This window comes from Rhipicephalus microplus, chromosome 9 (assembly GCF_043290135.1).
Source record: "Rhipicephalus microplus isolate Deutch F79 chromosome 9, USDA_Rmic, whole genome shotgun sequence".
Lineage (NCBI taxonomy): Eukaryota > Metazoa > Arthropoda > Arachnida > Ixodida > Ixodidae > Rhipicephalus > Rhipicephalus microplus.
Genome location: NC_134708.1, coordinates 31,330,183 through 31,402,271, shown reverse-complemented (window position 1 = coordinate 31,402,271; position 72,089 = coordinate 31,330,183). Strand labels below are relative to the sequence as shown.

At 46.9% G+C, this 72,089-nt stretch overlaps 1 protein-coding gene across 2 annotated transcripts; it reads right to left on the bottom strand.

Moving 5' to 3' along the window:
• Positions 1-33,033: 33,033 nt before the first annotated feature.
• LOC119163673 (uncharacterized) lies at positions 33,034-62,615 on the bottom strand. 2 transcript variants are annotated; one of them, XM_037415726.2, is made up of 10 exons: positions 62,343-62,615; positions 58,429-58,661; positions 52,031-52,176; positions 49,409-49,528; positions 47,934-48,020; positions 44,289-44,723; positions 38,947-39,087; positions 38,214-38,354; positions 35,910-36,257; positions 33,034-33,997 (listed from the first exon to the last, which is right to left on the bottom strand). In XM_037415726.2, the coding sequence occupies exons 1-10, from the start codon at positions 62,471-62,473 to the stop codon at positions 33,161-33,163; spliced, it is 2,619 nt and encodes an 872-aa protein (XP_037271623.2). In that variant the 5' UTR covers positions 62,474-62,615; the 3' UTR covers positions 33,034-33,160. The 2 variants fall into 2 exon arrangements, with proteins under 2 accessions (XP_037271623.2, XP_075729529.1); XM_075873414.1 differs by having other exon boundaries at positions 49,436-49,528.
• Between the last annotated feature and the right edge of the window lie 9,474 nt (positions 62,616-72,089).

The window sequence follows — 72,089 nt, the reverse complement described above, 5'->3', positions numbered from 1 at the left end:
TGCGCGACGGTTTCCAAATCTGGAGAACCGAGCGATCGCGCGAAAACGAGCACGCGACACGTCGCGCGAACGCCCTGTTTCGTCGCTCATAGCGTCGCTCGTCGCTGTCGCGTGCATTTTCGCGCGTATGGAGTTTGGGCTTTAACGTCCCTGCCTTTCCTGTCTCTCTCTTAGAAACAGCTTTGCGCTAAACGTGTTTCTGTGATGCGGGTACGACTCTTCCACAGGAGGCAAGACGCTGCCTTTCTCGATTTCATGCGTCCGTTGTGCAACAGCCGTCGTGCTTATCAATCGCTTTTTTTTTATTTTCTACTGCGTTCCTGCCGTGCAAGCGTGGACATCGAGCCGGGACGCTCTCTCGGTCTTATCAGAGCTTCGCCTTTGACGCGCTAAGGGTGTGAGAGCTAAGAGGGCAAACGAATGTCGCAGTTCGTGGATACGGTTGATTTTCGCTTCTTTTTTTTCGAACAGGAGTCTGGGTAAGATATAAGATACATGGTCGTTCACCTAGTGCAATCATCATAGTTTCCGATTCGCCCCTACGTGGCTGGCATAAAAAGCAAAGCAAAAAGAAATAAAAGGGGTTGTTTAGGAGGAACTTGCATAGTTTCGGATTGGCCTTGTGTGGCTGGTGTAAAAAAAAAAAAAACTGCCAGGCGTGCACGGTACGCGCAGCACAGTCAATGCAAAAACTCGGAGAGCGGCCTTTCACAGCCTTTTCTAAACACTCTTTGGGTAATTGCTGCCACTTGCTGGGTACCCACTACGCCATAAATAGTCATATTTTTTGTTGTAGTAGGCCAGCATTCAATACGCTATCCTTCGTCATTCTTCGGAGAAGCGTGGTATCCACTACACACTTGCTAGGAATCTTGTGCCAATTGTTCATGAAGTGGCTGACGATGATAAAGAATTATGGCTGAAGTGGGTATGCGCTACAGTTAATAGGTGATCAAGAACGACCCACTCGTTACGCAATTTCCGTTGTGCGACGACTTCTTGTTCTTTCACTGTTCTAAAACACTTTATATGTCGTACTAACACGATCAAGCCTGCCTAAGGCAAGTTTTCCAACGAGTCCGAAGCACTGGCTAAGCACAGGGCAAGAATTCTGTGCGGGCAGACAGCGGAACCGGGTTTAAGCCTTACTTACACTCGGCGACCACTTTCTATGGCAGCACAGTTAAAGCTACGTGGGCGGAGCTTCTGCACATTTGTTACCACGTGTTACTACGCTAAGTAGTCCGTTCTCCTGCGTTCTCGGTTTCAGTTTCGCAAGCACATCCAACATGCACTTTTTCGCACGGTCATGCAATGAATCTTACGTTTGTTTGAGGAAAAATAAATACAATTTTCATTTCTTAAAGAGAAAGAACACGAAGTTTCCTTGAAACGTGGAGATTTATTAAAAAAAAAGTGCGGCCCACCAGGTACTGGGTGATTGAAACAACGCAAAGCTAACAAACCATTATCTTAATTTCAGTGCATACTTGGTCGGCATCATTGTTTTTCTTCTGTTAGAGACGCAAGAGCTTTCTGGAGGCGCTCGCATCATATTTTTAGGGGACGCGAAGCCAACGATGGGAAGCAGAAATCTTGGCACTGATCGGTCATTAACGGGCGTCTGACGTTCGTGAATTCAAGTTGATGAAACATGATCTTTACTCGGTCTAGAACGCTGTTATTGCACAGTCAACGGGGCAATATATATGAACGCGTCTGTTACCCAGGCAAAGCTCGAGGAATGACTCCCTCCGTAGCGATGGTCACAGCGCGAGAACAAAAACGACGACACAGAGACAAGAAGGACACGAAAGACACGAGCGCTCTGTGCCGTCGTTTCGTTCTCGCGCTTTACCTATCGTCATGCCATACCAACTAGCCCAAGCTGCCACACTCCCTCTGTAGGCGCCGACGGGAGTGGTGTTGCGGTATAGGCGGTGCTGCGATCGTCGAGCCAACCTTTGCCGCGGGCGCCGAGAAGGAAGAAATGCAGCCACCGATAAAAAAGAAACGCGAAGACTCCCGCCTGTTTTTCGTCTATTGGGAGGTGCGTCGTTGTAATTACTCCACGCAGCACGGCCGTCGCTTGTGCCGGCGCGGAAATGCGACACGTGGCGCCGTTGTGCACCGAAGCCCCGACGCCACGAGTTTCCGCCGAAGACGGACCACCACGCTGTGCCTCTCTGGCTGATAGATCACCGACGCTCAAAACAACGCCAGATGATCAAGCACGTGTAATTGCAGTTGCCTGGCCTGCGACCGCCGTTCGACAGTGTGGCTGGTCAGCCCGAGCAGCGACACGACGGACTCGTTACATCCCGTTTGATGCAGCATGATTCCCCGGATGCGACAACGCGTGGCCGGAACACTACCTGTTTTCAGTAGTGCGTGCGTGCGTGCGTGCGTGCGTGCGTGCGTGTGTGTGTGTGTGTGTGTGTGTGTGTGTGTGTGTGTGTGTGTGTGTGTGTGTGTGTGTGTGTGTGTGTGTGTGTGTGTGTGTGTGTGTGTGTGGTAAGCTTTTACTATCTATCTATCTATCTATCTATCTATCTATCTATCTATCTATCTATCTATCTATCTATCTATCTATCTATCTATCTATCTATCTCTCTATCTATCTATCTGTCTGTCTCTGTCTGTCTGTAACGGACGGCATAACGGACAGGTGGTAACATGAGTAGCATTTCGTGTGCCTCATAGTTTCTGCCAGCCATTTCATGTGCACCGAAATGGCTTGGACATTTAGCATGGAATGACTGATTGTCGTGTACGCAGGAATAGAGGCCTGCCACTTCCACCTAAGCTCTCCATTGACTTTCGTTTTTGCTTTAAGTTGTTAGCCAATCACTTAAAATGCATCCGAAACTATGTTGCTTACACTCATAAAACGAATACATGTATATCTCCCGTTTTTTTATATTGAAAAAAAAAAAAGAGCAGGCATGACGTATCTTTAGGGGTGACGAATCGTGCCGTGAGCACACCCTCTCCTATTCTATGTATGGGCAAAGACGAAGCTTTCATAACACCTAGACAGCATCCTGGCTCGAAACTAATGCTTGCCCGGTAAGGACAAACAAAAAAGAGAAAAGGAATAATGCAATAATAACAGGCGATGACTCTAACACGCCAGACGCATGCATTCGAGAAAGCAAATCCCTTTTCCTGCACGGAACGAGATGTGCCCGTACGATGCAAAGATGATATGCGGTCTGCACAGCTTTTTGGAAGAGATTATCATTTCAAAAGAAGCCATTGCACGCGAACACATGCACAAGTCTTCCAGATGCATGTGGAAGACTTGTGCAAGGAGTCTGCGTTATCCGCATAGTGCACTGCACGTGTGACCTCAGCCAACGCCACCTAGACTACTGAGTAGTCTATGTGGCGTTGCCTCAGCGCATGATGTAAATAGCGGAATCGTCAGCATGCTTCACCGCTGACTAGTGCGTCAGAATGGATTGAAAGGTACAAACAAAAAAAAAGAAAAAGAAAAAAAGGAACATTCTTGATCGAGACGAAAGTGCTACCAAAAGTTCTATTATTTGGCTCCGGAGTTAACCCAAAATATTTTTATCGTTACGGAAAAAGTCGGCAACCGGGACAACTAAGGTCATACAACGTACTCAATAACGCCTGAAGGGGCCCTGCAACACCTTTTTGAGCAGGGTCAGAAAATGCTATCATTCAGTAGTCGAGGCTTCCAAGAACACGCGAGCCAAATTACAGCGCAGCACACAGCCTAGAATTCACAATAAATTCTTGAAATCAGCTACAACTTGCTTTCTTGACTCGACAGATGACGATACAAGCTCAAGAGCCCCGCCACGGTGGTCTAGTGGCTAAGGTACTCGGCTGCTCACCTGCTGGTCACGGGTTCGAATCCCGGCTGCGGTGGCCAAATTTCCGATTGAGGTGGAAATGCTGTAGGCCCATGTGCTCAGATTTGGGTGGAAGTTAAAGAACCCCAGGTGGTCAAAATTTCCGGAGCCCTCCACTACGGCATCTCTCATAATCATATGGTGGTTTTGGGGCGGTAAACCCCACATATCAATCAATCAAACAGAATACATGCTTTTTTGAACGATGGTTGACACCCATGGGCACAGGCCCGAGAATGAGCAGATAGGTAGCAATCAACTCAGTTCTCACTAGGGGCACCAGCCCCCACTGAGAACAGAGGCTCTAATTCATCCATGGTGCCGTCAGTAGTGTCATCGTTTTTCAATCCAGATCTGGCGCCGAAAAATGCCGTGTGCTAGCACGTTATTTAGCGTTCGACCTTAGAGTTCACTTTAACTAGAAGTCCACGCCTGCAAACCTTGGACACGGATGTTCATTTTGGTATCCCATCTAACTCTGAAGGCGTGATTCTCCCGTCTTGTCCACCACTGGCTTGAAGTGGCATTCTTGAATGTATTATCATTCAATGTTGGTAAGGCCGATATATTATTATTATTATTATTATTATTATTATTATTATTATTATTATTATTATTATTATTATTATTATTATTATTATTACTATACTTTCTTTATTCCCATGCTTGTTCTCAATATACATGGACAAAAAAGCGTTTACGGCCACAAAAAGCAATTTTGTCGCTGCATGTTGACCCCGAAAAGTTACAATAACCCATATTTTTAATAGCTCACTCTTATTATAGAAAGCTTGTGGTTAAAAAATGCTAGCTTGTGTTGTACCATTAGCCGATAAAAAAAAACGACGCTGAAACGGTTAAAGAACTTCTTCTAAGTGAGTGAGTGAGTGAGTGAAACAACTTTATTTGGTCCACAATAGACGCGAGTAAACTCAGCGTCACCTGGCTAGGCCCACTCGGGGACCATCAGGTTAAACCTGACGGCCCTCGCGCGGGCCCTCTGGACGGCCAGGATTTGAGAGGTCTGGTCCTGGGCCTTGATGAGTCGCTTCATTTCCTCTTGGGTGAAAGGGGGACCGGCAGAGGCGCAGCCCCACAGTACATGTTCGAAGTCCGCATAACCACCACACAGGGGGCAGTCCGGGCTTGGAAACCGTTCAGGGTACATTGTGTGCAGTGCCGCAGGGCTCGGGTAAGTGTTTGTTTGTAGCAGTCGTAGAGTAACAGCTTGGGCCCTGCATAGCGAGGAGTGTGGTAGAGGCAGCAGTCTTCTTGACAGATAGTGGTGCTTGCATATCTCGTTGTACGAGCAGAGAGGCTCAGGTCGCCCAGGAGATGACGCGTTACCCGGCACACGGTCAGTCAAACCTCGTGCAGCCGAGTGCGCCTCCTCGTTGGGATTGAGCGAGGCACCCTCAATGGTTCCAAGATGCGCAGGAAACCAGAGCAATGAGTGATTTTTGAGGTCTTTGACTTTTTGAATAATCTGTAGGACCTGGGGAGCCACCATGCCCATCTGGAAGGCCTTGATAGCGGCCTTGGAGTCTGAATAAATTGTGTCATGTACACCGTCCGTCAATGCAAGAGCAATGGCAACCTGCTCTGCAACGCTGGAACTAGAAGTGCGGATGGTAGCGCAGCTGATTACTCTGCAATCACAGTCGACGACCACTGAGGAGAAGGCTTCTTCTTGAGTGTACGAAGCAGCATCGACGAAGCAGGCTCGATCTTTGTCCAAGCGGGCACTGGCGAGCAGAGATTTACCCCTGGCTCGTCTTCGTGCTTCGTTGTAGGTTGGATGCATATTGCGCGGCATCCGCGCAATCTGGATCTTGGATCTTACGTCGCTGGGCAGCTTCACAGCGTCAGGACCGACAACCGTGGGGTTTCGTCCCAGCATGCCGAGTATGGCTCTACCCGCTGGGGTGCCAGACAGTCTGACAAACTGTGCAAACTCTTGGGCTTCGACAATTTCTTCGAACGTGTTGTGGATTCCCAACTTCAGGAGGTCTTCCGTGTGCGTTCGAACGGGAATGCCAAGGGCCAGCTTGAAGACTCTTCTGATTAGGGCATTGATTTTGTTGCGCTCCGACACGAGCCAGTTGTGCATAGCCGCCGTATAAGCGAGGTGGCATAGCACGAATGCGTGGATAATCCGGATCAGATTGTCCTCCCTGATTCCGCGGTGCCTGTTAGCGATTCTTCGAATCAGTCCGAGGGCGCTTTCGGTCTTGGAACAAATGCGTTTGACGGCGGCTCCATTGGCTCCGTTAGACTCGATAAACATTCCAAGGACCCTGATAGTGTCCACCCGCGGAACTGGGGAGCCGTTACCGGTGAATAACGTAATGTGGCTCTCCATTGCTGGCTTCCAGGACCGGTGAGAACCGCCTCTGGGCCTCTTCTTATACAGTAAGAGCTCGGACTTAGCGGGCGAGCACCTTAGCCCGGTGGGGATGAGATAGCGCTCCGTCACATCGATGGCAAAGAACTTCTTCTAAGGGAAAAAAATGACACAATCCGATGGAGTCAATTTCAATTTAGCTTCAATTTATTTCAAGCATAAAATAGTCAATCCAAACTACCTGTACTTTGTTGGCGTCATATTCCAGTATTCGCAGCCAGCCAAGAAAAGAGAAAACAACATAAGCACATTCAATGATGTTCTAGTACTAATATTCACTACAAGGCAATGAAACAAGAAAAACCGATAAAAACTTACCACTAGCTTATCTATTGCTAAAGTGGTAGTGTTCATTCAGTGGCAATAAATTCAAGAATAGAACATGTCTACTCATGTGCCACGAAGAATGTCGATGAGTCACGTGAATGCCGTGGCGTCTGAAGGTGTCAAGCCTTGAAGCTGTCCAGTGCTGCGCAGCAGTGTTTAAAGTGTGTGCGGTGCAATATGGCTACCAAAGAGCTGCCCGTGGCCGTCGCAGTATCATCGGAATGTCTTCGTCATCAGGGCGACGGTACAGGTTCATCTGTCTGTTTGTACAGGGCCTTGCAGTGTCGCGTCTCAGCAAGCAATGCCCATCACTCGTACCTGTTTTCCGCTATGTACCAATGACTTCCGATGCACAGTGCCAAGTTCCCCGTAGCCGTCGCAGTATCATCGGAATCTCTTCGTCATCAGGGCGACGGTACAGGTTCATCTGTCTGTTTGTACAGGGCCTTGAAGTGTCGCGTCTCAGCAAGCAATGCCCATCACTCGTACCTGTTTTCCGCTGTGTACCAATGACTTCCGATGCACAGTGCCAAGTTCCCCGTAGCCCTCGCAGTACCATCAGAATCTCTTCGTCATCAGGGCGACGGTACAGGTTCATCTGTCTGTTTGTACAGGACCTTGAAGTGTCGCGTCTCAGCAAGCAATGCCCATCACTCGTACCTGTTTTCCGCTGTGTACCAATGACTTCCGATGCACAGTGCCAAGTTCACCGTAGCCGTCGCAGTACCATCGGAATCTCTTCGTCATCAGGGCGACGGTACAGGTTCATCTGTCTGTTTGTACAGGGCCTTGCAATGTCGCGTCTCAGCAAGCAATGCCCATCACTCGTACCTGTTTTCCGCTGTGTACCAATGACTTCCGATGCACAGTGCCAAGTGCATCGGAAGTGCATCGGAAGTGGAATAAATAATCTTCTAGAGGATATCTATAAAGTAACAAGGTAGTTATCAAATGGGAAGAACAGGTATCTGAACCTATAGAGATACAACGCGGGCTTCGACAGCGATGTGCCTTATCACAAATGTTATTTATGCTACATCTCCAGGGACTAGAAGCCAAATTATAAGGGAGTTGATTCGGATTCAGCCTCTCTTCTGCCAAGCAAGGAAAACACGTTCAACAGTCATTACCAGCATTGCTGTATGCATATTATATAATATTAATAACCGAGAACAAGGAAAATCTGCAGGGATTGATAGACATCTGTGGTAATGAGGGAGATAGGTTAAATTTGAAGTTCAGCAGGGAAAAGCAGCAATCATGATTTTTTATGATAACTAAGGCAGTGAGCATAAGATACAGGAAGTCACGCTACAAATAGTGGGTAAATACAAATACTTAGGCGTATGGAAAATAACGGAGCTGACGATCTAAGGGACCACGAAAGATACGTAATGACTAAGAGCCCCAGGAATGCAGCTGTAATGAAAAATAGGGCATTGTGGAACTACAATAGGTATGACGTTGTGCGAGGGATTTAGAAAGGTGTCATGGTCCCAGATTTAACGTTCGGCAATGCGGTCTTGCGCATGAAATCAGAAGTTCAAGCAAGATTGGAAATTTCACAACGTGGCACAGGTAGGCTTGCTTTGGGAGCACACGGGAATACCCCAAATAAGGGGGTACAGAGAGACATGGGATAGGCATCGTATAAGTGCAGGGAAGCTAGACGCAAGGTAGAATTTGAGGAGCGATTGAAAAAAATGGGAGAGGAGCGTTGGGCTAAGAAAGTTTTTGGTTATTTTCACATAAAAATATCGATACTAAATGGAGGAAACGAACTAGAATATTGTCAAGCAAGTTTTTAGGCAACAGTATAATACCAAGCCAAAAGGAAACATTGGTTAAGAAAAAGGTGAAGGAAACAGAGAGGGAGATGTGGAAGATAAGAATGCTTACGAAATCATCACTGGGGACCTACCGAACTTTCAAGCAGGACATTGCAAGGGGAAAAAATCCACGATAACTCTCGGGGTAGTTTTCTGCTCTTCGAGGCTAGAACGGGAGTATTGCGGACCAAGACGCACCGAGCAATATATTAAGGCACAGACACGGTATGTAGTGCGTGTGGAGAGGAGCAGGAAACGGTTGAACATTTTATAATGTTTTGTAGAGGGCTCTACCCCATAGTCGAAGGAAATGGCTCCGAATTTTTTAAAGCATTGGGGTTTAGGGACAGTGAAGGCGAAATAGAGTTTACACGAGTAGAAATAACCAGGAGGAGGCTAACTGATTGGTGGCTGCAATCGAGGCGCGAGTGAAATTCAATCCTTAAACACACAGTTATAGCACTTAACTTTATGGCTAGGTGGCGTGAGCCACCACCTGATCTAAAGGGCGGAGCAGGATCATCCATCCATCCTCCAGAGGTTCAGTAAGGAAAAATTAGCAGTCATGATTTATAATGAAAATGAAGGTAGTGAGCTTACGATAGCTGAGGTGACGCTAGAGATAACAAATAAATACAAATATCTGGGCCTATGGATAAGCAATGGGATCGAGTACCTAAGGGAACACGAAATATACGTGACGACTAAAGGTAACAGGAATGCAGCGGTGATGAATAATAGGGCACTGTGGAATTACAATAGGTATGATGTTGTGCGAGGAATTTGGAAAAAAGGTCATGGTTCCGGGTTTGACTTTCGGCAATGCGGTCTTGGACATGAGATCACAGGTTCAAGCAAGATTAGAAATTAAGCAACGAGGAATATATAGGTATTCTAAATGCGAAGCATTTCTTAGTGAACTTCGGCGACTTTGAGCATATCTATCTAACCGCTTACGTTTGGGTGCTCTCGCGGTCAACCCCATAGGTTGGCGTGAACCAAGTTTAGCATGGGAGGGTAAGATGGTTTGACAATTATGGCACGCTGGCCAAGGCGTCAATGTTGTCGAAATCCCGTCGCGCACGTCGTCAAACACTTCCCGCCAGACAGTGGCACATACCCATGGGTGGGTATGTGCCGCTGGTAAGCGGGCATGTGCCACAGGTAGCGCCGATCCGACTAATGCAAAGAATAAATATCAGGGTCCTAGCTGGAATCGAACCCAAGCATTCTGCGTGGCATCAATGAATGAATAGACTTTATTTAAAGTCCGGTAGTTTTCACCGGGTGGGGTGGGGGAAGAGGGGATTAACCCCTGTCCCTTCCCCCTCTTCGTTGATTATGATGGCGGTGCCTCAGGTGACCGTTCCAAGTCCTTCGACCCGGGCGACATCTTCAGCTTGCCGGACGGCCCATAGCTGGTAGGCCAGCTCGTCGATGGTGAGTGCCGCCACCCAGCGGCAAGCAGCCGACGCCGCCGATCGGCAACAGTGACCTCAGCCGCGGCAGAAGCCGGCCCCTGCCCTCGCGCGGTGGTGGCAGCAGCAATTGGCCTCTCAGTTCGTCCCTGCCTAACATGCGTCGCGAAGGGAGCGGCGGCAGTGACGTTAACATTTTCAGCACACTCCCAAAGCATGTGCTGCAGTGTGGCCCTTTCCCCGCCCGCTTTACACGCGTTCGTTGGGTATAGGTGAGGATAACACAGGCGTAGGATCACCGGGCTTGGGTACGTTACCCCACAGCTCAGTTTAGCTCACACAGCTACGTCAGGTCTCGGAACTACTTTTCAAATAGACGCTAATCTTCGTGAAACGTCAATAGTGGTTGCCTACCCAATTTTATAAACTCTACATGTGTACTCCTTTGATGCAGCCGTCAGATCGGGTTAACGTCAATTGTGGCTAGTTGCCACGCGCTGAAGTTGATTTTTGTGGCAGTGTTCAGGGCCAGCATCCTCGCTAGCATCAGCGCTTCATATCAACTTCTGGTGTTGCTAAAATATGCATGCTCCAGTGGGCATCTTTGCGCAAATGCAAACAACCATGGTTATATAAAAATCTACATCTCTTAAACATGTATGTGCGTGCAACATTTGGACATACGTTTAGCGTCATTTCATGACGTGACTCTCAATAAAAAAAATTTACAACAAGGTCACCTTCCCTATGCATGCTTCGCATAACGTCGATTCCCAGGTACGTGGGATCTGCCACTTTGTTTGCTTTAGGAGATAACAGAGATACATCAAATCAGGGAGTACTAGGTGATATGGGATGGACATCATTCGAGGGGTGGGAAGCTAACAGCAAGATAAAATTGTAGAAGCGATTCAGAGAAATGTAGCATTCGCCTACGCAGTGGAGATAGGCAGGCGTCACAATCAATCGTTCCAACGCGACGTCCTCTTTGTTTGCTTGCAGCGAGCCAGTCAAGGTTTCTGCTCTTTGACCTCCGCACGTCCCATTGTTTCGGTATCGCTCCGCGCAGCTGGCGAAATGAGGATGTAAAAAAAGGTGACGCGGAGCTTGCGAGTAAGTTGAATACACGGAGACGTATGACTTGCGTTTAGTCGGCGACTGGTGCTTGGAATTCGACAATGTGGCTGCCATTTGAAGGCGTGCCTGAAAATGTGGCCGCAACATGGAGCCAAAAATCACGAGCCTTCCAAGAACTAAACTAGGATGTTCACAAGTTCAGATAGATAGATAGATAGATAGATAGATAGATAGATAGATAGATAGATAGATAGATAGATAGATAGATAGATAGATAGATAGATAGATAGATAGATAGATAGATAGATAGATAGATAGATAGATAGATAGATAGATAGATAGATAGATAGATAGATAGATAGATAGATAGATAGCCTGACTATGTCCACTGCAGGACAAAAGTCTTCCCCATGTTCCGCCAGTCAACTCGGTCCTGTGCTTGCTGCTGCCAATTTATACCCGCAAACTTCTTAATCTCATCTGCCCACCTAACCCCCCGTAAGTTTACTGACATCCTGAGACAATCCATACCGAGTTTATAGGTGGAGAATCATGCATACTACATCAAAATATATTTACCGAAGTTGAGGCCTTCACTACAGCAAAGTGCTAGATTCATAAGGAGAGAACCTGATTGATTTGTGGGGTTTAACGTCCCAAAACCACAATTTGATTATGAGAGACGCCGTAGTGGAGGGCTCCGGAAATTTTGACCATCTGGGGTTCTTTAACGTGCACCCAAATCTGAGTACACGGGCCTACAACATTTCCGCCTCCATCGGAAATGGAGCCGCCGCAGCCGCGAATCAAACCCGCGACCTGCGGGTCAGCAGCCGAGTACCTTAGCCACTAGACCACCGCGGCGGGGCAAGGAGAGAACCTGAAGCTGGTTTTCACTATCAGACAACTGTGTCTTTTTTACACGTGATAGACCCGCAATGCAGATCAAGGGTACCTGAACGTAGGCATTGCAAATGAGTTCTGCGGAAACCAGCATTGTGGAGGAAGGGTTAAGAAAATGAAAGAAGAACCCTACCCGTTTGTAGCACGAAGCCACAAGGAAATTTCCTTGTGGCTTCGTGGTACAGACGGGTGGAGTTCTTTTTTCCCTTTCTTACCTCAACGTACACATACCATGGCATGCAGTGAAGATGAGAAGGAAACTACCATCTCGCCTTTGAACTCACTGTGGTTTAGAGGCTCTTTCACATTGGGCCTGCTTAAAATAGCGCGGACATGGGCTGCTGGGTGACGCATTATAAAAGAAACAGCGCGCATATATGACCTGCACACTAGGACCAGGAAACCAGAAGCAGGACCAGGACCGACCAGGACGGCTCTAATAAATTGTAAGCCAGCATTGTTGTAACTCCGGGATCCTGAGGGCAAAACTGGGTGGTTTTCGCCACTAGGAAAAGCGCGTGCCAAGGAGCACCTAGCGTAGCAGAGCCTTGCATAGGATATATAGTATAGCAAGGGGGTGCGAAACGGTAGTAAGAGTGAGAAGGAGAGGTGTGAATGTGAGCAGAATGGAAAAGAGTGGTTAAGATATAGCATTGCATAGCCTTGCATAGTATAGTTCACAGTATAGTAGTTTCTAGTAGAGTTATATAATATGGTGAATGGGAAAGGGAAACGAGGGTGAGGAGGAGGTAAGAGGGATACCGTATAGCAGAACCTTAAACAGTGTAGCGAAGCAAGTGCCGGGAAAGAGAAGTGACGGAGATGAAAAGCAATACGAGGGTTACGAGGAGGCAATTGAGGAGAGAGCGCACAATCTAGAAAGAGATAAAGAGGAAGAGTATGCACGAAGAGGTGAAGAAGGAAACGTGAAAAAAAAGAAGAGAACGAAGGAATAGCTGAATCTGCGTTTGCCGGGTGGTGGCGCTTTCTCGCTAGCTTCACGGCGGTTTATTGGGCGCAGCAGCGTTGACTTTTTTTTCCAAATTATACATATATGGTGACGTCACGAGCCCGCTATGGCCAGAGTGTGTGACGTCAAAACGTACCGACCATCGCCCCGTCTCTAACTTCGAAAATTTAACGTGACGCTTGCATGGGAGCACGAACACATTGGCCCGAGCGGGTGGGACTTCTCCAAATAGTCGCCAATGGCATGACTTTGCACACAACATTTAGTGATCGCAATTTACAGTTATAGGCGAGCGCAGAATTCAACGTCGAAGGGTGGGGTAGTGGTTTCAGTCCAGCGAGCCCCCCAACCTCCCTCCCCCCGGTTGTTCGAGTCTTAAAGACGATGCACGGGCTTCACGCTGGATTAAAAAAAAACAGTAAGCGATAACAGGCCCCTTCCAATAACCTGCCATCCTTTGGTCCTTGCCTTTACGGGAGTACAGATGGACAGTAGACAGTTATTGCAATCCAACATTACAAGCCTTCGGCCGCATTTATTGTGGAAGACCTGCTTGGCTACTATAACAATGTTCCTTATAGACACTCAGTGCATGGGCTGTCTTGGCGCCTGTCCACTGCAGATGAGAGGGGAGAATCCTCCTCCCCCTTCCTACCACTTGCGGCACATGCCTAGTTTCTAATTGGAAGCAAACACTACAGTCGAGCACGTTGAGAAAAAAACTGCGCAGCAGGATGAGACATGAAGAAAGAAATCATGAAAACTAGCCACATTGACGAGCCAGCACCTCCTCTATTTTATCAATGCCAGCCAGATGCACCCGATGCAGCTGTTCACCGCCCTCTCCTCTAGTCCTTTCCTTCTCTCGTCTCCTATAGCGTTCGCGTGTACTGCGGTCATGGGGAAGAGAACCCAAAATACAATGCGTCACGACAGAAATCATATGAATTAATCACTCGTTCAGTTGTGTGCCGATCCGTGGGCCGGCGTCTTGCATTCTTCGCGATCGCAATGTTGGCGGTCACACTGGCTCTGTAAGTTATGCGGTGTTTTGAGATAGCGTGTCGCCGTTTGGGGCAATGGTGACGCATCACGGCGACAGTGATGCTTAAAAAAATATAGGCAGATCCCACGCACAGTGCGAATCAATGATATGCGAAGCACGAATGAGAGATTTTGATATGTCACTTTAAAATCAGCACAACGTTACGAGGTAGAGATCAATGTTGTCGTACATGACTTCCGTGTCATGATTATCATGTTTGGATGTCTCGTTTACCTTCGCCATCTATTAACGTCACGCGATACCAAATTTAGCATATGTATAGCTAGCAAAACGGCCGCGAGCACGCTATGAGCATGACATGTTGTCATGTTCTACATGACGCGCGTGTCAGGATTATCGTGTGTTCACCAGTCATATGTATCGTCATCCATTGACGTTACGTAACATCAAATTTGGCATATGTGGAGCTAGCAAAACGGCCGCGAGCGCATCATGAAGGGCCCAATAAACTCCTATGTAGCGTTGACGTGCGCACACGCTGGGCACAGCGACGTTACGTTAGCAAAACACGAGCACTCTATAGTCTGATGCCAGGGGCGACCAGCGTCTGTCGGCGCGGCCCGACGGCAACCGGCGCGAAAAGTGACATGCTCCATTTCGCGCTGATTGCGCTAGCCAGACAACACTGCGTCTCCCTCTCTTCGTGACGGAGGGACGGCGGACTCACTGAAACGTGCATGCGTCAAAGCAACGCAGCGCGGCTGCGCCTGCGAGTATATGACAGGACCGGCGCCTGGCGTGGCAACGCCGGCGTGACGAGACAAAATAGAGAGTTTTAGTACTGCGGAATGGTGCTACGTACGCATCACGCAAGCACCTTGCGTTACGTGGCGTCGTTTGCCACTAATCGGCTTTTAGTACGCCGTAATACCCGCGTACTAAAAGTGACCGCGTACGTAACGAGCGTGAAGCGTGTTGTGTCATCTGGTAGATCAAAATAGAAGGACGTGTTGTTGACAGCCAATGTGAGCCAATCCAAGTGTTATAGCCAGATTATGGCCATATTTTAAGCCACAGAGCCGGTCGGTGCTTGCCTTCGATGCCGCCATTTTGCAAAATGAAGTCTCGCGGTGTAGCGAACTTGTTCGAGAGCGGCGCGATCACCTCATACGTACGCACGCACGCATCTCATGCGTGCGTGCGTACCGGCTGCGTACGTAACGCGATACGTGCGCGTTGCGGTCTGCGCATGTGCACTACGCAGAACGTGGCGTCCTTACGTACGCAACGCCGCCACGTATGCAGCATACGCAGTACTAAAACTCTCTAATGAACGCTGGCGAGCACGCACACCGCAGCACGTCGAAATGTATTGGCGCCTTGACTGTGGGATGTAGTCACGTTCTCACATGATACGTATCTCATGATTATCATGTTTGCACCAGTCACATGCATTCGTCATTCATTGGCGTCACTTAATACCAAAGTTTCCATGTGAAACTAGCGAAACGGCCGTGATCGCATCATCAGTGTGGCATGTAGACATGTTGTTACATGACACGTATGTCGTGATTATCACGTTTGGATGTGTCAATTACCCATGTCGTCCGTTTGCATACATGTGAAGCTAGTGCAACGGCCGGGAGCGCATCATGAGCGTAGTATGTAGTCATGTTGTTACATTACACGCATCTCATGTTTATCATATTTGCCCCAGTATCAGGCCTTCGTCATCTATTGACGTCCCGTAATACCAAATTTGGTGTCATTGAAACTAGCGAAATGGCCGCCAGCGCATCATGAGCGTGGCACGTAGTCATGTGTTTACATGACACGCATCTCACGATAATCATGTTTGCACCAGTCACATACCTTCGTCATTCATTCACGTATTCTTATACCAAATTCGGTATATGTGAAGCTAGCGAAACGGCCGCGAGCGCATTATGAGCGTGGCGTGTAGTCATGTTGTTACATGTCACGCATGTCATGATTTTCACGTTAGGGTCTGTCGCTTGTGTTCACCATGCAGTCATGCCATACCATACCAGTTTTGCTACACGCCATGTGAACGAAACCACCGCAAGAGCTGCAGGACCTTGAAATGTAAAGCATGACATTCATGACATACATGTCATAATTTGTCATGTCATGACATACATGTCTTCATACAGTCATGTTATGCCATACCAAGTTTGGTATCGATACCATTATTGAAACGACCAGGAGAGCTAAAAGTCGTTGGCGGCTAGATAGATAGATAGATAGATAGATAGATAGATAGATAGATAGATAGATAGATAGATAGATAGATAGATAGATAGATAGATAGATAGATAGATAGATAGATAGATAGATAGATAGATAGATAGATAGATAGATAGATAGATAGACTCGAAGTAACCGAAGTTCGCTAAAGAATGCTTCGCATTTAAAAAGCGCTGCGAGCTGGCGCCGACATATCTTCGAGCCACAAAGAAGGAGCATGAAGGAACAAATCTGACAGACGTATGTTATTTGAGAAGGACACGCGTATATAAAGTCTCCGTGGGAAAGAGTTCGGACGCACGTGTGATTTTGGGTGCCCGAGGCCCGGGCAAGCAGATATCGTCGAGTCATTTTGTGGTTTGTGTGATGGCAAAATCAGAAGGGGGAGAGGGGGTGCATAGGCCTGGTGTGCACTGACCAAGACTGTTCATTGAATTTTAACGTGTTTCTATAAGGAAAATACAACAACCGTATGTGACAACAGTACGCTTTATTCTGCTAAAAAAGCTGTCCAAGACACTGTGCTAAAAAATAGGTAGTCCTTGTTTCCGATAGGTCTTCAGTTCCGTGGTGCAAAATTTGATCACTGTCAGTCAGACTGTCTTTTCCCGATACATCGTTGATTTTCGCACGAACATTTTTTGTAATGTATATAGGCTGTAAACGCGGCTTCGCCTCCCATGGCTTCAGTTACAAACGGAATCAAACCAGCAGGCGACCCTTATGAGAGGAATTCGTCAGTAAAATCAAACGACACTCGCTTCGCGTGCATTACGTTGTCACAAATTCGAGCGTAAGCGGCTAGCGCAGGTTGGTCGCCAGCTTGCAAGATTCGGCGCATTTATCGCAGTAGGCAATGCAGGCTGTGGTGCATGAAGGCCGAAGACGTCATGGCACACCCGCACCGGGTGCAGACTTTCGGGCGGAAGTGGCAGCTTCCGAGACAGTGGTCCTTCAGATGCCGCAGCTCACCCAGGAAGGGACAGCCGGACCTGGCGTAGACGCAGTGCACGAGCTCGCGACCCACTTGCTCCAGGCCGTAGGGGAGGGGCAGGACCTCGGCCTCGTCGAACTGGCGAGCGTCCACTGAACACATGCCCACACGTGCCGGCAGGTCGCCGTCGTCTTCGACGTCCTCGCCGTTAACGCCCTGTCCGGCTCCTGCGGAGCAGATGCCGCACATCGTGTGCCCGCAGGGAAGCAGCACGGCCCTGGCAGAAACGACCTTGCAGGCGACGCAGACTCGAACGCTGGGCAGCGAATAGGCGAACTGGAAGGGCCGCATGTCCAGAAAGGAGCATCCGAATCCTTGAAGCACGTACGTGGTCCATTTAGGGCTGACCGCCTGGGAACACAGCTTCGCAAATTTGTGCGGTGGTGAATTTCCTTCGCTGGGGCTTTTCGTAGAAACTGCCACCTGTTGTAGATTCATCGCCGCAGCGCCATTCAGGTCGGCGTAGTTGTGACCGGGTTCTGCCATGAAGAACTGCGGCCGCTGTGATGAACTCACAAAAGACCTAAAGGATCGGCTCTTTGTTGATTGTCACTGTGCTGGCTCTCTTCGAGTAGTTGGGGGAAGCGACTGTTCCCGTCAAGCAACAGTCCCGGACAGCGGTCACTACCAAGATTGACCTTGGTCGCTACACTGGAACGTGGCAAAACGGTGAGTGACGATGGTCGCGATGTTTGACGTGTGCTATATATAGCATATCAGCTTTTATCACTAGCGGTAATCATCAGTTACCGTATTTTGCAGGTGCGATGAGGCCTCGTTGAAAGTGTCGCTGATTGGTTGTAAACGCTGCACGCATGTTAGCGCGGCTATAGGTTATGTGATTTTTCGCTAAAAGGATAGCAAGCGGTACTCTACCCCCTTCACGCTGTGTGTATTTTTGTGCACGTATCCTACTTATCGGCTTTGTCCGCTCAGCATAAACAACGTTTGAGCCATTTGCGCCGCACGGTCTCAATCGCATCACAGCATTAAAGGACCCTTAAACCACACCAAGTTAAAGGTGAGACAGCAGTTTCTTTCTCTACTGCCCTTCCGACAAGCGCTCGCCATTTACTTATCCCTAGAACACGTGGGGGAGCAAATCAGGACGTTGCTATTATCTGTGCTTGCGCAGTCGCTAACGCAGAAAAGGAACAGAAATCAGTTTATCGCGTGTAATAGTCATGCGTGACATCACAGAGCGGGCGTGCGACTGCGTGGCAAAGCAGGGCAAGCGAAAATTAGCGACAGATATCTCTCGTATGTCGACCAAATGAGAGTTTATTTCATCATGACGTCATGTGAGCGAGGAGTTGCCGTCACTATTTGTGCCGCGATGGCGGGTAACGACGGGAGAAAATTATGTGATGATTCCTCGTATATTCAGAGGTTGTTAAGAAGGCCCTTCAATTGAAATTCGTGCGTGTGGCATCTCCGACAAAAAAATAATGCTAAAGTGCGGTGAAGAAGTTATCACTTTCGTGATCATATGGTGTCTTCCTCCATTTGTTTGAGCCTTACCTTTTGGTCACCATATGATGGACACATAGGAGGGCGCAGGGTTCCTCATCAGGGAGACGAAAGCTCATCGCAGAGCCCCCCCCCCCTCCCCTACATAATTCGTCAAGTCAAGGTATGGGACAGATTTCGCACCAGCCACCCTTCATATATAGTTACTGGTTTGCCGGTTGTGAACTGCGCCTGCGCGTGCCTTACTACGTTTGCAGGACATGCTCGAACGTCAGACATGCAATACCGTTACTTCCAAAGTTATCGTTCGACTTTCTACTGTGCGCGTACGCAGATATGGGCCGGCTACTGCTGCATGGGCGTGGCGGGCGTATTTTGGACGATAAGTGCTAAAAGCTCGTTGGAACGGTACCCGGCGTGACGCTCTCCGGCATCCCGGTATCAAAGGCGTGCCGGACAGACTAAAATTCTCTATATTCAAAGCTGGCCGGCTTATTGATACGCGTACACAGACCAGATTCGTGCATGTACACTATAGTATCGTACTCTTCTAGTTCACACATTTAGAGCAAGCAATTATAAAATCTTCCCGCTGGTTATCACCAGCCGGCACGTACTGTTTGGTAACGCCTGACGACGAATGGCTACTGCAGCGACGAACAAGATATCATTACAGGCCGTACACATTGGTGGCGTAACCAGCTGGTAGCGCAGCGGGTCACCATTTGCATTTAAAATAGACCGCTGACGTCGCACATGTCCCGCCACGGTAGTCTAAAGGTTATAAGGCATGCACCCGACCTCGTAGGTCGAGCGTGCGGCCTGCGAGGCGTTCATGGCGGGACAGGAAACCTTTCGTGATGCAGTGGCGCCCCCTTCTTCTGTTCCTCTCTCTATTACATTACTCTTTTTCGCCGTCATTTCACTTTTCCATCTAGCTGCTATTCAATGCGGATGGCTATGCTGTGGTTTGCGCTCTCCTCTCCTCGTGACCCTAGCTTCCTTTTTCCCTCACTGTATTTGGCCTGTTGTATATGGCTTTGCTTGCGTGACACCAAGCGACGACACGAGATATGACAGCACTCCCCTTCCCTCTTTTCTCCATCCTTTTCACTTGCACGTTCCGTCCACTCCTACGCATGTTAGAGAACCCCAGGTGGTCGAAGTCCGCCATAGTGGATCGGTGGCTATACTATGCTCTGCTGCTGAACCGAGTTCCATCTCGACCATGGCGGTCACACTTCGATTGAAGCGATGTGGTTGAGGCCCATGAGCTGAGGAACATCAGTGCACGTCGAAAAAGACCGGATGGTCGAAGTTTCCGGAGTTCTCCACTATGGCGTCCCTCATAATCATACCATGCTTCCGAGACACCTAAACCTCGAAAGCTACTATCTATAATACTAGCTATCGTTTTGAACCTCAGTGGACTCGCACTGAGGGTGTTGCGCTTTGTTGAGCCCCGTCGCGGTGGTCTGGTGGCTAAAGTACTCGGCTGCTGACCCGCAGGTGGCGGGATCAATTCCCGGCTGTGGCGGCTGCATTTTCGGATGGAGGCGAAAATGCTGTAGGCCCGTTGGCTCCGATTTGAGCGCACGTTAAAGAACCCCAGGAGGTCGAAATTTCCGGAGACCTCCACTACGGCGTCTCTCACAATCACATGGTGGTTTTGGGACGTTAGACCCCGCATATCTATCAATCATATCATACACTGTTGATTTTTTGTGTATTTTGTTAAACCGTCTGTTCTAGGAAAAAAACAGCCACAGAGGTTTGGAAAGTCTTTAGGAACGTTATCAAAGAGCTGGATCTCAGTGCTGAATTACCAAGTAATGACGAACTGCAGTTTTTGGATGTAGATATTTTTGCCACAGCGGGACACGAACAGAAAACCCAATACATAGCTATCGTTTGGCACATTCCGCGGTCGTGAAGAGTAGCATAGCATTTTCATCGAAGAACCGAGCTTTCGGCGAGTTGGCATTGTATTTTGGATGGCATTTTGCGCAAAAAAAAAACACGAACAAGTTGGCATCCGTGATCTCTTCCTTCTTGTTCACGGTTCACGTTTTTTTTTATGCGCAAAATGCTATCCACAAACATTTTCATGTCCCAGAAAATTCCTGACCAATGCATACAAAAGATTAGAGAAAGCTTCAGCGAACGAATTATCAGGCTATAAGAATGCAGGATAAGAAAAACACGAGCTGTATAGATCAACAAACAAACAGTAGTTATATGTGTGAGGTAACTTTAGGAACAAACTGACAGTAAATTGATTGATATGTGAGGTTTAACGTCCCAAAACCACCATAGGGCTTCAGAAATTTCGATCACCTGGGGTTCTTTAACGTGCACCCAAATCTGAGCACACGGGCCTACAACAAACAAACTGACAGTGAATTACTACAAAAAAAAAAGATTGTGTATACGCCACATGCGCACAAGATTGCACATAACTAAGAAAACGTAGGCAGCAGGTTTGGCCCACACGTAGTTGTTTCGGCCCCCAAAGAACTGGATAAAATGTGTGCAGGATTAGACAGTAGCAGTGTGTAGGTGTTCTGTGACTATAGGCTGTCCACTACGCACGCAAAAGTAATGTCAACAGACGAACGATTAATCGAATATACAAATCCACCAGAAAACACAGCAATTAAAGAACACAAGATGAAGAAGAAGGTGTTTAATGAGAAGAATGAGGAGGTCGGCCTGGAAAGCGGGTTTCTATTTTGCTACTCGTCTCGGCGATAAGGGGAAAACAGAAAGAAAAATGAGGGCAGAAAGAGGGGTGATTGTGACATAGCACAATGAATCACTGCACACACTGTCCTATTCGGTGTAGGAGATGCACAGAAGTGTCTACATTAACTACATTAGCACATGCTCTAAAGACGGGAATCTAAACCTATCTCGCGTAGAAACATGAACAAGCCTTTTAATTAAGCTGCGTTGGGCGTAATCAACACGTTTCGAAGGAACCAAAAGCTTCTCTTCCGAAAAGGGTTGGCAATCTAGGTGATCTGTGGAGTGCTTCAGAGATCGTCTTTCGATCACAGAATACATGAGACAAGAACGAGGGCGTGCGGCGACTTCCAACAATTGCTTGATGGCGCGTTAACATATATAAAGAAGACAAAACAAGAAGGTAGGGGAACCAGGGCAAGGGAGCACATGAGGAAAGCGCACACGATGATGTGCGAAGGCACTGAATGTGTGAGTGCTCCTTCGCTCACCTTAACTGACAAGGAATTCTGGTATCTCGGACAATAATCGGAAGCATCTATAGGTCTAATGTCATCGTCACAGCCATGCGCATGTTGCCCTTCCCCGATTCTTCTCCTTTATTTTTGCTCTTTTTACCTACGATAAGGCAAAATGAACAAATTGTTGGCAGTTAGCGCACGTCCTCGTTCTTGTCTCATGTGTCTTGTGTTCTTTATGCGCAGTATTTGTAATGGATCCGTTCAAAAACGAGCTTGCATCAACAGTCTCTTAAGTCAACGAATACAAAGTTTGTTAAGTGTAAATTATCCGTTGTATATTCTCTGCCCCTATCGAGTGGCAAAGTATGCATCCGCCAAATGGGTCGGTGTTTAAACACCAGGCTGTTAGAGTAGAGGCCTTTAGAGACAATTAGAGACTGTGGGAGCCGACTAACCAAGGAAATTACACAATGTATACTGTACATTGGCTATGCATTAATGGGTTTAGCTGAAAGAAATTATCCACACGTTATAGCAGTACACTTTATTTTCTTAAAAGCTGTCAAACCCCCTACCTTACAAATATATATATAGATGTTCCTTGTTTGCGACAAGCCTTCACCCGGGCGGTGCAAAATTTTATCAATGTCAGTCAGGTGGTCTGTTCGCGATCACATCGTTAATTTTCAGACGAATTTTTTTAATGGACCGTGAACGCCGCTTCGCCTTTTGTTCTTTCAATAAAAAATAACATTAGTCCAGGGCACAGTTTCGATGAGATATTAGACAGTAAAATCAGTCGACAGTCGCTTCTTGTGCTGTGGTCGCTAATCGTGTGTAGGCGGCAAGTGCCAATCGGTCGCCTGCTTGCAAGATTCAGCGCATTTATCGCCGTAGGCAATGCATGCTGTGGCGCATGAATTGGGAAGCCGCGAAAGCGCACCCGCACCGGGTGCAGATTTTCGGGCGGAAGCGGCAGCTGCCGAGGCAGTGTTCCTTCAGGTGCCGCAGCTCACCCAGAAAGGGACAACCGGACCGGGAGTAGAGGCAGTGCACGAGCTCGCGACCCACTTGCTCCAGGTCGTAGGGGAGGGGCAGGACCTCAGCACTGTCGAACTGAACTGGCGGCAGTCCACTGGACACACGCCCACACGTGCTGCTAGGTCGCCGTCGTCTTCGACGTCCTCGCCGTCGTCTCGAACGACCTGTTCGGCTCCTGCGGAGCAGCTGCCGCACATCGTGTGCCCGCAGGGAAGCAGCACGGCTCTGGCAGACACGACCTTGCAGGCGACGCAGACCCGTACGCTGGGCAGCGGGAAGGGGAACTGGAGTGGGCGCATGTCCAGGAAAGAGCAACCGAATCCTTGAAGCACGTATGTGGTGCATTGCGGAGTGGCCGCCTGGGAACGCAGCTTAGCAGACTTGGGCGCTGGTGGGTTCCCTCCGTCGGAGTTTCTCGTAAAAGCTGCCTCCGGCTGGTGGTTTGTCGTCGCAGCGTCATGTGGGTTAACGTCGTTGAGACCGGGTTCTGCCATGAAGAGATGTTCAAGTTGCGGCGGTCCCGACGAACTCTCAAAATCCTTATGGTGCTGGCTCTCTTTGAGAAGCTATAGGGGCAGTGGCTGTCCACGCCAAGTAGGAGACCCGGACAGCGTTGACTTGACTGGAACGCCGGAAAACGGTGAGTGAGGACGGCCGCGATGTTTGAAGTGCGTTATATGAACCTTACCCACCAGCGGTATGCATCGGTTGCCACATTTTGTAGGCGCGGTGTATACCTTCGGTGCGGCGGTCGCTGATTGGTTGCAAATGCTGCCGACGTGTGTGCATCGCTAAGGAATGGTCACATGATTTGATGTGGCGGAAAGTTAGCGTGCTTCCTTCATCTTCTCCCATTGATTGATATGTGGGGTTTAATGTCCCAAAACCACTATATGATTATGAGAGACGCCGTAGTGGAGGGCTCCGGAAATTTAGACCACCTGGGGTTCTTTAACGTGCACCCAAATCTGAGCACACGGGCCTACAACATTTCCGCCTCCATCGGAAATGCAGCCGCCGCAGCAGGGATTCGAACCCGCGCCCTGCGGGTCAGCAGCCGAGTACCTTAGCCACTAGACCCACCGCGGCGGGACAGGAAAAAAAAATCATCTTCTCCCATGTATTCGTGCCCTATGTATCCGCGTTTTTTTCTCGCTTCCACCGAATCTTCAGTGATAAACGATGTTTTGCATCACGTGGTCTCAAACAATAAAAAAAATTAAGTCCGTGCGCTTGGCATCTCGGACGATCGAAAAAGAAATATTGGCACGAAACTTAATACTAAAATGTGGCCATGCAGTTGCGATCTTGCTTTTAGCCCCCATATGCATTTAATTTATACATCACGATTTCGTCACAGTCAATTATTTCTCTGTCTCATTTTGTCACCATTAGATGGACATGCCTGTCAACGAAATATTCCAAGTTGGCTGGGTTATTGAAACGTACAGACTATACTCGTTCGTGCACCCTGGAACCTACGTTCATAGCAAACAGTATTAAAATCTTGACCTTTATCACCAGTCGAATCATGCCGTTTGGTGACGTAAAAGCTCCAGCGGTAAGCAAAATATCGGGAGCGTTTGTTTCACGTGTGTCATGTCTCCCGCGTGACCCGCATCCCATTACTAGAGAAGAACACTCCCAACAACTGATGGTGAAATTTATGTTCAATGATGCATTTGTACTTCCGGCACGTGAACTTTGTAGTGAACAGGGTCGCTGGGTGGAGAAATATTCACAAAAACGGGATGTATTCACGTATTTCGAAGGTATCACGAAGTTACGTATCACAAAAGAACTTCGTGTCTGCACGTATTTCATATGTATATAAAATAAATAAATATTTCACTGCTATATACGCAGTTTAAGAACTTTTGTTTCTGCCCCGGAATTGCATGTCTTGTTAAATGGACAGTGAAAAAAAAAACAAACAAACGAGCAGTTTTTTCGTGTGCGAACACAACCGATTAGCGACGATCCTTAGAAATGGAACGCAAACGACTACGCGCCTGATCTCGCTGCTGGCTTTCATGAAGGGGTGGACATTGGGTGGGGAGAGCGCTTGGTAGAGAGTTTTAGTGCTGGGTACCCAAGCTCTTGGGGCGCTGTGGGCTTGGGGGCGCGCGGCGTTGCGTACCCTACCCATACCCAACTTGGGGGCGCGCACGCAAACGCAAGCCGCACGAAGGTCACACGCGCTCGCAGCGCCATAGTGTCTTGTCACGTAAGTATTATTTAATTATTTTATGATTAAAAAGGTAAATAAGCATACATAGTGATCAGGACACTTCTTCATTGTGTACAGTATTCTGGTATACGGAAAAAAATAAAAAAATGCAAGGTTATTGTAAAAACAGTGTCGACATCTTGTGACATTTTGTGCAACCACAGTCATAAACATGTAAGTTTACGCGTAATGTTTTTGAGGTGAAAATGAATATAAAGGTTACTTATTTGTAATATTGTCGCTGCGCAGTTTTTGCACCAGATGTACAATGCACAATGTTTCTGCTATAACAATCTTGTGGTTATCTGTTTCACTATGGCCGCGCTAGATGGCGCCACCTATTCAGCTGGTCGGGGGGTTGGCATAATTAGTTTTCATGTTCCAGGCCATTCTAGCTTTGGTAATCTGGCTGAAACCGTGTAATCGCTATAAGTGCTCGCACTTTGGCTTATTTTAACTCGACGGCTAGAGTATCCGCAGTGCGGATACCGTGAGTTCTTGCGAAGGTGGACCTTACAAGGCGTCCGGGATTTCGCGCCTTTGTGCCATGCTATTTGTATAGTGGCTAGCCACTATAATATTTGGGCTTAAAACTTGATGTGGCGTGCGCGGCGCAGCACGAGCCATCTGCCGCCGCGCCTGCGTTCCCTCCGGGCCGGGAGCGCGCACCTTTTGTTTTGCTCGCCGCACTTGCCTGGCGCAGGGAGTTTCGATAGCGGGGTGCATCCCTAAGAACCTTCGCTCCTGAAAAAAAAAAAATGACGAAAACATAAATTCCTCGATGTATACGCGAGTGTTGCGATGTACACGGTTTTTATTTCTGATATTTTGAACAGTGGAGCTATTGGTTAAAAGTTTCACTGTATAATATGGCCCTTACGTTTGACAGCGTTTACACTTACACAGTTATGAGTTCCATATCTAATTCGTGCTCCCAGTGTGGTTTTCACACGGAAGCGCAGCTTGTCCGCTGTCGAAGTGTCGCTCATGTAGTGTGGGTGCTGGCAGCATTGAGCGGCCGTTGCCGTTGAATAGTCAAGCGGCTGACCACAAGACAAAGGTTGCTGTACCATGCACGCTGGCTGGCTGTGCATTCGTCGTTGCGGAGTCGCTTTCCCAGGAGCGAAGTTCCTCAGGCCCTCACTCCACCGTCAAGACCCTTTGCACTCCACCCCGAAATAAACCACAAACTGTCCCATTGAAATAAAGTTTATTCTCTCTCTCTCACTTCTTGCACCGGGCAAGCGCCTCGAGAAAGACAATCATTTCTTTTTATCCTGTCATCGATATTCTTATCAAAGGAAAAGATACCTGGTCGAACCAATCTCAGAAGCTAGGTTTTAAAATAAACGTGGAAGTAATTTTATCCTTCGGGGGATTACATTAGGTTATAGCCACAGGCAGGTTTACTCTGCCGTGTGTGCGTACATAATGGCAACAAGAAGATTACCTGGTTAGTCTATTGTTATTATTATTTACGGCTACGAGACTACCTGAATGCCTGACTTAGCACACTTGATCACCCTGCCACCCGGTTCTTGGTCGATCCCCCTTTGTGGGCGAGTGCCAGCAAAGCTGAAGGCTCATCATCATCACAGGTGAGGCTAGAGTATTCTAGTACACTCTAGAGAGGCGGCTGATGGCTCGCACGCTCAGCGCAGTTAGAGTGTACTAGAAACACTCTAGCGCAGTCCCTCGCTCAATCGTCCCCGCCAACCAGCGCCACAGACTTCGGCTTTCCCAGCCGCTCTCCACCAAACCAGATGATGCGCATAGTCACATATGACGCGCTGGTGAAGACATGAATAATGTCACACTACCGTCGCGTACGTCATCAAACACTTCCCACCAAACAGTGGCACATGCCCGCAGGCAGATACGGGCCACAGGTGATTGAAACTACCCAGGAACGACGAGAACACACATGATCAATTTTAACGCGTGAGTGTTGAGAAAAATCTCAAATATGTGGTGTTTACCCAGACTAATGCCAAGAATAGATGTCAGGGTCCCAGCAGGAATCGAATCCAAGCATTCTGCGAGCAATTGAGCATTCTACCCCAAGGCCACGACAGGTCTCGAAACTACTTGTCAAATAGATCCTAGTGTGGCATGAAACGTCAATTGTGGTTGCAGTGCTGGTTATCTAATTTGATAAACAATACATATGTACTGCTATTATACAGCCGTCACGTCGGGTTGACGTCAGTTGTAGCTAGTTGCCATGCGCTGAAGGTTATTTATGCAGCAGTGTCCAGGGCTACCATCTTAGCGAGCACCAGCGCTTGATATCAGCTTATCGCTTTTGGCGACGCTAATACCCATGTTCCTGTTGGCGTCGTTGCACAAGTGCGAGCAACTGTTTATATATACACCTGCAACTCTTCAACATACGTCTGTTCGTGCAACATTTGTTCGTATATTTCCAGTCATTTCATATAACGTGTCGCTCAATTAAAAAAATTACAACATGCTCACCTTCCCCCCACATGCTTCGCATAACGTCGATTCCCAAGGTACGGGGGATCAAGTTTGCTGAATTTTTTATCTGTATATTCTTTTCTTTCTCCTCCTTTGCCTTTTTATTTCAGCACTCTTCGTATTTCTGTCTGGCCCGGTGTTGTAGCGATTAGGATGCTCGGCTGCTGGCCCGAAGGTTCCGGGTTCGATCCCTGACCTGGCGGTCGCATTGTGATGGAGGCGATGTGGTAGAAGTCTGTGCACTGAGCGACATCGGTGCACGTTAAAGAACACCGGGTGGTCAAAATTTCCGCGGCACTCCACTACAACTCCAACCTAACGGTATCTCTGGATGTTCTCCTCACTTTCGACGAGGTGACCAAACATTATCAGCTGGACAGAAGGATTTGCCCCCCTTCCTCATATGCAACTTTGTAGGGCCCAGGCATCTACCCTTCGCATGCTTCAGACCAGGTTGTACCCCAGTCTTCGTTCCCATGCACAGCCAGTTTATTGAAAGCATTAATCCAACATGCCCAGATTTTTGTGGCGCCGTATCTACGTTATAACGCATGCTCTGGCAGTGCCCCTAATCGCGCGAGTCTCAGCTCATGACCGAAGAGGAATGGAGCTCTGCGCTCAGAGCTCGCACATCAACTCTTGGCTGTCCAGAGGACCCACGACGCGGCGGTGAAGCTCGGCCTACGCGTTCCGACGTGGGAGCGGCCCGCTGCTCTACCTCCTTGAGGTAGTGTTGCTCAGGACCTAAGGAAAGTTCTGTGTCTGCCTGTCTCACCTATACGGAGTCTCTAGTAATCATATCGTGGGCTTGAAACGTTAAACCCCAGATATGTTTTATTATATCTCTCTATTTCTTTCTTTCCCAATGTGTAAGTGCTATGCATTACTCTCTAGCTTTTCCTCGTACTCACCTTGACACCCCCTTCCTATCCTCTTGCCGGGGTAGCAGATTGGTGTAAACGCTCACCTTCGGATCGTGGGCGTGCGGGTCTGAACCCCAACTGCCTCAAAAGCAGCTCTTATTCGCCAAGATTTTCTTTTTTTCTTTCTTCGCTCTCTTCCTCACCCTTACCTCCCCTTGACTCTGTGCGTCTCATATATTTTTTATCACCAGTTTCTTAACAGGCCACATGCATCAACAGTGGACTCTTAAGGCCTACAATACCAAACACAACAGTAACAATATCAATACAGTCGACCAACATATAAGTGATTACATTATTATAATTTGTTCAGTAAGCCAGAGGCTCAACCCTGGAAAGCCAGTCAGGTGCAAAAATTTGTACGTGTTCGGGAGGTGAAGCCAAAGGGGGGGAATAGAGCACGTGCCGGTTTATGCATCATGATAATTTTTGGGTCATGACATTTTACGCAAAGCTATATAGAACAGGTTTGCAAGCGTTTCTGTTCAAATCTGAACACTATCCTGCTCACTCGGCAGGAGGCCTTAAACTTATCTTCCTAGCCTGTTCTATGAACTGTACAGTGCGACCGAATACAGCCACAAACTGCTTAGAAACTTCAACTCAGTCTGTGGGCATGCGCGCAGGGGGCGCCCCGGCCCCTTAGTTACCCAAGCGGGGAATGAGGGGGTGCTAAATATTGTCACGCGTTAGGAGGCCCCATCTGCAGCGCCAGCGAAGAAATTTGGCGTTCGTATTGTCGGCAAGGTACAATAAAGCGGCGTTGTGCCATCCGTATCGGTTGGATTGCTGTCGGTAGGGCTGGTAGGAGCCGCTATGTTGTCTGGGAGCAGTCCAGTGTTTCGCATACATTGACCCGATAGAGAGAGGGGGGGGGGGAATGTTGCAAATAACTTAGCTACACCCACCCTCCCCCCCACCACCGACACCTGATGAGGTTCCCTGCATACGCTTATGTCTCAGACCTAATGGTCTCAAAACTTTTGACACCGACTGTACGCTTACGCATCGTGTCTACAGTTCGCCTCTTCCTGTCACTGCATGGTAGACTATTATACACAGTAGTGCGTCCTCCGGTAACTTATTTCCTCCTTTTTCTAGACCCCTTCATTGCACAGCTGAACTTCGCTATAACAAACACAGATAGATATAGCGAATTATCGGTTGTAACGAACTAAATGCGATCGTTGGCTGGTCATGCTTCATTTCAGCAACAGTTATTCTTTCCATAACGAAAACAAAACACGATGACTGCCATCATACGGGCTGTAACGAAGAAATATTTGGTGCAAAACTTGACAAGTGGCATAAAAAGCAAAATAAATATTAACCAGCACGTTTTTTAATGTGGATGTAATATTAATAAAAATATGGTTATAAACCGGGAGAGGAAAGGTTCTAACATGTTGGTCATTTCACGCTCAACAAATAGAGCGTTTTACTGGTCGTGCATTAGACTTACAATAGAATACAAGCGATAACTTGCGAGATAAGTTGCATTTAAAAATTTGTCATAGAACACGGCCGCTCGCCGATCGAACGGCCGTGTATAGGCCGGCATAACAAGTTCGTTATAATACAGGAAGAATCGATGTAAGGGTAATATGTTCATTTAGCCTTGAAGTAGGACTTCGCAGCAGTGCAGATTTTTTTTTTTTTCGAGAAAAGTGCTCACGGTGTAACACCAGCCACCTTTACAAAGGCTTACTTGCGAATTAATACACATTTCTTAGTTCATTTTAAATACCTTAAAGTTTTCAATAAATTGTATTCAAATTGAAGTGAATTCGAATACACTAATATTCGTTCAAATAATTGCTAAGCATAAATAAAGGAAATGACAAAGTAGCCTAAGGTCGCAAAGCGACTTCATTATAAGTTTCAGCATACTATATTACCTGTGTTGAAACACACGCAATGCATGCCGGTGACATTTACGTAGTACATCAACAATCCGGGACACCTTCACAGCGTTGAGCGTCGCGCTCAAGTTCCCAGTTACGTAGCCATCATCGCTAATCTCTTTCTTCATAGATTGTCTACCTAGGTGTAAGAACACCTACTTTTAACTATACCCTGCAACGTGCCCGACAGCATGCGATAACACTAAACTGTTCATATTGCAACTGGCACTGCGGAAGCTTTTCGCAGCCACGACAAAGGGAAATGAAACCTGCAATGAAACAAGCTTTTACTTCATCACAACGAATCAAGCAGTATTTACAGGAATTGCTCCATGCAAATATTAAACAAAAAAAAAGTCACACCTGTGCAAGTCATCGCGAATACGTGCAAATCGTAAATAAGGGTACATGAGGAAATTCATTTGTCTTCATTTTTTGGCACAGGCCATGGTTACAAATATGAAAAGAAAGCAGCGAACAAAGCGAGAATGGTTGCTCACAAAACCTCTCAAATTCGAAACGTGTTTGCCCCTGCAGCTTGGAAACGGGCAATTTTACTATATGAATAAGTTCATCTTTCAATGAATCTCGAAGAAGCGAGAGAACAGCAAGCTCGTGCTCCCAATAACTAGTAATGTTCATGTCAAGTGCCACCTGTGCCAGCTAAATAATGAAATACTACGAAAGAACGAAATAAAGATAAATTACACAACGAAAGCAATGGTTCAAACGTGTAGCACTTCTTAGTAGCAAGACGAAATGTGGCAGTTGTGTGTAACTGTTGCATGATGTAGTGAGAAGCCACACAGCATAGCAACAATCCACTAACGATTCCACTCAGTATAGGTACCCCTTCACTCTGTACTGCGTTCTTAATTCATTATCGCATCGTAAAATGCATACTACAGTGAAACCTCAGGGTAATTAACGTGTATATAAAGAATTATCGGTTAGCAAAGTGGCACGGATGTACATTTGTAATGCAGTCACTTTTGTATCACGCGCATCTTTGCCATGATGATGTTTGATTATAGATGCAAGCACATTGCTAAACTTTTCATCACTGCTTAATACACATTAGAAATCCAGACATACACGCTGCACAATGAGGAATTACAAGAAAGGATCGTAATGGCTCAACATTCTGATGACCAAAAAAGAAACATGAGAGAATGCTCCGTTGAAAAGTGCTTAAGAGTGATTCTCAAGGCACCTCCACACGACAAAAGATAGCTATGAAAGGGGGGGGGGAGATGACAGACAAAAATAATGAGGAGATGTTGACGGCACAGACAGGAATGATGTTCGTGAAATGAGCACATTGGTTCAATACCTTGAGAGGTCTTGGACACTTGAACCTGAAGAACGCGTGTGGAATTACCAGCGGTGACGTAGCAGATTAAACACCTGAAATAAATGTGTCCGTGCTTTGATAAGCAATGACGTTCCTGGCTCTCCACCGTGTTTGCGACACTGAGGAATTCCCGAACACACTGCGCAAGGCAAGCTTCAAAGCTTATTAAACAGCTTTTTCTATTCTAGAAAGTATTATCTGATGAAGTGACGACAAGTACCGTATTTACTCGCGTAATCCTCGCACTGACACAATTCTCGCACCCCCCACATCGCCCAACAAAAATACGATTTTTTTTTCCTCGAGTAATTATCGCACCCCCGAAAACTGCTGCAATAATGTCGTCTGCTCTTTCCAGCCACTGATGATGATAGCACACGTCATCTGGCGCCATCTCTTAAGCATCAAGCGTACTATTGCACAGAGATTCAATTCAACTCAAGCGAAGCCGAAATGGCCAGTGCGCCTTGCAGCGTGTTTTGTATGTTGCGTCGTTGTCAAGTTGATACTGAAGCTGTACAGCTGCTTTCAAGTTGCAAGTGATAGATAACGCACCAAAGAACGGCAACAGGGCCGCCGGTAGGCCCTTGGGATTGATGGCAAACTTTATTTCTTAAGAAGGAAACTGCGGAAAATTCTGTTAAATAGCCATCAGCCCAATACTGACGTCCCACCCTTACCTTTTGAGGGCTCCTGTTGAGCGACGAACGCTACCGCTACGCCCGCAACGTCCGCAAGCTTTGCGCATGGTATTCCAATTCTCGACTATTTGCTTCCACTTTTTGTGTCTCAATTTAATCTTGTCTTGTGTTGAGGTAAGTTTTAATTAGTACTTCTTAAAGCTTGCTGTTAGTTGTTGGTGTGAGAATCCCAACTTGCGGTTACTTCGTTTTCTTTTTTGCTCTGTACATTTTCGTAGAACGTTTTCCCCGCGTAATTCTCGCACCCCCAAACTTTTCATTGGTTTTCCGGCAAAAAAAAGTGCGAGGATTATGCGAGTAAATACCTATAGTGAAAAAGTGCCACAAAGTGTCACAATTCTGTGACTTCCACAATCTTGCTGACGTGAAAACTGTGTTGGTATTCTGCAATTTTGCGTTCACTTACGTACAAACATAGAAAATGAAGCAGAATTAGGAAAACGTTTACAGCTTTTTTTTTTTTTGTTAGAGTACCTTGATGTTGCCTTTGTGCAAATCCCTTGTTCTCAGGAAAAGTGCCCCATTTTCGCAAGACACAGTTTTGAGCAACTACTGCTTAGTATAAATGAAATTGCATTCTTGCCCTTCGCTGATAAATAGTATTTCTTTCTAATTGCCTTGACATTTCATGGGCACGTGGCTCAAACCAGGCTTCGGCACATTTGACCGAGACAGGTATTAGAAAAAATGTACAAACGCTCTCCAAACTAGGCCAGACAAGTGACCGAGCTCCGTCTACCACACTATTTTCAGAGTCCAGTCGATGCGACTTAGACCGAGATCTTGCGCTTCGGAATGCGAATGCGCTGCGTCTTCCGTCTCCCCTGTTCCGTGGGAGTGGCAGCCAGCACTGTTCCTTCGAGCGTCACCTCTCCCGAGGGCGTCTGGAATGCCAACATTGTCGGCATGCCGACTGCTGCTACCTTGGGAGCCGTCTTTCTTGCCGTGTGCACGGTTTCGCACGAAACCGCAAGCTCCGTCTCCACTTTACACCCCTGCAGCATCTCTGGCCCGGCACTGGTCGCACCGCCGGCTTTCTGAACTGAGACTTTGCTTTCGTCGCCCTCCTTCTTGGCCTTTTTAGTGCTCGGTGGAGCTGCAGACTTTCTGTCGGTGGAAGAGGAAAGTTTCGACTTGGCAACCCTACCTCGCCTGACTCCAGGTTTCGACTTGAGAACGGATTTGTGGGGCTTGGCCAAGGTGGCAGGCTCTGCCGGCTTTTTTTGACCCGGCTTTCGCTGTGCACGCGCTGTCTTCTCGGTCTTTGGCTTGGCTGCCACCTTCCTCGGGCGCTTGCTTGCCGGCTTCCCAGTGGCCGACTGTGTTGGCTGCTTGAACGGGACGGTGGTGATGGCAGCCGTCCCGGCACCAGTGGGACCGGGGCACACTTGGAAGGGCTTGGTGTCGAATGCGCTCGACACGCTGACCTTGTGCACCTTTAGAAGGTGCTGCCGCAGGTTTTCACGGATGTGACAGATGAGGCCGCAGCGATGGCATAGGCAGAGCCGTTGGGCAAGGCTGCGCAGTTCATGGCGCCACAGCTGGAGCAGCAGGCGCGTGCGTACACCACAACTCGAGCATGTGTAGGGGTGGCTCTCTGTGTGCACCTAGAAGTCAATCACGCTGACATTAAATTCTAGCCCAATAAAAGCCTGAGCACTAATCAGTGTCAGTCATGTATCCACTGAAACCTTGATATAATGTTCACCATAAATAATTATTGGTTAAAACTAAGTACACAGAGAATAGTGTTGTCAAGGATATAGTGGTACAAACACCAAGTTTCTCGCAAATAGTACCTAGAGAAAAATCTAGCGCCACCATTTATGCGAATTTTTTAAGGTGCACTGTGCAATGATGGCAATGACATTAAACCTGTCTGACAGGCTTGTATTTCCTGGTGTTCAAAAGGCTTGGCCTAAAACGTGGATATGACTGCACAAATTAATATTTTCTAAAATGAAAGCTTCGTAAGCAGATCCCATTAACCTGTTTTACATTTTAAAACAACCTTTGACCCACCAGCAGGGTACATGCAAACAGCAAAAGGAAAAAACAGACAACAAATCGTCGCAGAGTGAACGCTCACATTTTCGTCTAGTCAGGCTGGTCACGACACTTTAGGCTTTCTAAAGCTGCACATCGAAGCACGAGTTCTCAAAGCAAAATAAAGCTTGTTTTTGTGCAATGCTAAAAAATAGTAGCTCATTTGGGGCTCATTCAATGCAAAATTCATGAAAAAAGCAGTTCTGGCCAGACGCAGCTTCGAGGTGTCTAGTCTCCTAATCGATGACGTCAGTCCAAATCCGGTGTATACTGACATTTCCACGGACACAAGTGCTACGGCACTAATTTATCCTCCAGGTAATAGTATTTAGCATCAAACCCTACAGGTATGAATGTATGCTTGAGATAAATTTTCAGATATAACAAATTCACCTTTTGTGTCAGATGCGACTTCGTTATTAATGAAGTTTAAGTATAATACGCATCACAAACGTTAATATCTCTACGTATGCCTCGTAATTGTGTGCTGCACTTCTTTTCTCCCTGTTATGCCCACTTCTATGAGCATACAGTGGACAAGCACATTCAAGCTCCTTCGAACGGCTTCTTCCTCGCCTTCTGCAACCCTGTTGCTAATAATTTCAATTCCTACTCAGAATCATTTAAATACATGCAAAAATGCAGTGCAGTTGAACTTGTTTAAAGGGGCCCCACAACACTTCTTGAGCATGGTCAGAAAACGCTGCCGATCGATAGTAGAGGCTCCCGACAACATGCGAGCCAAATGTGATAGCTCAGCACGCGGCCTGGTATTGACAATAAATTATCAAAGTCAGCTAAGAATTGCTTTCTCTTCTCTTGACAAATCACGCAATATGCCCGAAAATCACAAGTAGTAAGCCCATCAATCAGCCATTGGTTGATTTGAACACGGCGCGCTCGCTCGTTACAGAGATCACCACGAGAGGCCGCTACTTGTCCACGCGTGCGCGCGCGATCACACTAAAAAAGCCGTGCATTCGAAAAAAAATAAGTGCTCAAGGTAACGAGGCGCTGTAGTTTCTTTGCCCTGCCAACCCTCCCTGCTTAGCTTGCAGCGCTTCCGTCGGGACGAGAGAAGAGAGAAAGCAATCGCAGCATGCCACGAATCTTCGTAACTCCACTCGCCTGGACGGATTTTTAAAATTTGTGCGCCGTTTAATTCGTTGTGACCTCCGTGATCTGATCAGAAATGGTAAGCCCAAAAGGACGAGGTGGCGAAGTGCCAACTGTCGATGTCGTCCCGTGACAAAGTAGCTCCAAGCCACGCGAAGGTATAACAGAGCCGAAAGAACGAAGATTAGACAAATTTGTGTGCTACCCATCATTCCCATGCGTTGCAGCTCCCACAGACACTAGCGCCAGAGTTCCCTCCAGTGTACTTGTGGGCAACTCCGTGAGTGCGACACCACAGAGAGATGCACACTGTTGCAAGCTTATGTACTAGAGCAAGCACACGTGTGAACACCTCACCTGCAAATGCAGGAAGAGGCTTTCCGGCAAGCAGAACCGGGCTGGGCAGTACCGGCAGCAGAAGGCCCGCACGTCTCGATGCATCATGCGGTGGCGCAGGAACACCCGTTGGTTGCGCGTCACGTAGCCACACCGGCGGCACACGGCGACCTCGCCGGCCGCCACGCTGTCCCCGTCCTCCTCTTCCTCCCCTTCGTCCATGGAGGGCAACGAGAACATGACCTTGTGCACGCGGCTGATCGTGGGTCGATGGACTCGCCCGGCCGGAGCTGGAGCCGGTGCGCTCCACGACTTCCAGCGCAAGCCCTGCGGTGGCTTCATGTCATTCGTCCACTTTATCTTTCGCAGCTGCGGAGAGCAAAGACAAGAAAGAAAAACATTACGCACATAACATGCATTATGCGAAGGAAGGACATTGCGCTTGAAAACATTCCTTAATATTCTTTATCGATTTTGAAGTAACCTGCATGTTTCTATGATGATGAGGCAACCTAAAATAGACACTGACAACAACCTTAAAAGCAAGACAATTCGCAGCATCTACCTTCATGTTCGCAGTGCATGCTTAATTAACTTCTCATCATGTTTTTTCTTTTTTTTCCATACCAGATGGGTTTCCATCTGCCACTTGGTTCCATTTCTGTGCTAATTTCAAATAGTTGGTATGGTTTTAAGACTTTAAAACAGTGTGAAAAGAAAGAACAGAGAGGATCAAGAGCTGTTACCAAGTTATTCGGTGATGTGAAGACAATTACAGAGCAGGCTGGCATGCCAGAATAATCTGGCATGAAAACTGCATGCAAAAAAAAAAAAAACGAATAGGTGCTCTAGACCCATTGAACGAAAGTTATAGCATGTTGACAATTTGGGACTGAAATCCCAGCTTGACGTTGTCTCACTTGCAAACTTTCAACATACGGTAACTTTTGTTCAAATAGGTTTATAACATCCGTACTAGTATTCTTACATACAGTTCCCATTAGTTCTCAGCAGATTCAGAAATTGGGCAATTACAGTTAGGTGGTGGAAGCATAATGCAAGGCTATAATCCTGTGACAACAGGAAAATTACAAAGAGGTTGCATCTGCAGGTAATGACATCTTAAGATGGCAGTTAGGTATGTAGAGACAATTACATGTACTAATTCCTTAAACTTCAAGCCTTTTCACACGTATTACAAGTCAATTTTATCATCGTGACTTATGTCTGTGTCAGTGGCTTTGGATGAATCTTGAATGTTCTGGCAAACTTTAGAGATATGTTCACATTTTAAGAATAACATTTTCGCTCAAAGCAAATTTTTATTTTACGGTAAGTCCGGCATTGAGATTATCAGAGCACTTACGCTGAGAGAAAGATGTAATTGGCACAGCTCTCTCAGAGGTGAATAGCAGGTTTACCATGCATTTGTGGGTGAAGATTTAAATGAATTTTTAGGTTGTAGGCAATTGCACATATGAACGCAGTAGGGTGCAGAGATGGTGTGGGCAGTGCGTTCTTGTCCACTCAGGACGCGCGGTATACGTAGTGTTCAAAATGTCACGAACTGCATGTACAGTCAATTTACGGTGTGTGAACAGACCTCACATTGCATGGAAGCAGTGTACATGAAGCACGTTGTGCGCATGTAAGAACATATAGGTGTGGTGCAGTAATAATAGCGTTTGCTTTTTTTGGAAGCACAGCACAGAGTCAGTACAAGCATTTTTAGTATACATTTTTAGTTGATTCCTGATTTGCGCATCTGACACTTGTTTCTTTATTTTGTCTTTTTTTCTTGTGTGTAATATATGTTGTACCCACCCCCTCTGTAATGCCCTACGGGCCCTGAGGGTATTCTAATAAATAAATAAATAAATAAACCATACTAAACAGCCCCCCCTTTAAGGGCTTCGCACATCCAAGAATGCGAAAAAAGAAATTAAATACAAAACAATCGTTTCGCAAGTGTGGCGTATGATATTGCTGCACGTCCACAGCAGAAATAACAGGCAATGCACTGAACTTGCACTGAATACAAAAGCATAGTATCTGCGTGTGACAATCATATGCAAATATTTCAAGATGAATATGTTCGAACAAAACTGAATCGCAGTATTGCTTCACTTTTGAATATGTCAATACTGTGAGATGCGCGATCCCGCATGAAAGCTTCAAAACTCATGTTATTATCATGGCATCATCACATGAAATCATCAAGGGATGATGCAATCATTCAGCCGCTAAGCACTCTTGCCATTGGTTGGTAAGGGTGCTTGCTCACATCACACAATGTTTTTGCAATGGAACAAAATTTTTCTTTACCTTGACATTCTTGTACTCATCACGATTCGGCGGCATCCATCCTAACGACACTTTACCCAGGGCAGCCCGGAAGCGCTGTTTGGCCTCCATCCAATAATGTGAATTGTGGGCAACAGGGCGCTTCTTCAGTTTGTCCCATTCCTGAGAAGAAAAAGAAATAAAGGAGCTGGAGGCAGATTGTACGGTACTGTCAAAGCAGTACTGAAGCGAACATCTTGTGTCACACTGGGCTCACCTTTTTGGGGAGCCACATCAACTCCACAACTGCCGTGCAAGGCCTTAATTTCTCAAGAAGTTTGTGCACGTCAAAAGACACTTTGTCCTGAGATCCCCAATGACCCCAATGCGTCACACTTACACTGCATGGAGGGGATTGCCGACTGCAGAGTACTGTCAAAGCTTCTGTCATCTTGTGTCGCACTACGCTCACCTTTTTAGAAAGCCACATCGACTCCACAACTGCAGTACAAAAGCTCAATTGCTCGACAAGGCCGTGCATGTCAAAAGAGGTTTAGTCCCGAGATGGCCAATGATCACAATGTGTGACAACTGCACAGCCTAACGTGGAACACTTGTAGCAATTCGTAGCTGCAGGAGACCAACAGTTACGCATTGGGCATTCTTCCCTAACTTAGGTTAAGGATGGATGCGCGAACATAAGCTACTAATTAAAAAAAATTGACAGCAAAATGTGACAACACAGACCGAGCAAAAGATCTGTGGAAAGACTCACCAAGAACACAACACAGTCATCTTTTGTCCACTGAGCTGCGTTCTTGTGGTACCAGCCGATCTGAAAGATGCCTTGGTCACGGTCGACCCACTTCAGGCGTTCACCGAACGTGGCGCTGTCGAGGTGCGGGATCAGAAAGTCCTGAAAAGAAATCAAGATGTCATGCATTTTCTTTTCTTTTCTTTCTCGCATTGAAAGCAAAAGTCTACTGAGAAGGGAGAATACGTAACCGGTAAGCAAGACCGAAATATAAAAAACAAATGTAGAGCCAACTTAATCGCTCTCTTGAGATTGAATGAAGACAGTCTTGCTGTCACAACAGTGTGCAGTCAACGTTAGCCGTAATTTAGCAAATAGACCCTTTTTAAATATTGTAAAGCTAGCTTTCCTGCGACGCAGTGAGCCCAACTAATGGAGGTTGGTCACTTCTACAAACAGTGGTTTCAAGTGTAGTTTGCTTGGCCGTGATGAAGAAAATGTATATGCAGCTCTTTGATAAAGATATGCAGAGTATAGGTAAGCCTCAGCATATGCAACTAGAATTTCATCTACAATTGAACGTGTGCCGCCACTAGTATTTGTGCGAATGTGCAATGCAGTGAAGTGTACTTACGGATTATGAAAAGGGTCTACACTAGACAACATTAGCCAGTGAAGGCAGTTTGCAAGTAAATACAAACCTCCACCTAAGTCATGTTGACTGCAGTCAGAAATTTATTATCGTGCATATAGACCCAAAATTTGTGCGGTGTGAAATTCGAAGTTCTACGAATCCAGACAGCAGTGTGCAAAATTCAGTGGCAACAATGAAACATCTGGTGCATAGAACAGTTTATTTATCACACCCCTTCGGCCTCCAAACGTGCTTGCATTAACACTAATACTGAAAAAAGGTAGTGTGACAGAGCCTCAGCTGATGCTTTGTATTTTCTTTGGTAATAGAATGTTTGTGGCATGAATTTTACTGCCTGAATGATCTTTCTGCATCAAGAGAGTTGGCCGGCATGGACAGGCATGTGAATATAGTGGAGGAATGTTCTCTAGTTGGGTGCAGTTGACCGGCTTGGAGAGGTATGTGAGTACTGAGGAGGAAAGTTCTGGAGTGGGGCATAGTTGACAAGCAAGAACAGGTAAGTGAGTATCACAAAAAAAAGTTCTAAAGTGAAGCATAGTTGACCAGCATGAACAGCTATGTGAGTACAGTAGAATCTCGATGAGACAAATCTGAAGGAAGTGCATAAAATATTCGTATCAGCCCGAATTCGTATGAACTAAAGACAACTTAAAGCTGATAAAAATAATAAACAAGAACTTAATTGGCAGCTACAACTTGCTGAAAAAAAGTCTGAAAAAAGTCTGTGATGTTCTCTTGAACTTTCCTGTCTTTACTGTCTCTTAATTAAGTGTCACGGTTTCTTCGCTCAAGCTGCTGATGCAGGGCGTCCACAGTTCACATCAAAGCGTGCAAAAGCGGCCAAACTCATTGGAAATTCACTAGCTTCTCCTCTTAAGCAGCCGGAAAACCGCGTCATGAAGTTGACAAAAAAAAAAAAAAAAGCCCTGGAGAATTCGAATTAGAGAATTCAAGCGAAAATGCCAGTGCGGCCGGAAAACCACACCCACCGAAAACATTCACATTCGTTCTGCCCCTCGTATACATGCCACCCCCGCACCCGCTTCAGAATTCATTCCATTTTGTCTGTTTCCTGAGCACTGATGTTCGTACAGAGTTATAATTATGCATGCAAGGCACTTGAAAGAAACAGTTTACATCTTTACTAACAATATTTCGGAAGACCCGCCAACCGAAATGACACGAGCGGGCACAGGGGCGGCGACGGGTTCAGCCGGCAGTGTAAAATTAAGACACATTCGGGCAAGCCGACTCGCTGCTGCTGCACCTTCTTCTATTTCTGGTGTTATCAGCGATTGTAATCCAAACCAGGCTCTCAACGACCGCGTCCTTGTCAAGGCTGTGAGCTTTGACGTGCCGCGTGGATAGTTCGCGATAGCGTCAACGCGACTCACCAACGATGCCTTTGCCGCCATGTTGATTTGCGGATCATTGTTGACATCAGGTGGTTTGAGAGATAGAGCAGCCAGTGAAGCCAAAGCCGTGAAGCAAAAAGGCGCTATGCTATCGCATGGCGGGAAAATGGGTCTCGCACCAATTTTGCGCATCAGCCTCGCGGCGTGTTTTTCCGGCCACCAAAGCGAGGAAAATTTTGAGGAGTTTTGCCGCATTCACTCCATTTGATCTCAAGAGTGAACGGGCCTTCCTCCCACTGACAAGCCACGTTGCGCCACTGGCATGCAGCGGTCAATCGCACATTCGTATCATTTGCCGTGGCTGGGGAAACTATTCCTATAACACCGAATTACGGTGTATTTTATATAATGTAATCCATCCAAAACAACCTTAAAATTCGTATCATCGCAAAATTCGCATTAACCGTAATTATATCATTCAGATTCTACTGTACTGTAGAGAAAAGTTCTAGAGTGGGGCATATTTGGCCAGCATGAACAGGCATGTAAGTATAGAGAAGAAAAGTTGGGGAGTTGGGCGTAGTTGACCCATGTGGACAGGAATGAGAGTTTAGTGGAGGAAAGTTCTGGAGTTGGGTGTACCATTGCCAAGGAAGCCAGAACAAGAAAATCTACTTCTTGACTTTTCATGTTTTAAGAAAAAAAAATAGTGCTAAGCTCCCATAATTTGCAGCGTTCATGAGGTCTCTTATTATTTGTGAAAAAAAAAAACTAGCAAATACACAGTGGTGTGCAAGTTTGCAAGTGGTGGATGGAGTGCAAGTACTTTTTGTACAAAAAACTTTTGAACACTGGATATTGCTAGAGCCAACGTTCTGACAAGTGATCTTTTCTCTTTCAGTGCTAGCAACTTGTTCAACAGCCTGTTCAAGCTAGCCACTGTCTTGAAGAAGAGAAGAACAAATGTCGAAATGTTTGCTCCAGCAATATGCTGTGTTCAAGGATTTTTTTCTCTCTTCTAGCTTCCACCATCTCTTGAGCTTCTTTGTTCACCTTGTGCCTCATTTACATAGTTGCCCCATTTGCATTTTTAACATGTCATGACAAGTGCCAAGGTTTTTGCAGACGAAAAAAAAAGTCACAGCTTTGCCGCAAAGGCGAAGCAATGAACACGATAGCGACAAATTGGAAGGTTACGCGAAGAATGGCAAGCAGACCGAAACGCACCCCGTGTTTTTCACGCACGAATGACGCACGAAACGTACTCACAGGTACAAATGAACACGAATAAGCACCTCAGTTGTTACTTTGCTGTGTCTGAAAAGCCCGCCCTTTTCGCAAATGGAGACTGTGTGGCGGGTGCAGTGACTTTTGTGCACCTGGTAACTACAACAGAATCATTCAGGTGAAAGCCCAAGATGAACGATTCTCCCCAACGCGAGATAAGCGGCCGCACGTGCGAGCGTCCACTCCACCCACCTCTCCGCGGGGCAAAGTACGCGTGGGAGATGAAAGCACGTGCCGCTTTTACCGCCATCTTGCTGGTAATGCTGAAAAACCGATAGTTCCCCCGAGATGGCCATTTACAGTCGTAAGTGGTAGATATAAATAGCATGCCTTATCAACGCTGCAGGAGGTGCTCCTTCATGGCTTAGTGCCTAACACCTTGTACTCACGACCATAACATAGATACGTATACAAATAGGGTGAATGACGCAGACGTCGATGCCAGCGGCATTATGCAGCAGAGAGCACCCATATAATTGCTGTCGCAAATAAAAGTGGATGCATTGAGAACCCACTTCAAAGCAAGCAGGGCCTGGACATCACAGCTTGTGAATAAGATGGCTTATTGATAGGTTTGGCGAATAGTATATTTTGGATTCGAAGTCAATCGTGATTTGGGTAAATAAATTTCAAATCGAATTCAAATAGAGTATGTATATCACAAGTAAGGATTAGCACTGGTCATGAAGAGTGACCAACTGGATTCCAAGAGAAAGCAAACACGAGAGAGGGACAGAAAATTTGGTAGGCAGAAAAGATAAGCGATCATCACGAATGTGGCTGAGAAACTTCTCAAAAAGATAAAGAAATAAAATCTCGGCAGCAACACAGAGCGACTGTGTAAAAAGAATGTCACAGTTGTGCCGTATATGCAAAGTTGCACATAACATGAAAAAAGTGGCATACAGGCATGGTGTTCGTGTGGTGTTTTTTTTTTTTTTTGCTCCAAAGAAGCTAGCCGGCCTTTGCCTAAGCGTTGGCGGGAACAGAAAACGGAAGAGCGGGTGCGGAAAAAAGCACGCCGAAACATTCGTGAAGTGTGCCACAGGAGTGGTGTACCAAATCCCTCTCCCGTGTGGATGTTCGTAGGTGGGCCACACAGGGCGCTGCATAAGTGATCGCCTGAGGGAGCATGCTGCCTCATTTAGGAAAAAAAAAAGGGGGGCGAACTTGCCCGCACATTGCAGCCCATGTACGGGTTGTGAGCCTGATTGCAAAAATATAAAAATTCTAGGCAGCAGTAAGGAGAGAGTATGGCATGAGCGTTTAGAAGCTTTTTATATTAAGAAATTGGGAGACAAGAAGACAAATGTGTAAGCGACACGTCTGTTACTCTGTATAGCACAGAAAGCAGTTTTCTGCGCAGCTTTTTTTATTAATGTCAGGTATTCTTGCCGTGTGTTTCCTCCTCCTTTCCTCCAACCTTCTTTCAAATTTTTTTGGGGATGTGTGCTAAATGTGCATATATTTAGAGCGATCAAAGGAATAAAGCCTCTTTCCATTTACCCTTCTTTCTGTCCTGTGTTCGTCCGATTGTATGCGCAACGATACATACCATAGACATGCTCCAACTCGCCCAGCAAGAAGCTCTTCCTAAAGATAAAGAAGTTTGTGGCAATAACATCGCAGCAGAGAGCCCAGGACCAGGTTGATTGGTGGAACATGGGAGAGGCCCTTTCCCTACAGTGAACATGGTCAGGCTGATAATGATTATCTGATTCAAATTAGAACACTCAGCTTTACCTCATATCTACGGAAAAAGAAAGATATATTACTTTGCAATATTTTGCCAAATTTCTGAAAGCTAAGGTCTCAAATCATGGACATCATCCCAACCCGTTAAAAAAAGTGGGTAGAAAAGACCACAGCATGGCAATGTTTTTAAGTGCAGCAAAAATTGCACATTCTCTCCCCGCTTTTGTTTTTGTTGCGACAAATATCCTATCTCTTATCAAGGCTGGAAAACCTTGGCTGCTCCAGCAAGGTTTCCAGTTATCGCCAGCAATCAGAAATTATGACATTACGCCTCTGTCGCACCATCCGTTGACCAGTGGATCCCTATTCACCTGCATAAGTCGAGGTCCCTTCCGAGAGTTGCGGTGCCGACCGCTGGTGTGAGCGGGCACGTCCCACGGCGGCAGGAAGTCTTGAGGGTCCTCCTCGGCGAACTCGTCACCCAGGACACCATCGTCGTCATTTGGTGGGTACGCCGGGTAGACAGTCACCTCTGTCGACGTTGGGTCCCGCACTGTCACGGTGAACGTCGTCCCTGCGGGTATAGTGTCGATGGGCTCGCCATCGATTACGATGCCCTCGCCTCCTCCCTCCGCCGCAGAGGAGGTCTCGGCAGGCATGGTGACGTAGGTGATGGTCGGTGTCGTCATCGACCCAGTGGTGCTATCCACGTCTGACTGCTGGACGAGCGGTGGCTGCTGACTGAGTTGCAGGAGCGGAAGCGCCGCTTCCACTGCCTCCATGGCAGCCTTGAGGGCGACGGGGTCCTGCACATAAGGTGACGAGTTTCATTCCACATGTGGCCTCCCCACAAGCGGCTGACCACCATTGAGTCAAAATGAATTTGTGGACGTAAAGCAGCTAACAAATAAGTACTACCAAAGGGGTGCAAACGAGGAGGCAGGGGAGGGGCGGCCGCCCCCCTGATCATCTAAAAGGGGGGGTGCAATGTCAGCCCCACAGTGACATAACAGGGAGGGTGGCACTGTGACCCGAGAGGAGGGTGCGCTGCGACGAACGTTCACCTGCCCTGTTGGGGAACCCTGCACATATCTATGAGTACTACTATAATAGAAGAAGCACATCCTGAATACCTTGCCTAAGGCTAGATGGGATTCACTGCAATGTAATTCTAAAAAAGAGCACGCCACATAGGAAAACACTAAACATAAAAATAAAAACTATTTAACTAACATCCTCACACTTTAAAACTGTATGTACAGTTTTTAAGATGTATGTACAGAGCAAACACCAAAAGATAATGATCATGACGTGGACAAATCACATCCACCCAATTTTGCAGCCACAATGCAACGATGGAAATCCTTGTAAACTTTGCAGAGAGAAAGCCTTGTAATTGTTAACAAATTTGCCCTCGTTCAGGATTTGAACCCCTGTCCAACGCCTTTCGAAGGCAGTCATTATATTACTAAATGTAACAAGGAGGTTATCACAGAACGTAGCATAAATGCAAGTTGTTTTGAACCCCCCCCCCCCCCCCCCAACACTAGTATCACAATTTCTTTTTTTTTATTTCGCAGACCTTCCTCTTCTTTAAACACTTCTGCAATGCTACGTCACCAGGAAGGAAAGGCGGGAAGGTCAACCAGGCGAAAGTCCGGTTTGCTATCCTACACCGGAAGAAGGGGATTGAGGAATGAAAAGATAGAGAGAGACAGAAGAGAACATAAAAAAAGAACACGTGACCTTAAACTAGACTGCTGCGTTCGATAAAACGTAGAACGTCCACTCCCTGTTGTACGGCCTCGGTGTGTAGTGATTTCAGCCTGCCGATGAACATTTGAAGGGTGTCTTACAGTGATTGAAGAACTATTAAGATAGGTTTGTCTTGCTGCGACTTCAGCAAAGGAGGCAAAACTGCGCCACTTGTGTCCACGATGGTCTTGTTAGTAACGAACATCGCTGATCCATGTGGCTGTGGCTTAGGCAATGTAGGCCACGTGGAATCCGCAAAAACTATGCTTTTCATTACATTCTGCTTCATACCAACCGAGTATAATTCGGGTAGAGAAGGAGATGGCGAGGCAGGGTGTCGTATGGGTGCTGTGGACGCAGAGGCATTAGATTTTTACGACGAACTTCGGTGCCAACGTCGCAAATTTCTGACAGCTGTGGCAGCCTCGCGATGGAATGAATGGTCTGTCGCCATCTGCCTCAATACAGCTATCCTTTTTTTGATTTTTGGGCAATCTTTCGAGGAAGCTTCGTGGGGTCCATTGCAATTTGAACACCTGAGAACTCTGACTTTACAACCGTCAGCAGAACAGATTTCAGCGCAGCGAGAACATACTCGCTTGCTTATGCATGCACTTCTCACGTGACCGAGCTTCATGCAGTTGAGACACTGCAGCGGCTCTGCCACAAACGGTATTACAGGGTGTCAGAAGTGGCTCCCCTTTACGTGCGAAGGAAGAGAGTTGCCTCTAAAACCTATTTTCCCGCAGGGTCAAGTACCCAAACGAGTAACCTTCACGATGCTACTAACTTTATTAGCTGGCTTGACCAGGCCACTCAAGTCAGAGCTGGGAATGGCAGCGTCAACGTCGTAAATTACACCAGTGACGACGTTGGAGCTCATCAATGTGTAAGAGCGGACGTCAATACCACAGACCTCTGTGACGTAGCGTACTACGTTCAGTGCTGCAGCATGCGAAACATCAATCGCCATGATATTCTTACGCGGGTTCACTCTTATGACGATGATTTCATCTGGCACCAGTCCCTCTAGCCGCGCCATAACAGATTGCCTGTTGAGGCGCTAGGTCACAAAAGACAGAATAATTAAACAGGCACTAGCTTTGAATGTTACTGTTATAATTGGGCCAAAATGACGCCAGGTGGTTGTGCTGGGTACCTAAATGCCAAGGGTCGTACTATGCTACAAATAATGTATACAGCCTACGCCTGGTTTATGTCTCACTGTCCAGTGTTTTGTCTTCCTTTGTGATGTTCTGCGATCCGTCAAACCACTGCAACTCATACAAGAATGTCGACACTGGCAAATGCTTGGTAAGTGAATACTTGCCAATGTGAATGTGCATTCACGTTCACCCACCAATGTGATTTCCAAAACGAATTTTCGGTGACTGAACATTCAATTCGCCCGGCCCCTCCTCTACTTTTTCTATTGCAGCCAGATGCACTCAATCCAGCCGTTCACCACCCTCTTCTCTCGCCCAATGCTCAAGCTTTGCGTGTGCTTAGCGGTCATGGGGGAGAAAGGCCATTATGTGGTGCCTCACGACAAAAATCATATGAAATAACTTTTTGTTCAGTTATGCACAGATCTGTGAGACAGCGTCTTGCATTCCTCGTGTTCACAATGTTGGTGGTCACGCTGGCTCTATAAGAGATATGGTGTTTGAGATAGCATGTTGCCGTTCGTGGCGCTATGTGGGCAACTAATGGGGAAATTTCACTACAACACTGCTGCATGTGCTGACTTTTAAGAGCGCTGCGAGGTGGAGGCGACATGACTTCATGTGAAAAAAAAAAAGGAGCACAAAGAAACAAATATGACAGGCATATGATACTAGAGAGGGAAACACGTCCGTCGCATCTCCGAGAGAAAGTGCTCGGATGCACGTGTGATACGAGCAGCCCTACCAATCAGGTGGTGTCGCATCATGACCACTCCCTAAATTAAGGTAGACCGACAGCTCTCGTTGAGGAGCGCATTTGCACTGGCTTTGAAAGAAATAAAGGAGGCGTCGATTCATCAATGTGGACACTAGTGAATGCTCTTTGCTGCATCAAGTGATAAAGCAATGACAGGCTACCTGTCTGTACGGTTCAACCAGTCGCTTCACCAGTACCAGCCTGAGCAATGTGAGAATTGGGAATTATCTACTTGGATTGAACTGGGTTACTGGTTCGCTTCACTGAATGATCGACTTAAAAGCGACAGCTTGCTGATATGTGCTTCACGTCACGGCCGAAATGAAGTGTTGACTAACCTCACCGTCGACAACATTCATCACGAGACGATTCTGGTTCTCAGGGTCAAACTTGAAGCTTGTGAACCTCGGTGTTGTGGGAGATGTCTGGTGAAACATAGAAACACAAGAAAACGTTTGTGAAAAAAATTGCTCCCGCTTATTTGACAACGCAACTCAGACATCAATTTCGTTACGCTCTTGAGCATATTTGTCATGAAGTCGCATCTTAGATAAAATGCTGGCAGAGTGAGAACAACGGCCATTATGAGTTAATAGAGTTCGTTTAGTGTGAATTTCGTACAAAACATTGCTGCTGTTACTTTCCTCATTAAAAAATTGAGTGGTTTTTATATTTCTACGTTGCTTATGATGCCAAAGTTCAGTTTGATATTTGTTTTCTGATTTAGACATATGAAAACTGCACCAGTATTACGTTCCAAGTTACATCAGAATTATGGAAATACTGTGAAAAGCAGATATGGCGTACTTAATCAGTTAGACCAAGAATATGAGAAAGCAAATTTGTTAGTCACATTCAATTCAAACAAATTGGAGCCACCAACAACACATGCTACAGCACAACCAAATTGCATTTAAAGGGGCCCGGAAACGCTTTCTCAAGTAACTGCAAAATAGATTCACTAAAAGAACTCATTGCCTCGCAAATCCAACCCGCAAACATTTTAAGAATCCATCCAGTACGAGCGGGATTACAAAGATTTCTTGCACGCTGCAATCGCATTCTCTCATCTCGACAAAAGTGCTAGAAGCTCAGCAGGGGGGAATGGCATGGACAAAGAAAATACGTAACACACACATCGTGATGGTGTGAACTTTATTTTTTTTCTCTTCGAATACACCCCTTCTTTAGGTGACCGCGTGCGCATGCGTGGACAAGCTGCAGCCTCCCACAGCGATCCCTGCAATGACCGAGCGCGCCTTGTTCAAATCAGCCAATGGCTTATAGGAGGCCTTCTAAGAGTGATCTTTGCATTTGTCCAGAGAAAGAAAGCAATTTTTGGCTGGCTTTAATCATTTAGTGCGAATTCCGGGCCACATGCTGTGGTTAATATTTAGCTCGCGTGTTCTCATGAGCCTCTAGCATCGGTCGGCAGCATTTTCTGACCAAGCTCAAAAAGTGTTGCAGGGCCCCTTTAATATATGAGAGATCATATGCTTTCTCGCACGGTAAGCTGGATAACTAGTACTTGTGAATAAAGGATCTGTATCAGCTAGAATAATAATCATAGACGTTTTATAGTCCAGAACCATGATATGATTATGAGAGACGCTGTTGTGGAGGGCGAGGGCTCAAGAAATTTCATCCATCTGAGTTTTTTTAACGTGAACTAAAATCCAAGCACATGGGTCTCAAGCTATTCACCTGCGTAATACAGCTTGGGGTTCGATCCTGTGATTTCCCATTTAAAAGTCAAGCACCGTAAACACTAGACCACCAGGGTGGGTTTATTGACTTGAATGCACCAGCCTACCTTCTCAGCCGGGTTGCTTAGACGCACCGTGGGGGCAGCATACATGTGGTCTTCGATATAATCAGGAAGACGAAGCTGGTCGTCTTCCACGACTACCTGCTGCTGCTCCTTGATGGTTTCCTTTGAAAGAACACGTACGCAAACATTGTTCAGTTTGATGGGAACAAAGACCCTACAATATGTTACTAACAGTTGCATGCAGAGTTCTACGTGTGTTAGAAACACACACTTGACAGAAAACAACTTCACAAGAAGCACAGCACGGTCACAACATACCGTGGGGAAGCGACGGTCACAGAGCCAGCAGTAAACTGTCTCAAGGTACCTACTGCAAGCACACGATCGTGACAATAATGAATAATTATGACCAGTAATGGTCATAATTGTAATGGGTGCGAAGCTTTGACGGGTCAATAAACAGGCTCTGAGTTTTTTTGTTTTTTTTTCACTCCATCATATAAGCTCACTAATTCGAACAGTACACCACGCTGACCATATTTTGAGAATACTGCAGTGCTGCGCTCCACACAAGCCCTCCATTTGGAAAAACAATGCCTGGACTTCTGTTCTTAAACTGACCAATCCTCCTTGCACACACAGGGACGAAATCAGGCCCACAGGCAATATTATACACCCCTGAGCTTGTGGATAAATCCTTTGCCCTGCGAAACAGCGCATTTGCCTTGCGAAAATTAAGTTTTGGCCGCAAGCCCGCGCTTTTATTTTCCTGTGCTGCCCACTGCCGTTAGCAGAGACCAAGACTACGAAAGCCTTCAAGATCAAGTGGCGTCTCGCTACTTTACTGCTATCGAAAGGGTGTTCCTCCCATCATGCTTCTTCCCCGCGCCGCCATGACACGTGTCACATAAAAGAAGCCCTGATCGATCGTTGGCTGCGCGTTGATGACGCATTGCTGACATAGTGTTACGTTGAGGAAGTGGGCACAGTTGCAACAAAGGGCTATGTTAACTCCTCTGTGCTGGGAGAAAAAAGGTGGGATGGACAAGTGAGAAACTGAAACCAGCCAAAGCGAGTCAACCTAAGTCCTGTGCCTTCCGTATAACAGCACTTATTCAGAAATTTCTTGCGGCAGCACGCTCACATAGTAAGTACAAGTGCACAGTTGTTTCTCCCTTAGAAAATTAGTACCACGGTGTTGTCTACTGGCCCTTTAAAAGGCCCACACATCATGCAACTCATGTGGCACGACACCTGGTATGGTTGTACAGTTCTAACAAGTGATACTAGATCTGTCAACACGTTTGCTCGCCTCATACAATACTTGTATAGAGTTTCTTTTTCTGAAAAATTCAAGCAAAGGCATGGCTGGGAGGTAAAGCTCTTGCTTGACATGCAGAAAGCTTGCAATCAAATCAGCCTTAACCCCTCCCCCCCCCCCCCTTTTTTTCCCGATGTGCGCGATAGCTTCAATGAAAAGTGGAGGTGGCGAACAACTATGACACCAAAATCGGCTGCTGTAGGCTCTAAGAGTTTACACAGTAAAAAGTTTAGAGAACTCATGCACTGCAGAAACTGGTTTATCCAATGTTTCATTTGTGTTCGCAAGAAGCTTGACTAATAAATAGAGACAGTTGAGAAGCAAGGCAGCTGGCAAATAAATAGTTAAAGTACAGAAAAAGTGTAATCGAAAAAGAGAAGGTCAGAGATGAAGCGCGTTACAGAAGGGATGCAACAGGTTATAAAGAAGATGTGACGAAGAAAAAAGCAACGAAAAAAATGTAACAAGAACAATTATTAGGCGATTGTTTTTTATGTATTGCTACCCTCCACCACACAGGAAACTAAGCAGACTTCAGGCTCTGACACTCAGGCTTCTTCAGGTCGGGGCATACCCTAACCCCACGCTATTGAACAAAATTTGAGCCATTGAGCCAATCGGCTATTGAGCCAACTAATACATGTTCCTTCTGCGATGATATAGCTAACTTGGAACATATGCTCTGGTGGTGCCTCGCGTTACGCTGTTGGGAATTCATCATGCCATCCATATGAGAGGTTGCTATTACAAGCTCCGTTTCGCACAACAGTTATGGGCAGCCCAACAGGCCCATGACGCAGCAGAGAGACTTGGTCTCTCTGTTTCGACGTGGGAGCAGCCCGCAACGTGCTAAAGCACGTTCTGAAGGACCAAATTAGGTTCATCCATCTATGTTTTTACTGTTTCCTTGCCATGCATTCTTTACGATCCATTCTATTCCTTCAACAAGCTTCACCTACTAGTCAGCACTTAAATGCAGTGTCCTCCTTTGTGAAAGGCTACACCGCACATAGACAGAGAGGAAGGAAGAACACACAAGATATACATAGCACTGAACATAGCATCAGCACTGAGTGCTCTGTGTGTTCTTCCTTCCTTCCCATCAATGTGCACGGTAGCTTTTCATCCCCAATTAACCCGCCAAGCCATCCTCGTGTGTCTGTGTTTTTTCTGCACTGAAACAATTTCAACAAGAATAGCCAACTCGCTTAAAGAATTGCACTCATGATCAAGTTCGGTGTGTATCTACTGAGGAGCACTCCCCCCCCCCCCCCCCCCCCAGTAATAACATGAGCCACTCCAACACCGCCAAATTGAGGCAAGACCAGACTAAGTGTACATGCCTCTTTTACAGGGGTACTTGGCGCAGGCATAGGTCTGGAGGTTGGCTTCAAGGGGCCAACAGCAGTCGTTGGCACAAAAGGGTGCGGCCGCCGCTGAACAGACGTCCGACACTTACTTGCGAAGCCAAAGAATCGCCGGTACTTTTCTGAAAGGGAAAAAAAAGAAGGTTTGACACATACGTAAATTGCCACGTTCTCCAAAAGATTGTTACGTCTACGAGAGGGGTTGATTCAGAGCCGACGTAACGGTCCACTCGACGGTATAAAGCAGTGAACGCATAGCCGCGAGCTCTTGCCACCAACCGAACGTCCTCTTCTTCTGCCACCACCATGTTCCCCGCTACACAGGTGCACATACCTAAATTACACATGTGGTAACATTTCCCTCCGCGCAGACGAAGCCCACTGGGCGAGTCAAACAGTCTCTCGAGGAATAAAGCGCTTCAAACGTGCAACATGGACAAGTTCAGTTTTTGCAGACCGTTGGCCATTTGAATGAAGACGCGCTATGCGGTAACCTAGATCACTGATACGGTCTACAACAAGATAAGGCCCCACATAGTGCGCTAGCAGTTTCTCGCTCAAACCGCGTTTTCTAGTTGGTGTCCACAGCAACACTAGGTTGCCGCGATTGTACGTCACGTGTCGGCGTCGGCGGTCAAAATGTGCCTTTGAGCGGTCTTGCGAAGCAAGAGTGCGCAAATAAGCAAGGCGTCTAGCTTCTTCAGCCCGACAGATGATCTCGGATATGCAGAGATCATGGTGGTCCAAACACGGGAAGATGATATTCAGGGTATGACGAGGTGGTTGAGCATATAGAAGAAGGAAAGGACTGTAGCCGGTAGTTTCATGCTGAGCGGTGTTGAATGCATATGTGATAAAAGGTAGAATACTGTCCCAGTCCTTGTGATCTGATGCAACATACATAGACAGCATGTTTGAGAGAGTTCTGTTCGTTCGTTCAGTTAGACCGTTCGTTTGGGGATGATATGGCGTAGAGTGCCGAAACCTTGAAGCACAGACACGAAGCATCTCTTCCATCACCTCTGCTGTGAATTGTCGGCCACGATCACTGATTACAATTTTGGGAGGTCCATGTCGAAGAATTACAAAACGTAGCATGAAGGAAGATACATCGGCTGCAGTTGCCGATGGTATGGCAGCTGTCTCGCAGTACCGTGTTAAATGGTCGGTGCAAACGACTATCCAGCGATTTCCATCAGAAGACCGGGGAAAAGATCCAAGGAGGTCAATCCCAACTTGCTTGAATCGAGTTCTAGGGGGCGGCACCGGATGTAATCGCCCTAAAGGAGCACTTGTTGGGCGCTTATGACGTTGGCACTCGTTACAGCTAGACACGTATTGTTCCGTCGTCTGGCGCATTTTGGGCCAGTAGAATCTTTCTCGAAGACGGCAAAGAGTTTTCGCTGTGCCTAGATGACCGGATGTTGGGTCATCATGCATAGCCTGCAAGACATAAACGCGAAGACCCTTCAGAACCACCAGAAGATATCGTGAGCCGGTGTTGGTGTAGTTCTTTTTGTAAACTAGCCCGTCTCGGATGCAGAAGCGCGTAGGCGATGATTTTGGTTTGGTAGCAAGAAGCTGTTGTATGGTGCTGTCCCCTTGTTGCTTATCCTTAAAGGTCTTGTTATCAGGAAATGGTTGGTCGAGTGATGCAATGTAGGTATCGAAGGTGTCCGCATCACATTCCGTCGTTGGAAGGGGTAGTCGCGAAAGACAATCTGCGTCAGCGTGACGTCGGCCGCTTTTGTAGGAAGCCGTGAAGTCATATTCTTATAGACGAAGTGCCCAGCGCGCCAGCCGACCGGATGGGTCACGCAGATTAACCAACCAGCAGAGAGAATGATGGTCTGTCATGATGGCAAAGGGGCGTCCGTACAGGTAGGACGGAAAGCGCTGCACTGCAAAGAATACTGCAAGGCATTCTTGCTCTGTGACAGTGTAGTTACGCTCGGACTTGCTGAGCGAGCGACTTGCATACGCTACGACGTGTTCTTGATTATCCAAGCGTTGAACCAGGACAGCACCTACATCAATACCGCTGGCGTCTGTGTGAATCTCAGTGGGCGCTAGAGGATTGAAGTGTCGAAGAATCGAATGAGACGTCAAAAGAAACTTCAACTCCGAAAAAGCAGACTCGCATTCCGGGGTCCAGTCAAACTGCGCACCTTTCTGAAGCAGACACGTGAGCGGGTATGCGATATTGGCAAAGCCAGGAATGAATCGGCGAAAGTATGAACAAAGCCCCAAAAAGCTGCACAGTTCTTTCACCGAGTTAGGTTGCTTAAACGCCTCCACTGCGGCCGTCTTGGCGGGATCCGGTTGTATGCCTTCTTTGTTTACCAAGTGTCCAAGGACGAGTGTTTGGCGCTTTCCAAAACGACATTTATTTGAATTGAGCACCAAGCGTGCTTTGCTTAGGCAGTCCAGTACGAGGCCAACGCGTGTGTTGTGCTCACAAAAAGGTGAGCCCAAAAATTACGTCGTCGTCCAAGTAACACATACACACTTCCCACTTCAATCCACGCAGAATGTTGTCCATAAATCGCTCAAAAGTTGCGGGCGCGTTGCAGAGTCCGAACGGCATCACATTGAAATCAAGTAGTCCATCTGTTGTATCAAATGCCGTATTCTCCTTGTCTTCCTCGTGCATTGGAATCTACCAGTAGCCTGAACTCAGATCCACAGACGAAAAGTAAGAGGCCGATGATAGACAGTTGATAGCATCATCAATCCACGGGAGTGGGTATACGTCTTTTTTAGTGATGGCGTTGAGACGGCGGTAGTCAACACAAAATCGCCATGTCCCATCCTTCTTCTTCACTAGAATTACTAGAGCGGCCCACGAACTACATGATTCTTGAATTACATTTTGCTTGAGCATCTCGCAAACCTGTTCATTGATCGCGCGTTCCAAAGGCAATACACAATATGGTTTCTGTCGGAGAGGTCTGTGAGATGTCGTGTCGATTCGGTGCTTTATACGAGAAGCAGGGAATGACGGTGAATCATGCTGAGCGAAATCAAAAATACCGGCATGTTTACGCAGAATACTCGCGAGTTTACGTTCCTTGGTGCTGAGTGACTTATCAATTATAGCCACAATGGTGGTGTTCCTGGCGTGCAGATTATCGCAACGGGTCTTATCCGGGAAATCATCGCTTTCTGCAAGGGTGGCAAGCGAGAATACTTGGTGTTCACGAATCTCTGCAAGTTTCAGACCCTCCGGCAGCACTGTAGGTTCATTAGAGCAGTTAATCACCCATAAACCAGTATGCCCTTGCGCAACCGATAGCGTGCAGTAGGGCATTAAGACTGTCTTCTTTATGCAACTGAGATGCACGGGCTTCACAGTTGCGTGAAATGTTTTCGCGCTTGCAGGTGAACAGACAACAGGGACACATTTTGCAGACAACGGCGGCACAGTTGTGTCCACAGACACGCAAAGGGCACTTTCATGAGAGGGCGAGTTTTCCATAAACGCAACTAGGATATCGTAATCTACTGTAATTTGTCCTGTGCGACAATCGACAGTAGCACCACATAGCTTCAAGAAATCGATTCCCAGAATGACGTCATGCGTAGTATGAGGGAGAACAGCAAACTCTAGAACAAAGTTCTGGCACGCCAAACTAACAGTCACAGTGCAGACACCAACAGGTTGCAACACCTCTCCGCTCACTCCACGAAACGTATCAGGACGGTCCCAACGAAACATAACTTTTCGTCCAAGAAGGCGGGTGAAAACTAAACTCACTACTGACACGGTTGCACCTGTGTCCACCAACGCCATTGTTGGTACACCATCGATAAGCACTCGAACCTTATTTCTAAACATGGAAGCTAACGGAGGTATATCTGTTGAAATCGAAGACTGCCCGGCGACCTCACCTCCAACGGCTGCGCCGGCTAGTTTTCCGTAGGAGGCGAGGAGTGGCGGCGCCGAGGAGACGGTGATTGGTTCGCGCGAGGGGCAGGTGGTGGTGTCACACTGCGGTCAGAGGCCGGAGATTGGTTTCGTAGCGGTCCTGGGATCTCGTAAGACGCGCTTCCCGGGAATGTCGGTGCTTGGGTAACGCCAGAACGGTTAAATCTTGGTGATCGGTCGTACCTTGGTGGCTGTCGGTAGTTTCAATACCTGGCAATGTGTCCTTCGAAGCCACAGTTGTAGCAGCCTGGTAGAGGACGCTTGCCGAACCAATGCTGAGACCGCTCAGCTGTGAAGGGTCGGTGATGAGCTTGCTGAGCGGGGGCTGCCCACCTTTAGGTGGCGGGGCCGTGACGAAGGCGTTGGCCTTATCGCTGGTCGGTCGCGAATGAGTCACGACGTTGCCGCGGATTTCCAGTGTCGCTGATGTCTGCCACACATACCGATAGTGGCAAAGGAGCTATTGGCGCCGCCGTGTAGTAGGGTGGATTGGTAGGTGGATGCAGAATGGTTTCGTCAACCCTACCACCTTGTCGCTGAAGCTCTTCACGCACAATTGCCCGAATAGTAGCGGCAAGGTCGGTGGGCGGGCTCACGTCGATGCTGGCGACCGTTGTCACATTTGCTAGCCTACCAAATTTCGGGCCGATGCGACGAGTCTTCAATTTTTCAAACGTGCGGCAGTGATGTTGGACGTCGAAGGCAGAGGTGATCCCTGCCTATCAGAAAATTGTAGACGTCTTCTGCTATGCATCTCAAGAGGTGTCCGACGCTGTCTTCTTCAGACATCTGCGGGTTTATGATCTTGCAAAGCTTAAGAACGTCCTCTATATAAGCACTGCAGGTTTCTCCAGGAGTCTGGGCTCTCCCAGCAAGAGTCCGCTCCGCGCTTTTCTTTTTTGAGTCGGAGTCACCAAAACACTTCTTCAGTTCTTGAGCAAAAAGTGTCCATGTTGTCAAGGACTCTTCGTGGTTTTCATACCACATTAGGGCAGTGTCCATGAGAAACAGCGCGACGTTTTCCAGCTGATCGATAGAGTTCCAGTGGTTGTACCGGCTCACCCTTTTGTAGTGTGTTAGCCACGCGTCCACATCTTCTCCTGCCATTCCCACGAGCAGGCAGGGTTCCATGTAGTGATGCCTAGGTGTAGCCAGCGTAGACGTGCGCGAAGTCGAGGCGGCTGATTCCTGACCTTCGCTCTGGGCCATGACGACTGTTGTCGGCGGCAGACCGGCAAGACGACGGCTCCGGCGAACTCCAAACAGCTTCCCTGGTACGTCGACGTGCCGTACCCAGCACCTCCACCACTCTGTCACGTCTACGAGAAGGGTTTATTCAGGGCCGACGTAACGGTCGACTCAACAGTATACAGCAGTGAACGCGCAGCCGCGAGCTCTTGCAACCAACCGAACGTCCTCCTCTTCTGCCACCACCATGTTCCCCGCTGCACAGGTGCGCATACCTAAATTATGCATGTGGTAACAATATAATAAAATCAACAGATAAGGAAGCTAAAGAAGGTAAGGAAATGTTATGTGTGTGCTCAATTTGTAGTAAAGCAATTACAATATTAATGAAAAACAACTAAAGTGAATAAGAAATTAGCTTGCTGTGGGTATGGAGGATTATGTAGTTCACATTAGGATAATGTGAACTACATAATGTGCCTGATGATCTTTTGATTGAGCTACAGCAGCCAGGGTAATTCGTAAAGCATCGGGCTGTAGGATCAGTCCCTATTTACAGCAAGTTCATTTTTCCCCGCCTTTAAGTGCTTTCTATTTATGTCTAATTACTGTAGTTCCCCTCTACATTTGTTACCTTCATGGTCTGTTGGTTTCATGCTGTGCTGTTTATGCTGCACCGGACTACACATGCACGCTGTCTGGTGCAGTTTTTGTTTGACAGACTGTTAAATGAAACAGACCCCCCCCCCACCTCCCCCGCTTTTTTTTTATCCTTCTTTTTTGTCTTACTTTTGGATGTTATTCGCACATAGCTTTTTTGCCTCGAGAAAGTCCTGTGAGATCCATGGGAAAATAAAAGTGCTGTTACGCACATAGTATAACTGCAGGTGTATATCGCATCCCATCGACCTCAAGAGCGACTGCACGGTTCTTTCTGCATAGCTTGATGGCAGCATTCAGAAATGAAAAAGGATGGCAATAATGATGCTCAAAATAAGCAGGGTTAGTGTCCAGTTCCCAGAACAGCCTAGCATATGACAGCTGCACAGGAGTGCTCATATATATTACAGGCGCATATTCTCATCCATTTCGTCACTGCACTCCGTTATACAGCTCTAATTGACGTGACAGTCAACACTCACGCCGAATAGGTTTAAAAAATGGGCTCTAAATCCAACTAGCCTATGGCCGTCAACTGTCCCTGCAAACCATTCAGCATGTGCCAAGCAATGCAAGCAAGTTCCCAAGAACTGCTTACGCTGGCTTCGACCAGGCAGCAGCTTTCTCGTGCTGGTCGCACCCTTGGACACGGCCTGATCACCATGCTTAAAAAGGGTGGGGACGGCGTTCCACACAAGACTGTTGCGGTAGGTGCTGCTGAAGCTCTCTTTCGTGAAATGGGCCGAGCAGAGCCGGTAGTTGGCAAACAGTTTCTCGGCCGGCTTGTCTTGCAGGTCCAGCCGCCCGCAGTTGGCCACCCACTTTCGGCACCTGGATGCAGCCAGACAGGCCATATTGAAGGAACTGCCCAATAAAACCACCCACAAAGGCCGATGATAGAAAATCAAAATGCAATTAGGTCAGCAATTTTTCTACATTGAGCGGGTTAAGGTTCAAAGCCCTAGCCCCCTTTCATCCATTCTGGTCTGACTCTATAGAAATGAAAGCTCATGTAAAAAAAGTCTACCTAGCGTGAAAGCCCTAGAGCAAGCGCCCCCTGGCGGTGAATGACAATCTAACGAAATTGGAGGAGGGGGGAGGAGGTTTGCTCGGTCACAGACCAAAATTCAAGCTGGCGGTGGAAAAGCCTTTAAGGAGAATGCGCACCTTTGCATCTAATAAAATGCTTTATTGAATGTGCATGCGTTTACTGTTTTTACTGAGCTGGGGAGAATCCTCGTGCGAAACTTCTTGTGCAATGAGAAGTGGGGAATGACGTTCCCCAAGTGTTTTAACAATTTGTGACAGGTCAGAATGCAACCCTGAGGCACCATACTATAAATTTACTGAGACATCGTGCATTTATCTAAAAACTCTCAGCCCTTGCGTTCCTAGGAACCGCTGCTGCAGGATTCTGTAGCGGGGAAGACGTTGAAGAAAAGATTATGCCAGGGGAGGAAGAGGCATTGCTTGCTTGCTCACTGGCACATATATCACAGGAAAAGGGGCACATGCTCGGTACCCTACAGTTTTCACTTAGAGATGGCACATAGTACAATGAGAAAACGTGTCTATGAATCGACCATGAGAGGACCTGCTGAGCAGTGCATAATTGCGAACCACAGTAGTGTTGCATTGCTGGGAGGGGCCTGGAAATCTACCCCAAAACATTCATATACGGATCATCAAAAAATCTGACTATGCCCATAACAGGACGAAGGCTTCTCCCAAGTTACTCCTATTGACCTGGCCTCGAGCTTGCAGCAGCCACGCTATGCCCCCAAATCTCGTAATAATATCTGTAGTTTTACATGCTAAAGCCACCACATGATTATGAAGTGTGAAGGGCTCCAAAAATTATGACCATATGGTGCTCTAAATGCACACTAACATTGCAGTGCACATGGGCTTCTAACTTTTCACTTCCGTTGAAACATGACTGACGCAAGTGAGAATAGAATTAGTGATCTTTGAGAACCCGAGCACCTCAACCATTGTACTAATTTGTAAGTCACATTTTACTGTGTAACTTTCTGCCATCCTACTTATGCACTTGCCTTCTCTTAAAATCACGAATTACTCTTGATTAACAGTAAAATACACAGACAGCTTTGATCGTTGCAAGCTCTGACACAAATGAATCTACTTCAGCACAAGGAAGGTCGCCTGGAGAGCTTGTGCAAGCTGCGTCCCCTATTGAGGAAACAAGCCTGATGGCTACAGACTTCTTCTTTTCCATCTGATGTATCACGCAGTGCTGGGAAATGGACACAAAGCACGAAAAAGATGGGACAGGTATTTTCCAGACTTCTTTATGTGCTCTGTCTCTCTTATATTGCTGCTGTTGCATCGATTTCCTCAAAGAAACTAGCCTGAGTTTCTGTTTTAACTGCGTTAATTACTTGGCAATATTCTCGGGACACATTTTGTTAGCCAGGGAAGCACGGGATATATTCCCATGACCAATCCCCATGTCCTCTGCTGTCGGTTACACAGTTACATTGAAAGACAGTTTAACAGCTTTGTTTAACAACATCGCAAGTGCGAGCCATTACTAAAAAAAATATTTTTGAGTCCAAACAGTGTAGTACTACTAAGGTTACTGTGTAAGAAACAGCTAAGCCTGCCCTATTTAATCGTAAGATTGACTAGTGTAACCTTTGATTCCTTATAAGTTAGCACTAGTGCTCCTATCAATAGTGATATCATTCCCGCCATAACAAAAAGTGACGCTGACCTTAGTGAAAAGGTGGAGTGGTTAGCAAGAGGATCACACTAGTGATGGTGTACCGTGAGTAACAGTTATGGAGATAAGGATTGTGAGCACATGCTGCTAGCATGCCAACCTCTAAGTGCTACTCGAATTTTGACTGTAGCAAACTAGACCAAATCATCAGTGCAAAAACATGGACGACGAAAAAGGGGTCACACCGTGATAAGCACTAGGTAACAGCTGATGGTTAGTTAAAAAGAAACGAAAAATAAGTACGGGTACAAAAAACATTTTAAAGTGGTAGAGCAGTGGTAGAATTATGAACATCAACAACCCGTCTGTGTTCATGCGGTGAAAGAAGATACAAATGTGTGTCAGGCATTACGCTTGAGTACCTAAAAAAAAAAAAAAGTTGTTTTTCAAGTGAGACTGCGGAAGACTGGTTGAGGCGTCAATTCTGCTTTCTTTATGGCATTGGCACAGCTGATTTTGATGATTCTTTACATGCACACTTGGTTCCTCAGACTGGACAGCAACACATGTACGGTTGACATAGAGATCATTAAGGTAAGCCAGTTCAACCTTCTCACATCAATAAATGGCATGAAAGTTTCATCACACATGAAAGTGATTATGACATTTGCTGTGGTATAAAATTAAAGAATTTCTAATTTAAAAAACAACTTAGAAAATTAGGCATTTATTAACAGCCATAATGTGTCATACTCAATAAGACACCAAAACCTGTGTGATTTCACTGAAATATAGTTACAGAAGCACGTATCACAGTTTTAATAAATGCAGCGACATTGAATTAGCGCTGCATGAGCACATTTCTATCGCGTAATTAATTAACACAAAATTAACCGCTCCAAATAGTTTTTGATGAGGTAGTATAGCATAAATTCATTACGAAATTCACTTGTAACAATACGCTTATCACTCGGCCTACAACAGCTTCAGACAGTTTGCGCATGCGCCCGTTGATTATGTTCTTAGTATTATGGTTCCAGTTTCGCATCCCGGCGATACGCGACTTCAACGACGAAAACATAGGTTCGATAAGATTTCAATGATCAACAGGTCACGCTTAACTTTTGCACTCATTCCAATTAAGGTGATCTGTTCCTTCAAGATCACGTCAACTAATGCCTCGCTCCGATCGTCCGGAGTATTTTTAGCCGACCATATGCGAGACGCCAAAATATGAAGCGGTCGACGTACGCGCTGAAACACGAGGCGCAAAAACAAAACGCCCAATACATTCACGGCGGCAGCAGGTTTACGAGATAACTTCGCTTGATTGACAGCCTTCATTTTTCACTGCGATGGCAAAGAGAAGAGAGGCCGCTCTTGATAAGATTAACGGCGAGACCCTGCGAAGACATAGAAATCACGTTGAGCGAGACTTTTTTGCTACGCAGGGAATACAACGCGTCCAAAAGATTAAAAAAAAACAACAAAAATACTCCAAGTCGACGGCAGGAAGCGGGCGAGCTCGCGTTTCCAAAGTCTCACGGCGCGCACAGCCGAGAGGAATGCCGCGCACGGGCGCCCCGAACACGCAACATCGAAAATGAAACCGTAAACGCCAGGCCTTGAAAAGCAGCAAAGTTAGGCTTAGCGAAGACAAAACCAGAACCGACTTGGGCAGCGCGATTTCGGTTTGCGGGTCGGGCGCGAAAAGTGCGCCAACACTGTTATGACATAGTCGTATAGCGCAATTAGGTGGATCAAGCCCGCCGCTTACGCGATCGCGCACGGTGGAAGCAGGCGATCGTATACAATCGGCGTCTTACCTCTCTTCGTCTTTGGGGAATCGGAAAAAAGACACGCCGCTCGTGTTGTCCGAACTGTTTTGGCAAGCCGGCGCGCAGCAGCGGCTGACCGGCTGAGGATTGGCGCGCGGCGGACTGCCGTGTTTAGTCATGATCGTGGCCGCGGCTTTCACATGATAGGCGATGCTTTGAAGGGGGGGCGCGGAGTTTGCGTCCAGTGCGCGCAAAGTCTGCCGAGGTGCCCTGCTGTCTCGATTTCGAAACGAGACCTGCGCACAGCTACGAAATGGCTAGGCACTAGGTGGCGCTTGGCTCTGTGCACTGTCGATGATGATAGTGGTTGTTTTGGTTGCGTGTAAATATTCACTGAATTTTAAACCAACGCCTCCTCTAAGAAGATGCCTGTCGCATGAGAAAAAAAAAGAACTGCTACATTTTTTTCCTCTTTCATTTTGAAAATGTTTTTAGTCGCTAGCGTCACTTGTGGCGGACGGTGCAACAACGCAACACTTAGCATAGCCTCCGAAACAGTGGTGCATTCATGCAGGTCTCGAACAACTCTCGACTGACGCGCCCCTATGAGTCGCCGTGATGATAGTGTCGGTCGCGAGTGCCACTGCGCGGAGCTTGTTTAAAACTGAAGGCAGGTCAACTTCGCTGGGAGACGATAGTTATAGCACGAGACCAAAACGACGACACAAAGACAAGAAGGGCACGAAATACATGAGCGCTCGTGTCTTTCGTGTCCTTCTTGTCTCTGTGTCGTCGTTTTGGTCTCATGCTATAACTATCGTCATGCCATACCAACTAGCCCAAGCTGCCACACTTCCGCTGGGAGCGAGAGCATCTCAGGCATCTTTCTAGAGGAGGCGTTGACTAAACTCAGTACGACCAAAACAAAAAAGCTATAATATTTAAGTGAAGCTTTTATTACTTTATTGAATGTTTCAACTTAAATAATAAAACAAAGGTTATTACGTATGTTTTTAATCACAAATTTTAGAGGCTTAACTTTTTTTTGCTACTTGAAAAAAACCGATGAAGAAAAAGTAACATACTACATAATGTTTTCAATGTAAACTAAGTAAAGTAGTCGCTTGGCACATTACGTTGTGCAAAAATTGCCAGTAAATAAAATTTTTTTACGATGCTCAAATTTAGCGAAAAAAGTTGTCTACGCAGGCCACCTTGACAACAGTTTTTGAAAGTGCTTGATAGGTGTCGTTAAAATCGCGCTACTGCCGGTTTTGGCCGCTGTTTTATCGTGCCTTCAAATTTGGTGGCGGCAATGGGGAGTTCGTCGCTTTGCTTATTGAATGATTGGATAAACGTAAATTCAGAGTCCTGAGGGTACGGTTGCGCGAATAGATTTACTGACTTGATCCAGCGGCGAGTCATTGTGTCGCCTTTCGCTGCGAGACGGTCTGAAGTTGTACGGCTCAAACGACAAGCATTTCCATACGCCTGTCTTTCTAGTTTCTTGTGTTACATACTCAAAACCTGTTGGTTTCGGCATGCAAGCACGATGTGGACCCTCGGTGACATTCTCTCATAAAGTGTTCTTGGTTTTTAAGTAGACATGGCTTGGTTTTCAAACTGCACAAAACGTAGCACTTACTTACCCGCCTAAAATGCTTACGGACAGAAGGAACTGCTGTTGGGTTTCGCGTCTTATTAGATACGTTACCTCTAGAAAGTTCCGTTCGTCGAGACAGGAAATACTGGTATATTTACTGAAAAACTAAAGACATAAACAGACGCAAAGTTTTGATTGTGTGGCTCTCAAAGATATGTATCAAATCAACGTTACTAGGCATATATGTCGTCTGCTTACGAGATGTTTGCAGACGATGCAAATGTACCCCGACGCTCCTCAGTTGTATGGCGCTGCGTAACCAGGCCAAACTGTCAGGAATAAAAATGTTGTGTTTTTTTTAACGGGAATGGTACTTCGACAATCATTACTGTTTATTACCCGAGTTACTAACCTAAAACTGTACGCACGCTTCGAAACAGAACCAAGCGCGCGCTCACAAGGTCTGGGCATGCGCAGATGGCAGCGGCAGTGAAGTTCATTTAGTTACCTATCTTTCGGAGAACCTTGCAGCTTTTGTTGTTTATTTCGTCCATACAGATTAAGTTATCGTGACACTTTCAGGCCACATAGTGACGTATTAACAAGGAAAAAAAAAAGCGAACGCATCCAACACTGACAAAATAATAATATTTATAAAACCCCTGATGTGTGCAAGGTAGATTAGTTTTTCAGTTTCGAGTCAAGTTAATGCCATATAAGGAAGCCAATGTGAAATATTTTCGAAGTGTCATGATCTTATTGAACAAAATGTTATCAGACCACCTTTTCAACATTTGCCAAGGATGGGAAGATATTATGTTAGAAAAAGTAAAAAACGCCGTGTTTACGACTGCGTAAGTTCGCAGCGGCAACATGTGTGAAGTTTCCTCAGCATGTGATGGAACTAGCGTTGTCTGACACAAAAACATTCCCGTAGTAATCAGCTGTTTACTTTTAAAAGTTTCGCTTTCACCACCAGTGTAATTACAGAGGGGTGATATCCGTTTTTCGAGCATAGAGTTGGGAATCCGACAATTACGTGTATCTGCTCTTACAGAGACAAAATAATTGGTTTCATATGAATAGACACTTTGGCCTTGTACTCAAACAAAAGCAACACCATTAACTCTTCCTACAAGAACATGCCTATAGGTTTCTAAGGGTGGCTGCTATGCAAAAAAATAAATAAAAAAAATAAAATTGAAAGTTTGAATTTCACCACTATATCCGAAAAAAAAAACTGTTTCGGCTGAAATGTATGCATAAACCAGACAACCAAACGTAACAGTTTTTGGAGAAGTTGTTTCTAGTAAGACCAGAAATACTAAGGTGCTGAAACCTGTACTACAGTGTAATATGTACCAAGGCCCCCTGGATCGGGCGCGCGCGGTGGTGTTCCTCCGGCCGTCTCATTCGGACGGAAAAGGCCTAATTGCAAAAGGGGAGCGTGACAACGCTGCTCGCCGCATGGTGGCGCGCGCCTACTACCCCTCCTTTCTTTTGCCGTCCATGCGGGAAAGTTTGCGGTGCTTGAAGATGTCGCTTTATAGAAACCGCTGGTTAGCTGTGCACCTTATCTTTCCTCGCCCCCAAACCGCCTCAAGTAAAACTTATAGAAGAATCGAGGGTGGCTGGTGCTATATATTTTTTTCTTTTTCTTCATGCCCCAGCGGCTGTCGCGAAGGTAGTGACCGAAGCGAACACATCCGTGAGCCAGTTTTCAAGAACATTTTGGTGCCCTCCAGTGCAGCACATGAGATTTAGAAAGTTCACAGAAGAGCGAACTCACCCGTTTCATTTATTAATTTTTTTTTTGTTTACCGCTTCCAGAAGAGGAAAACGATTAGCTGCGCCGTGGATGTTGGCGGAGATACCTTGGGGCACTGAAGCCTTCAATGCGCAAGCTTACCTGCTTTACTCGCAGACAACATTTTTTGTTTTTTTTATTTTTTGTAAATGAAGGGAAAGCCACGGGAGCGGAGCTTTCTGCAAATGTGCTCCTACGCGAAACAGTCTGGTTTGGCACGCGTCTCGTAACTCTGGGGAAAGTGATGGCTGAGTGCAACCAGCGTCAATTTGCATAGACACAGACGACGCTTAGCGTTTCAGGTACACGTAGAAGGCGGTTTTTTTCATGCGTGGACACAAAAACACGCACAAAAACATGCGCAAACGAACACACACGCATACAGACACAGACAGACGAGCGTGCGCACATACACACACATTCGCTTTCACTCACAAAAGAGCGCACACACGCACATACACATAGGCACTCATGCACGGAAGAACACACACATACAATCGCCTCCCCAAACGCTAGCACGAAGCCTACACTTCTCGGCGGAGACCAACGCTTTACCGCAAGGAATGCCGAAGTGCAAACACCATGTTCATTGCATCTACCTCGAATTTTCGCTCACGGCCAACGCAGCTTTTCCGCTCACACACAGACGCCGACGACATAGTTTCTGCGAAACAAGCTCTTTAACAATATCACGCTTCAAAACAAGATTCACCAAAGCGTAAGAAAGCACTTTGGTGATGGGATGACCGATCCCTGGTGCCCTCTAATTCGCAGGCGACTAACATCGCCCATCATTTTCGCGTTCATATTCGCCTACACGCGGCGTGCGCTTAGATTGAAATGTCGCATTCGAAACACTGTCGTCGAACCGTGGTAACTTTGAAATGCCAAGCCTCGTGACCACAACAAAATTTCGCTGATCATCGTGCAGGTGAAAATGACTGTAGAATTACTAGCACTGCGGTTAAGTTTTCCAGCAATGTGATGCTGTGATGACAGAGCTATATATGCAGGGTCGACAACGAAAAAATGCATTCCTTTGAAGAGAACAAGGATGCCTAAATTGACGCGCACCAATTCAGGCGGCGCTAAAAGAAAGAATGAAAAGCAGGGCAGACCACATAGTCAGTCAGCCTAATACATGTGTCATGGAGGTGAAATTTGCGAACAAGCTGCACCACACGAAGTCGCCTCACGCTGCTTGGCACTGTCTCGATCATAGTGCTAGAGAGAACAACACTCACTCTTTCAAACCTGATTAACAACACATATTAGCGTTCCTTTATTCATGTCACCATGTGAACGACGTCCAATGTGCACTGCTCCAAGCATGTCTACGGTGCGGCGCCGTCAGTGTCGTGTGCAGGATGGATGAATGGATGGATATGGCTGTACCCTTTAGATCGGGCGGTGGCTAGCGCCACCAAGCCGCAATACTTAATGAACCAAAAACTATATTTATTTTTTTCCTTAAATAGTGAGGTTAAAGATTCGTACCTTGCAGTGAAGGGTTTAATTTTCACTCGTGCCTTGACTTTAGCCCCCAATCAGATAACCTGCTTCTAGTTAATTCTACCCACTTAAAGTCTATTTTGCCCTCACCGTCCCTAAACCCCAGTGCTTTGATGATAGTTATAGCGCGAGAACAAAACGACGACGCAGAGACAAGAAGGACACGAAAGACACGAGCGCTACAGAGACAAGAAGGACACGAAAGACACGAGCGCTTGTCTCTGTGTCGTCGTTTTGTTCTCGCGCTATAACTATCGTCATGCCATACCAACTAGCCCAAGCTGCCACACTCCCAGTGCTTTGAAAAACTCTGCGCCATCATCCTGAACTATAGGGCGAAGCCCTTTACAGAACATTATCAAGTGTTCGGCAGTTTCTTCTTCCTCTCCACACGCACTGCATACCGTGTCTACCTCTTCGTATTTGGCCCGATATGTCTTGGTTCGTAATACTCCCGTCATGGCCTCAAACAGTAGAGTGAATTTATGAATGAATGCCCCAATACCACCCCCCTTTGCTGCCTTCTGTTCTATTACAATATTCCCACGCGTAGTTCGCATTGTTACGAGGTTGTTCCATGTCCCCGAGTTGTGTTTCTACAAAACCGCATACCATCGGCCTCTCCTCCCTTAGCTGTTCTTCTATCTCTTCCCACTTCAGCCTGTTCCTACCACCCTGCATGTTAATATACCCTATGCCTGAATTGGCTCGGCGATCGTGGCTACGTCTATTTCTGTCCCGGACTCTACCTACCTTAGATACTGGTGCCACTTTGGAATTGTATCTGTCCATACCACCTGTCAAAGAGTCTCCCTAGTTGTTTTCCTCGTTACTAGCACTCCTGCACCCCGAAGGGCCCGCTTTGTCCCCCCAAAAAAGCTACTGCGCGTCCTGCAAGTCACCAACCCACCTCATGACCTAGCCGCCCATCGAAGTGAATTCTGTCTCGTTAAAAACCACCCCACCTATGCATCTCTCTGTTCATGCACCTCTCTGCAGGGGAGTGGGAGAAGAGCGTCGCGTCGCGGCGAGCGTTGGAACTTCTCCAATTACATTTTTCCGATGGGGCGCGCGCCCAATGGAATGGCCGGAGAAACACCGCCGCGCGAGCCCGATCCAGGCGGCCATGTCTGTACGAAGCGCTAAACATTCGAATGTTGAAATTTAGGCGGGAATGATCTGAAACAAAACTCTGACTTATTTTATGGAACCAAAAATAAGTGAGGTGGTTGCGCAATCGAGATGTCAACGTTTGACAATAGTTGAAAAAGTCAGAGATGTGGCAGGAAAGGCAGTGAGGACGTTACATTGAACCTCTTAACCCTGACTGTTGTGAAAAATGAAGGCTATGAACATCAAAAGAGTAGGCCATTGGGCGAGTCGGTGCTTTGACACAGAAACCAAGGGCCTGTCCTCGTCTGCCTCTTCCTGTGGGTCGTGTTTAGTTGCGCTGTCACGGTGGTTTCTGTGTCGAAGGCTATGAAGTTCAATGCAAGGCCAAGCCTTTATCAATGTAAGTTGGGAAAGATTTCACTCGCATGATTTCTTTTGTTTTAAAGCATGCTGCCCATTACACACAATCTGTCAATAGGCATGCCTTTAGCTGACCGTATTATGCCTCCTGTTCCGCTCAGCCTGTCGGTGGTTGCGCCACTGCGCATGCTCCAGACGGTCAGACACTGAGCGTGTGAACGGACCGTCGTAGCGAGCCATAGAGAAAGGAGAAGCGGCAGAAATGGCAGCCTCTTGTGCCACGAGTCCGCGCTGCTGGGGAAACGCAGTGGTTTGTTCGGCAAAGACGCAACGCGCTTCAGGACGAATTCGCTAGCTGGATTCCGTGCCGACCGGTTGGGCCCTCGCGATAACCGACGACAGGGCCGCTCTGGCCGACTGCCATGGGTTGGTCCTACGCCACCTCCTGTCACCGACAAGAGCTCTCGCCAGTGGTGCCCCGTCCTCGGACTTCTGCGACCATGTCCTTCTTTCCTTGTCTTCTCCTGACTTCCGTCGCTCCCTGTCCCACCACCTGGCTCTCTTCTTCTTCCTCTCTCTCAATCTCTCTACATTTTAATTCTATCCTTTTATTTCCTTCTCTACCCCCATCCTTCGTGAGCTACTGTTGAGGTGTCCTCCCACTAAGAGACAGTTACGGGGCTCACTTTTTTCTTTTTTTCTCTTTAAAAATCAACCCCCGCCCCACCACGGTGGTCTAGTGGCCAAGGTACTCGGCTGCTGACCCGCAGGTCGTTGGATCAAATCCCGGCTGTGGCGGCTGCATTTTCGATGGAGGCGGAAATGTTGTAGGCCCGTGTACTCAGATTTGGGTGCACGTCAAAGAACCCCAGGTGGTTGAAATTTCCGGAGCCCTCCACTAGGGCGTCTCTAATAATCATATAGTGGTTTTGGGACGTTAAACCCCACAAATCAATCAATCAAAAAAGCACCCCCCCCCCCCTTTCAGGAGACTCAAGGATTTGTGTCTCCTCCGAGAAGTCGTCGCAGCCAATGCCTTCGAGAATCTACGCATGTGGGGTAAAGTTCCACGAAACGATCTGGAGCTGACACTTCGGACCATAGAGTAGCGTCTCGAGATGCTCTTTGGTACTTCCGTCAGAGGGACTTCGCGAGTCATCGATAGTAAGCGATTTTATGTGACAACAGTAACACTTTAGTTTTCAACAACAGCCACTCTTCCACCTATTCAGAAAAGCTCTTTAGTTTGATTTGCCCCAAGGCAACGCGGTGAACGCAGAGCGTTGGAAACGCGTTTGGGCGGGCTTGAAGGCTTCTATTCTAGTCCAGCTCCAAGTAAAGGTGACAAAAAAAAATGCTCACGCGTCAAACAGTAAATAATTTTACTCCTTTATTAAAACAGTATTTTCCATCTTGCTGCATGATAACAATATTTATTTTCCTTTATAACAACTTTGATGCACTGGTGGCGTCACGATTGCCTTGACCGAACGACGCTTGGCTAAAACTGAAAACGCGCCTCGAGCTCCGTTAACGTTGCCTGAGCGTTTGAGCGGAACGGTGAACGGAGCGGAAAATCGGTCAGCTAAAAGTGCCTAATACGAAAAACACAAGAGAGAGTGGGATTGGGCGTGTTGGTATACCATCATAAAGGGTGCTTACCAGCGCAAACGACAGGGCAGGAGAGACAGGAGAAGAGACGAGACAGAGCGCTGACAGTGAACTTTCTAATACGAAAGTTCACTGACAGAAGCCACTTTCAACTTAATCTGTTACATTGTAGCAAGCTACAGTCTAAGCTTCCCGAGTGACATATCATTTCACTCCGCCGCGGTGGTCTAGCGGCTAAGGTACTCGGTTGATGACCCACAGGTCGCGGGATCGAATTTTGTCTGCCCGCCGGCTGCATTTTTGACGGAGTCGAAAATGCTGTTGGCCCGTGTGCTCAGATTTGGATTCACGTAAAGGATTGCAGGCGGTCGAAGTTTCCGGCGTCTCTCATAATCGTATACTGGTTTTGCGACGTTAAACCCCACGCATTAATCATAATTACCGAGTGGCGACATAACATAAAAATTGGCAGATCTCACGTACAGTGGGAATCGATGATATGCGAAGCATGAATGAGAAATGTTGATATATCACTTTAAAATTAGCACAACGTTACGAGGTGGAGGTAAATGATGCCGTACATAACTTCCGTGTCATGATTATCATGTTTGGATGTGTTGTTTACCTTCGTCATCTATTTACGTCGCGTGATGCCAAATTTAGTATACGTGGAGCTAGAGAAATGACCGCGAGCACGCTGTGGGCATGGTATGTTGTCATGCTCTTACATGACACGCGTGTCAGGACTATCATGTTTGCACCAGTCATATACTTTCGTCATCCATTGACGTCACTTAACACCAAATTTGGTATCTGTGGAGCTAGCAAAACGGCCGCGAGCGCATCATGAAGGGCCCAATATACTACAATGTAGCGTGGACGCGCGCGCACGCTGGGCACAGCAATGCTACGTTAGCATTTCTCACCGGCCCGGCGGCAACCGGTGAGAAATGCGACATGATTCATTTAGCGCCGATGCGTTACCAAGAAAACACTGCGTCTCCCTCTTTTCGTGACGGAGGGACGCCGCACGCACTGAAATGCGCATGCGTCAAAGCAACAGCGCGGAGCGCGGCTGAGAGTAAATGGCAGGACCGGCGCCTGGCGTAGCAACGCCGGCGTGACGCGACGAAATGAACGCCGGCGAGCACTCGCGCCGCGTCACGTCGAAATCTAATGGCGCCTTGACTGTGGCATGTAGTAATGTTCTCACATGAAACACATCTCATGATTGTCACGTTTGCACCAGTCACACACTTTCGTCATCCATCGATATCACGTGACACCAAATTTGGCATGTGTGAAGCTAGCGAAACGGCCGCGAGCACATGATGAGCGTGGCATGTAGTCATGTTGTTACATGACACGCATGTCGTGATTATCATTTTTGTATGTGTCATTTACCTATATCGTCCATTCGCGTCGCGTAATACCGAGTTTGGTACATGTGAAGCTAGCGAAACGGCCACGAGAGCACCATGAGCGTTGCATGTGGTCATGTTTTTACATGACACGCATCTCATGTTTATCATGTTTGCACCAGTCACATACCTTCGTCATGTATTCGCGTACCGTAATACCGAATTTGGTATAAGTGAAGCTAGCAAAACGGCCGCCAGCGCATCGTGAGTGTGGCATGTAGTCATGTTGTTACATGACAGGCATGTCATGATTTTCATGTTAGGGTCTGTCGCTTGTGTTAGTCGTGCAATCATGCCATACCATACCAGTTTTGCAACATGCCATGTGAACGAAACCACCGCAAGAGCTGCAGAATCATGAAATGTAA

Bases quoted from the DNA above. Each gene is read 5' to 3' on its own strand.
- LOC119163673 (XM_037415726.2), bottom strand. From the start codon at position 62,473: ATGACTAAACACGGCAGTCCGCCGCGCGCCAATCCTCAGCCGGTCAGC. The intron at 49,529-52,030 runs GCATGTACACTT...GTTCTTTCAAAG, and splicing joins CAAGTACCCCTGTAAAAGAG to GAAACCATCAAGGAGCAGCA. The intron at 44,724-47,933 runs GTTAGTCAACAC...CCTTATGTGCAG, and splicing joins TGAATGTTGTCGACGGTGAG to GACCCCGTCGCCCTCAAGGC.